The sequence below is a fragment of the Hibiscus syriacus genome, unplaced genomic scaffold (assembly GCF_006381635.1).
Source record: "Hibiscus syriacus cultivar Baekdansim isolate YM2019G1 unplaced genomic scaffold, ASM638163v2 tig00110895_pilon, whole genome shotgun sequence".
NCBI lineage: Eukaryota > Viridiplantae > Streptophyta > Magnoliopsida > Malvales > Malvaceae > Hibiscus > Hibiscus syriacus.
Window position 1 is genome coordinate 4,366,710 of NW_024062903.1, and position 72,089 is coordinate 4,438,798.

The following is a 72,089-nucleotide window of genomic DNA, read 5'->3' on the forward strand; positions in this document are numbered from 1 at the left end:
TGTTCAATCCCACATAGTATTGGAAACACTATTGGGAAGTGTATTTAAGGCTTGGATTTCTCATTTCCTTGTTGAGTGAAAGAGAACAAGGGGGACTCTCGCGCGCCGCCGCCGCCGCCGTCTCGTCTCGGGTCGTGGTCGTGGTCGTGGTCGTGGTCGTGGTCGTGGTCGTGGTCGTGGTCGTGGTAATACGTGTCTTCGACACGTCCGCGCGGATACTATCTTTTTAGAGAAAATTTTTAAGAAACAAATGCAATACGAACAACTCTACTGCTTTTGAGATTTTCTTTTGCCGTTTTGCGATTCTTGGAATCGCATTGCGATTTTCTCAATCGCGTTGCGATTCTTGGAATCGCGTTGCGATTTTCTCAATCGCGTTGCGATTTTCTCAATCGCGTTGCGATTATTGGAATCGCGTTGCGATTTTCTCGATCGCGTTGCGATTCTTCGAAGATCGCATTGCGATTCTTTGGATCGCATTGCGATTCTTGGAAGATCGCGTTGCGATTTTCTTTCGACCATTGCGATTTTCTTTTCAACGTTGCGATTTTCTAAATCGCGTTGCGATTTTGATATCGCGTTGCGATTTTGTTGGTCATTTTGGCAAATCCAAAAAAAGTTGATTAAAATCGTATATTATAAGACATTTTTGGTTACTGAGGCGATTTTCTCTTTTTTTAAAAACGAATGGAAAAGCACAGTGAGAAACAACGAAGGCCGAAGCCGATTACACCCAACAACCGAAATGAAACGAGGTAAAAATACCTTTTATTGATGCTCCTCTACGATTTACAAATGCTTTTTTTTTGTGTACACCCCTCCTTTTTTCTCAAACTGATTACAATAGCTTCGAATACTTCTATATTTCTCTGGTATTTCCGTAGGATTTTCGTATCCCTATACAGTATGGATTACATTATATTTATAGTGTTAAAAGAAAATATATTTTTAGACTCCTAATCTCACTAGAAGTCTAATGAGTGTTGTTTATTGTTTGTTGATGACCGAGATCCTTGAGCCGGAAGACGCGGGCTATTGTGGGTGAGAAACGTACGGCTGTGGGAATTTCGAATGGGTGGAAACGGCGCTGCCAGGAGGTGTGTAGCTAGGGTTCTGGAAACTTGTGGGCTGCTCACGTACGTTGGGTCACGTGGGACTTGGGTATGGTGTGCTGGACCACATGTGATTTTAGGCCTGTAAAATATAAAAATAAATGAATAATAATATATGTTTATTACGCATAAATGGATGAAAATAGAGGGTGTCTACAGCTGCCCCTCTTTGCTTATTATCGTGTAACGAAAATGGAGCAAAGATTAATAGACACAAGTTTCATCCATATCGAAGGTCCCCTGTTGTAGAGATGAAAACCGATGTTGAAGTTGGCTTGTCGATCACGAAACGACTCTCTCATCGTGAAGTTGGGTCAAAACTGGAAAATTTTGAGCACGAAATCCTTCGTCGTGAAGTTGAAACCGAGCTCAAAGTTTTTTGACAAGTGGCCTCTGAATCGTCTTCTGGCTCAAGGTACTTCGTCGTGAAGCTGAAACTTAACTTGAAGACTTTGGTGTTGTGGTGTTACAGATGACTCATTCGTCGTGAGGTTGGGTTCATCTGTTAGGGCATGATACCCTTCGTTGTGAAGTTGTGTATGGCCCCTTCGTCTTGAAGTTGAGCCTGGGAACTGGATATCCTTCATCGTGAAGTTGAAATCCAAGTGAGTAGTATTGTTCCGAGTCCAATATCCTCCACCGTGGAGTTGAAATTGGTTCTGGAACTGGGAAATTGTTTGTTGACAACCAGCCGTCCCTTCGTCGTGAAGTTGAACTTGCGTTGTCTGGAGTCCAATATCCTTCGTTGTGAAGTTGAAATTGGCTCTGAAATGGAGAAATGTTTGGTGACAACCAGCGCTCCCTTCGTCGTGAAGTTGAACTTGCGTTGTCTGGAGTCCAATATCCTTCGTCGTGAAGTTGAAATTGGCTCTGAAATTGAGAAGTTGTTTATTGACAACCAGCGGTCCCTTCGTCGTGAAGTTGAACTTGCGTTGTCTGGAGTCCAATATCCTTCGTTGTGAAGTTGAAATTGGCTCTGAAATGGAGAAATGTTTGGTGACAACCAGCGGTCCCTTCGTCGTGAAGTTGAACTTGCGTTGTCGGGGGTCCAATATCCTTCGTTGTGAAGTTGAAATTGGCTCTGAAATTGAGGAATGTTTGTTGACAACCAGCGGTCCCTTCGTCGTGAAGTTGAACTTGCGTTGTCTGGAGTCCAATATCCTTCGTTGTGAAGTTGAAATCGGCTCTGAAATTGAGAAATGTTTGTTGACAATCAGCGGTCCCTTCGTCGTGAAGTTGAACTTGCGTTGTCTGGAGTCCAATATCCTTCGTTGTGAAGTTGAAATTGGCTCTGGGTAAAACCTGCAAAGATATGCATATATGTGATGTTATGGATGTCATGGTCTTAGGTATGCCTAAAATGCATATGCAACATATGTTATTCTGAGCTCTGGAGAGTTCTCCGGTGGCCTGTCGTTGTTGACTCTTGAGCTTGAAGTTCCGATTTCTGATCTTGAATTCTTCAAATGTTTGATGATTTTTTTTTTAAAGATGCTCCTCAACCATCTCAAGCATGTGCGTGGGCCTTGATCAGCTTCTGGGTACCTATACTTTTCAATGAATCTTTGTACAGTAATATGCGATTATCTTTCATAAAAATAAATAAACCATTATGTTTAAATCTAATTCAAGATGCTCAAAAGGAATTGGAGGAAAGATGGTCTTTATTCATAAGGGAGGAGAAGAAAAAATAATACATGGCAAACATTCTAGAAAACGAATACACAATGATGTGTAAATGAATGTCTTAGATCTCGATAACGTGGGCACTTCTGAGTTGAGAAACCGTTTGGTGACTTTGAATGCAGCCTTTGCCAAAGGATCTTTGAAAAAGCGACAACGTTTGGGAGGGTGCAACATTTCTCCGATTTGTTGAGTTCGTAGAAGATTCATGTGCCGGGATGTTTCCACCGTTAATATCCAAATCGCCCTTTTCGGGTTTTCAACTTGGACCCATCCTTGGTTGCAAGACGCCCTTTGCGGGTTTTCATCTTGAACCCACCTTATTTTCTCTTCTTTTTTCTCTTTTTTCTTTTTCAATTTAGGGTGCCCTTTCGGGTTTTCACCCTAAACGTTCTTTTTTTTTTTTTTTTCAACTTTGGACGCCCTCTCGGGTTTTCATCCTAAGCGAAGTATTTCTTGACTGCGTCCGAGTTAATGGGATGTGGCAGCTCAGGTCCGTCCATTTCAGCCAGGATAAGGGCTCCTCCGGAGAAAGCCTTTTTCACGACATAAGGTCCTTCCCAATTTGGCGTCCACTTTCCTCGGAAATCTTTCTGGACTGGCCAAATTCTTTTTAGCACTAGATCCCCTTCACGGAATATTCTCGGGCGCACCTTTTTGTCATGTGCTCGGATCATTCGTTTCTGATAGATTTGACCATGATGAATGGCTTTCAGTCTTTTTTTCATCTATCAGATTAAGCTGATCATATCTGGATTGTGCCCACTCTGCATCATCCAGTTTGACTTCTGACAAGACCCTGAGGGACGGAATCTCGACTTCAATGGGTAGCACTACTTCCATTCCATAGGCTAGTGAGAATGGAGTTGCCCCAGTCGAAGTTCGTACCGAGGTTCGATAAGTGAACAAAGCAAAAGGCAACTTCTCATGCCAGTCTTTGTAAGTTTCAGTTGTTTTTTCCACTATCTTCTTAATATTTTTGTTTGCTGCTTCTACTGCTCCATTCATCTTTGGTCTGTAAGCAGTGAAATTGTGATGTTTTATGTTGAACTGTTCGCAAGCAGCACTCATCATCTTGTTGTTCAAGTTTGTTGCGTTATCGGTGATAATCCTTTCGGGTAGACCATACCGACATATAATTTCTTTCTTCAGAAACTTGCAAATAGTGGATTGAGTGACACTGGCGTATGATGCAGCCTCTACCCATTTCGTGAAATAATCAATTGCTACGAGAATGAAACGGTGACCATTCGAAGCCTTCGGATGGATTTGCCCGATAACGTCCATGCCCCACACAGAGAAAGGCCATGGTGACGTCATTACATGAAGCGGATGGGGTGGAACATTTATCTGGTCTCCATAAATCTGACATTTATGACATCTCCTAGCATAGTTGATGCAATCACTTTCCAGTGTGGACCAAAAATATCCGCATCTCATTATTTGTCTTGACATCATATGCCCATTTGCATGTGCTCCACAAACCCCATCATGTACTTCTTCCACTATCATTTTTGCCTCTTCAGCATCGACGCACCTTAACAGAACTTGGGTTCTCTTCTCGATTTCAGTGGTTTTTTCTGGATAACTCCGATGCTTGATATACTGCAGAATGTCGTAGTACCAAGGCTTAGTGTCTTTCACTTCTTCAATTTGGTAACAATGAGCTGGGTACTCATACGACTGCATGTTAATTGGCATCATTTCAGACTCCCCGCCAGCCTTGAATGTTGCTACCAAGGTAGCTAGAGCGTCAGCCATTTGATTTTCTTCTCTAGGCACGTAGTGGAAGGTGACTTCGTCGAACTCTTCGAGCAGATCCAACACTAGTTTTCGGTACTCCAACAGTTTTATATCCTTGGTTTCCCACTCTCCTCGGAGCTGATAGACTACTAAGGCTGAGTCTCCATACACCCGCAAAGTCTTTATATTTTGCCCCAGTGCAGCCCGAATTCCCAAGACACAGGCTTCATATTCTGCCATGTTATTGGTACAATCAAATTTCAGTCTGCTGGTAAATGGGTAGTGACTCCCTTCTGGGGAGACTAGAATTGCCCCGATGCCATGTCCTAGTGCATTGATGCCCATCGAAGTGCATTCTCCAGGAACCGTCCGTTGAAATGCTTGCTTCCTCTAAAGATATGGCCATTAAGTCCCGTCTGGGAAATCAAAGTCCAGCGGCTCATAGCTCTCATCAGTTCTGCTTATTTACCGCTTTTTGGCTTACGTATTCGATGTCAAATTCAGACAAAAGCATCTGCCATCGGGCTAGCCTTCCGGATAGAGCAGGTACACCCATCTGTATTTTAGAGGGTCTAACTTGGAAATCAGCCAAGTGGTGTGATACAACATGTATTGTCGAACCTTTTTGTAGCCCATACCAGGGCACAACAGACCTTCTCAATAGGAGGATATCGGACCTCGCAATCGGTGAATTCTTGCTTAAGTAGTAGATGGCTCTTTCCTTCCCAGACTCGTCATGTTGACCCAGGACACACCCATGGAGCTTTCGAGTATGGAGAGATACAGGAACAGAGGTTTCCTGGGATAGGGGACATCAGTATAGGAGCGTGGGACAGGTACTCTTTTACCTTCTCAAATGCAATTTGACAGTTTTCATCCCCATGTTCCAGGGCTATTCTTTCGGAGGAGACGAAAGATGGGGTCACATTTGTCGGTTAACTGAGAGATAAACCGAGCTATGTAGTTTAGTCTGCCCAGAAAACCTCGGACTTCTTTTTGTTCGTGGAGGAGGTAGACTCTGGATGGCCTTAACCTTATCCGGATCAACCTCAATGCCTTTCTGCTGACTATAAAGCCTATAGTTTCCCGGATGTCACCCGAAGGTACACTTGCTAGGGTTCAGTCGTAACCGGAATTCCTCAATCTTTGGAAGAGCTTTCTCAGATTCTTGACATGTTCATTCTCGGTCTGTACCTTGACGATCATGTCGTCGACATAAACCTCGATCTCTTGGTGCATCATGTCGTGGAACAAGGTAACCATAGCTCTCTGATATGTTGCCCAGCATCTTAATCCGAAAGGCATCACTTTGTAACAGAAAGTTCCCCACATTGTGACGAAAGTTGTCTTCTCCATGTCTTCGGGATGCATCTTGATCTGATTGTACCCCGAAAATTCCATGAATGAAAAGTAGGCGTTCCCGGCCGTATTGTCCACCAAAGTGTCTATGTGTGGCAGAGGAAGTTGTCCTTGGGACTGGCCTTATTAAGGTCCCGGTAATCGACACACATGCGTACTTTCCGTCCTTTTTCGGCACAGGCACTATGTTGGCTACCCACTCAGGGTATTTGGCCACTTGGAGAAAACCGGCATCAAATTGCTTCTTGACTTCTTCTTGATCTTAAGGAGCATTTCTGGTCGCATTCTTCTCAGTTTTGCTACACTGGTTGAATTCTGGTTTGATTGGCAGTTTGTGAACTACCATATCTGTGTCTAGTCCCGGCATGTCTTGATACGACCAAGCAAACACATCTTCGTACTCCTGAAGTAAGGCTATCAGGTTTTTTCTTGCTTCAGTCGAATGAGTTGTACCGATTTTAACCTCTTTTCGATCTTCCTCAGTGCCCAAATTTAAGATTTCGATTGCCTCCTCATGTGGCAGTATTTGCTTTTCTTCTTTTTCTATCATTCTCAACAATTCGGTAGGCAAGTTGTACTCTTCTTCATTATCGCATTCTTCAAATTCCCCAAGACAAATGGTTGATTCAAAATCCACCTCCGGATCAGGGTCATTAGTGCCCACATTATCGTTATCTGGGAACCTGAAAGGAGGAAGATGTGTATGTGTGAGAGGATAATATCCCACACGGAATGGTCAAGAACTAACTTCGAGAGTAACTGGAAATGAAATACTGAAGGATATAGATAATGAATAAAAGAAAACTTTGTTTGCCATGGAAAAGAAAATGATCCTTATTAAACTTAAACAAAACATTTATTCACCCTCAAAAGATCACCTATTGCCCGGGTATAGGCAAATAGAGATAGTTCGAATATTACTCTGGAAGATTCTTGTAAACCACAGGTAGTTCTTCCACGACCAACTGCTAGGTACGAATCTATGCGGCAGAGGCATATCCTGGATCTATCTTCGTTGTCAACATCTTCTGTGGTCACGGCATTAACGTTCAGATCTTCCAGAGCCGTCGTAACTCGGACATGGTGGTCTCAAACACATAACCACCTGACTTGAATGTTCTGAAGAGCGGCGGGAATGTCATAGGCTTCCATTGGAGTTCGTTTCAGTCAATCTGGCTAACTTCTCTCCCGGTTCTTTTGAATTCCTTTCTCTTTTCATGATAACCGGGCTGAAAACCGAGCCCAAATTGGTCTAATTTTGGGATAGGACGGACAGGGTTGATCATCCTTGCAAATATTTCCCAAAAACCTCTCCCGGTTCTTGCACCTCGCCTAGGGTTTGCTTGATCTCCATCCTTGTGCATTTGGAGAGTCGAGGTTTTGGGATTCTTTTTCCTTCTGCCACGAATGTGGCATTCACAAACTCCAAGGAGCGGAACGAACATTCTACCGCTTCCTCGTCTACTTCGATGTATGGAGCCTCTGAGGTCACGCTTGCCACGATATCTTCCTCAGCGTTGATAATTACCAAGGCCCCGTCAATGACAAATTTAACTTTCTGGTGCAACGTGGGAGGGTACTGCACCTGCTTGATGAATCCCGGCCTTCCAAAAGACAGGTTAGGACGGATGATATCCATCACAAGGAATCAACATCATAGGTGGTTGATAATTACCAAGGCCCCGTCAATGACAAATTTAACTTTCTGGTGCAACGTGGAGGGTACTGCACCTGCTTGATGAATCCACGGCCTTCCCAAAAGACAGGTATAGGACGGCATGATATCCATCACAAGGAACTCAACATCATAGGTGGCTGGTCCGATGGTCAATGGTACCTCAATCTTTCCGATTACCTCTCTTTTGGTCCCATCAAATGCTCGGACCACATTCTGACAAGCTCTCATATGAGAGGTATCTATTGGTAGCCTCTTCAATGTAATCAAAGGCATCACGTTCAAGGCTAAACCATTATCGATTAAGACACTTGGTAAAGCGTGCCCCTTACAGTAGGTAGTAATGTGTAACGCCTTCGTTCGGCCTCTTCCTCCTGATGGAATCTCATCATCTGAAAACGAGATGAGATTATCAGCTTGAATATTTTCCAGTCGATCCATCTTGCTGACTGGTATGTCTTGTGGCACGAACGTTTGATTAAGGACATTCAACAACGCTTCTCGGTGTGCTTCCGAGCTTAAAAATAGTGCTAGCATTGAAGTACGTGTAGGTAAGTTGTGGAGCTGTTCTACAATGTTGTACTCGCTGTGCTTCAAGATCTTGAGGAACTCTTTAGCTTCTTCCTCCTTTATAGGTTCATTGACAACTAGCACATCTTCCTTGAACGGCTCCAGTGGTCTTTGCCCCACTTTACTATTACCTCCTCCGGAAGTGCTCACCTGACACTCGTACTTCCATGGCACTTGCCGATTGTCCTTATATTGAAAAGGCCGCGGTGCGGAGATTACCACCTTGGCTGGTGTTGTCACTGTCATGCTTGCCTTAGGGGTAATTATCAAAGGACTACCCCTACCAAGTTTTCTATCTGATGATTCTCCGGTGGCACAAACATCTGCTTCCCAAGAATCTTGAATTTCTTCATAAAACTCCAGCTCCTTTCGATCCATCATGAGCTGGACTAACAATCTGAACTCTGGGCAATCTTGCACTTTATGCCCTTCTTTATTGTGGTAACAACAATGGTTACCATCTTCATTTTCTGTCGTATCTAGATATGGTGCAAGAAGCCCTGCCTTCACCATTTGGCTCCATACCCATGCCAAAGGAGATTTGATCTCTGAAACACTCGTTTTAACTTTCCTGCCCCCTTCGGTAGTAACGGCATTGATTCCTGTCTCCTGATGATTGGGCAAGGGATTTTGGGCGACGTTTGGTGCTCCGGAGTTGAAAGTGATCCAATTTTTGTTTCGCATTCGTTGCACAAGTCTTTTGAATGCGAGCCAACTTTCAATCGAATGCCCCTGCACACCGCCATGGTATTCACAGTGAGCACTCTCGTCATACCATTTCGGGTAAGGGGGATTTATTGGATTCATAGGATAAGGCGATACTGCATGAGTGTCGAAGAGCTGTTGATATAATTCTTTATACGTCATGGGAATGGGGTCAAACTGTTCCCTTTCCCTTTCTCTTCTTGGTTCTCTCTGGTTCTGTCTAGAAGTACCGGATGGTACAGCTGCTGTGGAATTTGAGATCGTAACCCCTTTGCTGACATTGTAGGTGTTCACATTGTTGATCTCTCGCTCCTTGTTTTTCATGGGAGGCTTTTTACTGGAGTCTCTTCCCTCAATCTTCCCTTGTTTAATGGCCAACTCGATCATTTCACCGGCCATGACTAAATCTGAAAAACTCCCTGACGTGATTGCTACCAAGTGCCCGAAGTAAGGTGCCTTCAAGGTCTGTACAAATAGCTTTCTTGTTTCCTTTTCATCCAAGGGTGGATGAACTTGCACAGATAAATCCCTCCATCTCTGTGCGTATTGTCGGAAACTCTCATTGTGTTTCTTCTCTAGGCTTTGTAGCATGACCCGGTCTGGTCTCATATCGTTGATATGCTTATACTGCTCCAAGAAAGACTTGGCTAAGTCTTTCCACGTCTTGATATGAGTTCGGCTAAGCTGGTTGTACCACCAAATAGCTGAACCGGACAGGCTCTCCTGAAAATAATGGATCAGGAGCTGGTCATTCCCGCCATATCCTGTCATCTTGCGACAGAACATAGTGATATGGGCTGAAGGGCAACTGTTCCCGTCGAACTTCTCAAACTCCGGAACTTTAAACTTTGGTGGAAGCACCAGGTCTGGAACTAGGCTCAGCTCCATTGCGTCCACTCCATAATAATCATGGTCTCCCTGGACCATCTTTATTTGATCTTCTAATATTTTTATCTTTTCTTCCATCTTTTTGGCTTTATCTTCCTCATCAAAGTCTGGGACATGATAATCATCCGGATGATCATCAGGGACGATTGTAGAAGTTTGCATCTTCGCAGCAGGTGCAACTTTCGCTTTGGTAACGAATGAGTCCCCGGGTAGTGCTACTTTCCCTTTAGTAGCAGATGCGTCCCCGGGTAATATTCCGGGTGAGATAACCACTTGCGGGGTTGGTGGTATGGCCACTCCCTCGGAAGAAATACCCCCTGATGCACTAGCTTGCTGTAAACCCGACAACTTGGCTATGATTTGGTCGACCAAGGACTCCTGATTTTTCTTGATGGACTCAAGAGTACTTTCACTGTTCTGAGCCATCTTATCTTCTAGTTCCTTTTGAAGTCTTGCCATGTGTTCTTCGATCTTCTCCATTCTGGCTTCCATTTGTCTCTTTTTTTCTCGAGTATTGTGCGGGTGATGTGTATCTGATGCTTGTGGTGGTAAGCTCGGTGTCTGAGACATGTTCTGTTAGTTAATACGAATGTAAAAACATGGAAAAATATAAAATAACAGACATGAAATATAAAATGCAAGAAATGTAATGCATGATGTATGCAATTGGAGGCATTGATCCAGAAAAGTGTTCATTATTATAAATAATCCTTATTCAGACAAAAATGTTTTATCTTTTTAGAGACATAAAAACAGATTAAAGGTACATTCGGACTAAATCCTCTAGACCCCGAACAGCTTCCAGTAGGTTGACAAGTCTTCTGCCTTCCTCTGTCACTGGTAGGATGCCTTGTCGAACCACACCAGCCTCCCTTGCTAGGCCGTGAAGATGATGGGCTGCTTTTTGCACTTGATCCAGGAAATCTCGGATGGTTGCATCTCGGGCCCTCACCCTTCGCTGTGCTTGTTCCCAACGGAAACGCCATTATACTCCTCCGTCGAAAGGCACTATCTAAAGCTCGTTTGCTTGCCTCTTGAACCCATCTATAATAGCTTCTAACTCAGCTATTGTCTTGTCATCTTTCTCATGTCTTTTTTCTAAGTCAGTTATCCGAACTCTCAAGTGCTGGTTCTGATATTGACTATCTGCCAAGCGTCTTTGGGCAGTCTTCATTTGTTCTTTCCAAGCTTTCTCATCAGGCCCCTCAAACTTCCTTTTCAGGCTATGAGCTTCGTCTTTCCAGTATTCTGAGGTTACCTTCAACTTGGAGTTATCCTTGACCTTATCTTGATACCCCTTTCTCAAGTCTTCGAGCTCAAAACGGACTCTTTTTTGTTTTTTTTCCAATTTTTCTGCCCGATCTTTCTGAGAGTCAGCATCAAGCTTCCACTGATAACGTTCGGCTTCAAGTTCCTTTATCCTTTGCTTCAGCTCATTATTCACTGCTTCAAACTCGGTCTTGGCTATCTCGAGTTCAGAAGGGACATGCCTGAGATGTTCTTCCATGGTCCGGGTGTCATCACAGTCTGGCACAGGGATGTTGTCATTCTTTCTTAATCTTCGCCACTCCACATAATCCGGAGTGAGCATGCTTCTGGCAGCTACAACATCCATCCGGAATACTTTCCTCCACGAATCGGCTGCTTCTTTGATCATCTTTTTATAGCTGTCGCCGTGATACTCAAACTCTGACCTAGCCAACCCGCATGTTGCTGGGACAAACTGACGTGCTCCATATTGTCTAAGTGCTAATAGCGGAGCATACCCGACTGCTCCCCAAAGTCCAAGTAAGGTCACAGTGTCGGAGTCACCACATCGAAAAAGAACATCACTGAGGAATAACCAAGGGGCTCTCCAGACAATATCTCGGTCTTGAAGATACGTAAAGACCTTCATCCATTTTTCTTTTGAAGCGCCTTCATGCCATTTTAAGGTAATAAATTCACCTAGGGGTGAATAGGTGGTGCTGAAACGGCGGTAGGCAACCCGTCAGTCTTCCAGAAGGCTGTGAATCCAGACTGAAGGAGCTGAATGCACCCGTGAATCTTCCTCCGCCAGTTCTTCGGCAATGGTTGAGCGATCGAAAGGTCTCAGCCAAGATGGCTGGTGCTGGGTTAACTCGTTTAGAAAGTTGCTCAAATAGCTCCACCACGGCAGCGTCAATGCACCCCAAAGCCTTCGGAAATATGATCAAACCGTACAGACCCAGTGCGAACAGGTCTATAGTCTTCCACTCATCAGGTGGTTTTTCATTAGTTGCTTTATTATCCATTCATTCCTTCTCCACTGCCTCTACGCTGAGTCCGATCGATTACCCATTTCTCATCTACTCCTGCAACTTTGGCCAGTGCATTCTTGAAGGGCTGGCTTTTGATGTGTTTAATGTAGGCTCGCTCAAGCTTGATGCTTTCGCAGTGTAGAGTAGTATACTCTTCGATAGTAGGCACCATGTCTTCCTGGTTAAAGTGAAACAACTATATCCCGGATTCCAGAATTGAATTAATGCTCGGAGTAAGGGCTCATCAGTCTTGACATGGAACAAGAGGGCGATATCACCATATCGTTGGTTGAACTTCTGCTTTCTGTCATTCTTCCAACTGTCCCAAATGTTTCGCAGCTCCTGGACATTATTCTGTTTCAGGCTGACAGCGGCATAACTAACCAGTTCTGACACATAGTTTCCCTGAAGACTGTCTCCCTTCTCTTTCTGATCCTTCTCGGACCATAGTCGTGCCTCAGCGTTTTCAATCTCTTGTATTACAACACCTTTGTCCATTAACTCGAATTATTTTGTGTATAACGAACGTTTTTTAGGGATCAATAGCCTCTTGTAATGATGCAAATGCTAGAAAACAAACACAAAAGCAAAAAGTTAGTAAAATAGAATAGATAAAATAAATAAAAATAAATGGTAAATGAAAAAAAACATAAAAAATAAAAAGGTTAGGAAAGAAATGTCCTAGGTTTTGGAATGTGGTTTTGGGGTAGGCTCTATTTATTCAAAGCCTCCCGGTTTGGGTTCTAAAAACGGTACTCGAGTTCTCCTTGCTGGTGCCCCCTTGGACCGACCAGACCCTTAGTCCGAAACCCATCACAGGCTTATGTGGACTAAGTTAAACTCGAGAGGACACATTCCCTTATGCCCATACGGAGAATAAATTCACACGAAGGCATAAGGTATATGAATCCCGAAGGCTACTTGCTAGGCCATACGGTGAATAAATTCACACGAAGGCGTCGCTTTCACCCCCACTTAAAACGGGTTCGAGCTCGGGTTTAGAGCCTTAGATGAAAATGTTTGGAAAGCTGAAATCATTAGAAAACGGTCAGTCCAACTATTTACTCGAAAAATAATCAAAAATAAGTAATAAGGATCGAAATATTATCTTAAATTTAAACTTACCCTTTTCGTTAAAAGACAACTGGAAATTACCTTAGCCTGACTCACTTACCTGTGTCCCCAGCGGAGTCGCCAAGCTGTCGGAACCGTCTTTTGGTTGGGCCCCGGAATTGGGCTTCGACTTGAAAAATGGATTGGAGTCGCCACCGATTATTATTTAAAAATATAGGTTAATCGGATACCTTAGATCTTACCTAATCTGCGTCTTACCAAAGATATGTCGGATTCGGGAGTCGGTTACAGCTAAGGAAGGATTAGCACCCTTGAACTGCCCTTTCGGTACTATGTAATTTCCAGTTGTCTTTAATTAAGAAAATTGTAATTTTAAATTGAAGGGTAAAATATCGATCCGAATTTCTTACCGTAAGTTGATTTGAAAGTTGTACCCTTTTAAAAGTGAATGCGTTAGAGTGAAGAAAACAAATAATATAAAGAAAATAAAATAAAGGGGAAAAAGAGTAAAACAAGATAAAAAAAAAGCAAATACAATATATACATAAATAAACAAATAAATATGAGTGCATAAATCAAAGATAAAAAAAACTAAATAAATAATAAATAAATAAATAATAGATAGATTAAGAAAAGAAGAAAAAGAAATAATATTTACATATCGCACTACTAGAAAAGGAACATGTGCGTATACATCAAAGTACTATCAAACATATAAATTATATACACATATGCATAATAAATAAGAAAAAGTAAACCTACCCCCATCACTTCAATATTTAAAAAATGAAACCTACCCCCCATCATCCCACCGAAAATTAGGGGGAACTTTAGTTGAAAACAAACAGAAAAAAAAAAGCCCCATCATATAAATACTTAATAATTAAAAATGAACAAAGAAAATATATATATGCATATAATTAATATGAAGGAAACCAAATAAAAAAAAAGAAAATATATAGATACGTTAATAGTAATAAAGGGGAGGAGAGAAAAAGGAAAGAAAAAGGAAAGAAAGAAAAATTACATACGTAAAGAACAATGATATGATATAGTTAATATACATTTATATATACATAAGACTTATAAAAATAATAAAGATAATCAAGTGGCAAGCAAAAAGTACACGGTAATAAAATATTAAAAGTATATAGTTAATAATAAAATATGGTAGTAACATAGAATATAAACATATGTGTATTAACATACCGAATGGAATTGAAAAAATCATAAAAAATACATATAATGCTAATAATAATGTTTAAATTAAGAAATAAAAAATAATATAATAATAAAGTATGTGGGGGACCGAATTGAATGAAAACAGAAGTGTGGATCGATTTTAAGAGAAATTAGGGGTTATAATGGAAACAAACCCAGAAAACGGTCGCCCCTTGCCGCCTCGCCGGCCATCGTTGAGCAGCGCCGGCCGCCGTTCATCGGTGGCAAACCTTAAAAAAAATTGATTTTTCCGAAGGTCTTTCTTCTCCCCTCTTCGAATATCAAAACTGTTTTTTCAAAAAAATTAGGCCTCGGGGGTAGATCTAAAAGAAAGATCCCGACTTTTCCCCCCTTGGATCCTCGGCCAAATCTCCTCTTATGAGGTTTTTTTTAAAAACGAAGGAAAAGCACAGTGAGAAACAACGAAGGCCGAAGCCGATTACACCCAACAAACCGAAATGAACGAGGTAAAAATACCTTTTATCGAAGCCGATTACACCCAACAAACCGAAATGAAACGAGGTAAAAATACCTTTATTGATGCTCCTTACGATTTACAAAGCTTTTTTTTGTGTACACCCTCCTTTTTCTCAAACTGATTACAATAGCTTCGAATCTTTATTTCTGGTATTTCCGTAGGATTTTCGTATCCCTATACAGTATGGATTACATTATATTTATACGTACGGCTGTGGGAATTTCGATGGGTGGAAACGGCGCTGCCAGGAGGTGTGTAGCGAGGTTCTGGAAACTTGTGGGCTGCTCACGTACGTTGGGTCACGTGGGACTTGGGTATGGTGTGCTGGACCACATGTGATTTTAGGCCTGTAAAATATAAAAATAAATGAATAATAATATATGTTTATTACGCATAAATGGATGAAAATAGAGGGTGTCTACAATGTGGTGTGAACTTTGTGTACAAGAATTAAAACAACTATAAAAATATGTAAAAGAACGTACCAAAATACATATATTTTTTACCATATCGAATTACAAACGGACTCGTTTGACGCATCTCCTTGAAATGCAAACATTTTCCAGCAACTTTTTTATTTTCTAATTTCCCATTGAATTGGCAAAAAAGAAAAAGAAAAAAACCCAGTTTTTCCCGAGGAAACGAATGTGACAAGTATCAATAATCAAACACGGATCAACTGATCCTTTTACCATTTCTCAATCTATAATTCTTAATCAAAGCGAAATTGTGAGATTATTGAATTTTGAGTAAAATCACACTATTTCAGTAATTTTGGAACATGTCTTTGTCATTCTTCAAGCCGTCGAGGCCCAAAATCCTACCAGAGGTTGCCAAAGCGATCAAAGACAGCCTTAATGCACTCGATGCAAAAACCGTTGCTGAAGTTAAAGCCCTTGAAAAGGTTAAAAAAGAAATCACTCTGGGTTTTTTAATACTTAAATTTGATGTAATTTCATTCATTCTTTCAATTTTTCTTGGATTTCGTTTAATATTGAAATCATGGAATGGGTTTTTGGAATTATTTCATTTCGCTATGTTTTTTGCTATGACTTTGTAGGTTGTTTGGTACTTTTTCCCCATCTTATGTCTATTACTTTGATGTTCTTATCTACGGAGCCCCTTGTTTCCTCTCATGAAAATGCTATTAGGCTGTTTGCTATAGTTTATGTAAATGCCATTCGCTGTAATATGAACAAAATGACTAGTGTTTTATTTGTTGTAATAATAATATAAAGCCATGTTACTCGGATTCATGTTTGAGTGTCGGATTGAGTAATGTATCTGGCACATGTCCCCCCCCCCCCCCCCAAAAGTTTTCCATCTATTTGGAGGCTCTGATGTCTGTAAATGTGTCCGACAGTATTTCTCGAACACGAGCACTTCAAGAAAAATGAAAAGTTTTTGTTTCTCTTTGAGAGCTTTAAAAACTTAAACTCGAGACCTCACAAGTGGAATGTTCAAGTTCTACTTATGGAACAAAAGAGGGCAATACTTGCTCGTTATCTGCTTGCTATTTGTCTTATGGGATCTGTGCTGTTTAACATGCTTTTTGATGCAATCCAGATTAAATTAAGTGTTGGCATTCTGTTTCAGATGAGGTTTATGTTAAAAAATGAAACCAAGAATGGACTGCAGCCGTGTATTTAAGTGCTTTGTTAATTGCCAATTTATATGTTTAAGAACTTGGATATTGACAGTTTTGTTTTTATGTTGTTCTTAGGCTATGGAAGAAGTTGAAAAGAATTTTGCAGTAATGAGATGCATGCTTTCTGGAGATGGTGAGGTTGAACCAAATGTTGAACAGGTCTCACTGTTGGCACTTGAAATCTCAAAAGAGGATGTTATTTCTCTTGTTATTCACAAGTTACCGACACTGGGATGAAGTAAGTGCTGTTGAAATTTTTACTTCTGTGGCTTGTATCCGGTTATTAAATAAGCATTATAATGTAGTATATGTTTTTCAGGCAAGGAAAGATTTAGTCCACTGTTGGTCCATATTGTTGAAGCAACAAGTTGATTCCACATATTGCTGTGTGGAATACATTGAGAAAAATTTGGAGTTACTTGACTTTCTTGTAGTTTGGTATGTTTATGAATGCCATAATATTTATCTTTGCACATGCCGTTTTTTAGATAGAAGATCTATGTAATTTGTTCTGTCTGTGTTGTTCCGAGTCTTCATTTCTCCAAAAAATACCCATGTCCGACCCATATTAAGACATTGATACGGGATTTTGACTCTCCAAGGGTCCTCTACATGCATGGTAAAACTTACAAAAATGTAAACATACATGTCCATATCACCACTCGTACCAGAGTCCAAATAACATAGCTGTTTTGCTTATCAAATATGCATAAAACTGGTTTAATGGTATTGACCGGTAATCCAGTAATTAGTACTGAAATAAATGACCTAATCATAGGACCTATTGAATCATTAAAGTTGAGTGTACAAGTGTTATTTCTGTTTTTGCAAGCAGCTATGATAACAAGGAAATAGCTTTAAATTGTGGAAATATGTTGAGGTAGTGCATCAAATTTCCGACTCTTGCACAGTAAGATATTTAAAACTTTACGTCTATTCTTTCATATGATTGAAGTACCTAACGATGTTGCTAAACTGTTGGGGTGATAAAAACTTTGCTTCATCCTCAGCGATGATCATATGTTATTTCCGAAAATGAAATGTATTTCCTTCTATGTGAAGTCTCTAAAATTATTGTATTTTATTTCATCTAAATTTTTGGTGAGCTTTGTATGTTACCTTGATTGCAATCAAATCCGCATCCCTATTCTTTCCATATGATTGAAGTACATGTGTCCGACACTCTCATCTGACACTCTGACTCATGTCCGACCATACGTATAGTGATATAATCCTCCAGTGACCCTCCTAATACATGAAAATTTTCAAATAATTGAACATACCTGTTTGGATGCATACCATTATCAAATATTTACACCCAAGTCTGAGTGACAGTTTCCAGCTTTGATTTTAGGCTCGAGGTAGTGAAAAAGCAGAGCGTGCATGCAATATGTCGCTCTCAGCTTAACACTCAAATATAACTCTAGTTTTTAGTAGTCCCAGTAATTACCACTTTCAGCATCTTATGATGATGTTAACTTGAAGATTTGGTTCCCAAAGATAAACTTGTTAATATTTTATGTTGGGCTGCTTTAAAAGGTGAACTGTAAAGCATATTATGAAGATTTTTGAGTAAAAGAACCTCGTATTCTAGATAATACAGGACAAGTATAGACATTGGCGGCCTGTTAGGCTGTTACTTGTTTTAGAAGTGCCACTCTATGTTTGATCTGACTTCTTCAATTTTTCGTGAAATACCTGTTTCGGATATGATCCTCTAGGAGCCTTCAAATATATGGATATCTTAGAAAAAATATAAAATACCTATATTGGACACATACCAGTGTCAGACTCAGCCAAGCCCGAGTAATACAGTTGACGCTGCTTTGGTTAGTTGTCAAACCCTTAGCTGGTCTGTGTCTACGAGTTAGTCCAAATAAACTAGAGGATTGAAAAATCGGCTGCTCAGGCACTTCATTTTAAACTCATGTTTTAGGTGCAAAATTTCTTAACTGAAAAAAACAAGTTTTAATTTTTCACCCGTTAAATTTTGTAGTGCTTTTACAGATACATATTAAATACTCATTTTAAACTCATATTAAATACATATTAGATACATATTAAGTCGTACTGTAAGATTAACTAAAGATATTTCCGGGTTCCATGTTTTCTTTGTCTTATAGGTGTTTGATTGAATTTTCTCAGGATATCCTTACAAAACATGGGAAATGATCACGTGCGACAGTCTTAATATACGGCTAAAAAAATGCGCTACCGGTTTTGTTATTATTTAAATAACAAAACTGGTAAAAAATTACCGGAAATATTATTATTTCTACCGGTTTTGTTATTATTTGGCGTTTTACCGGTTTTGTTAACAAAACAGGTAAAGTGCTACCATTTTTGTTATTGTTGGACACTTTACCGGAAATGTTAAAAAACATTGATGTTTTAGATATAAATAATAATATTTTAGGTAAATTTTTACCAGTTTTATTATTTAAATAATAACAAAACCGACAACGTCTTTTTTAATTATATATTAAAGGTGTCACACTGTATAACTTCCCACAAAACATGCATCATTGGTAGCTGAATATTTGAATGGTCATTACAATGAGGTATATTTACATATTGTTTAATCTTAGAAAGGACAGACACAGACACATTTTACGGGTACAATGCAAACATGACAGGGAAATTATGAAAAATTTAGGACACATACGACTGTGCACAACATAATTTTTTGTTAATAATAAATCATATAAAAAATGTGAAATTAATGCTTTTCAATTTTTGAATCAAAAAACTTGAACCTTGAAAACCCATTTGGCCATTTTAACTAAAATTCCTCATTGTTGATTCCGCATTTGGGAGAAAATTTGAAATAATGGTAGATAAATAAAAGAAAACTTCATTGCGTTTCTGGATCTATCCAGAGTTTTCCTTCATGTTTTAATTGTGTTTCGACAGTGTCTGATATATATATTAACTTGTCCGAACTGTCTGACACGTATTCTGCTGTATCAAACTGTTTCTGACGCTTGGACACTCCCTCATATCTTATGCGGACTAATGATCATGCCGGAGCCCTATTTTGCTTTAAGACTTATGTTTGATTAAGTGATTCAACTAAGATCTCTTGCTCAACTTAAATTTTTTTTCTGGATTGTTTTATATTGTATGCTTCCTTACAGCAAGGACAGCTATGATGACCTGTGATGAATTTTTGTGGATCTTTTTCTTAAATTTGTTGAAATATTCCTTTTCTGTTTTCTCTTTTGGATTATCTAATGTGATAGAATTGTTCAAGTTTTTTTTATCTATATGAAAAACTCTTGACATCTTCCAATTATGTGACAAGAAGGCAATCTTCTTTAAAGGTCAGTTCTCAGTCTCTCTCTCTTTTCCTTCTGATTTTGCTTTGTTGATCTGTTTGTTGTTGATGCAATGGTTTTTGGTTTAGCTTCTATCGGATTTTCTTTTGGAGGCTCCGAATTCGCAGATAATGAAGCGCTACATTTTTGAAGTTCGACATTTGAAAATCATGATGACGTTACTGAGGGTGCATTCTTATTAACTTTACTTTTGCTTCTCTATGATCCTGTCAATGTTAATTGAGTTGAATTGGTAGTCCCAGTGTGTTGTTCATATGACTTCTTTGTTCAACCACCATACACTTTGTACTTCCTGCTGTTTATTGTTGCATCTGAAGACACATGTGGCATGGGTTTATTCATTTTTTTTAAGTTTTAAAATATATTTCGAGTACCATATTTTCATACCCTTGTCCAAATATTTATCAATCGTAGGTTTCTAACATGGATGCTTAAAAAAAAGTCAAAATAACATAAAGCTGGACTACATGATGTTTTGATTTACGAGAACTACTGAATTAATTTGGCCATTCAAGTTTGAATAGATTGGCCTAGTTAATTTTTTATCTCTCTCTCTCTTGCTTCTATGTTGTTCCGACTCGACATTTGTGTACTACGTATATTCAGACATGGGTATGTGGATCTGATCCTCAAAACACATGGAAATACTTAAAAGAATATTAAATATACCCATGTCGGACACATCCAAACCTGATACATTCGAGTTCCAATAACTTGGGTTTTATTTGTTTGTCTGACAAGTTTTAAATGTGCGCTTCCTTGGTAAATATCTTAAATCATGAAGAACTTGTTAAAAAATCGTTTGTTATACGATTTTGCATTTCATTTTCCATTCGTTTTATCATGCAGGATTCAAGCAAAAACATTGAGATTTCTGCTTTCCACATTTTCAAGGTGATCTCTCTCTCTCTCTCTCTTACACACACACTCACTCACTCATCTGACCTTTAAACATTTAGTTTTATATTGATTTTTACACCATTAAGCCAAACCCATTTTTCTGTTTAGTATTAATTGTATTCAATGTCAAACTGTAACATCCCAAATTATGGGTTAGTGATCAAATCGTAAAAGTTCAAAAGTTAGTGATTAAAATAGAATTTATTGAAAAGTTCAGAATTTTAAAGTGAGAAATTCTGGCATTGGATTAAATTGTGAGGAATGAAAGTATGAAGGGTAAGGTGGTCTTTTCATGAAAAAGATATTTATTTCTTATTAAAGGTAAGTTTTCGGTTTAGTTAATTTTTTGTTAATTTTAAGATTGGGTTTTGATCATTAGATGATAACTAAACTTAAGGAAAGCTTAATTTATCTTAAAATCAAAAGATAAAGGAGTTAGGAAAGATTAAAGATTTGAAGTTCTTAAGTGAAATCTTAAAATAGAACTTATAATAAGAATTGAAAGTTGGATTTGATTTGTCATCTATGAGAATAAGAAGTTATAAGTGTTAGAATTAAGTTTGGATAACATGGAAAATTTGGTATGATTCTTAGCTTTAAGAATTTGGATGAGATATGTGAGATAATAAGGTATTGGAATGATAAAAGTTAGTTAAAATGATTGTAGTTGAGTTTAGTGGTATAAAATGAGTTTTATATGAGAAAATTTAATGAAAGTTATGGAATTTTCGGATGAAATAGTTTATTCTGGGCTGGTGCATCGATGCACTATGATTGTGTACCGATGCACTAAGATAAATTTTGAAGGTGCATCGATGCATGGGAATTTCGAACTTAATTTGTGTACCGATGCATCTGTAGTGCATCGGTACACCTCTAAAGGAAAACTGAATTTTTGGGTTCATTAAATAGCTCAAGTTATTAGTATCGAATATAAGGTTTAGGCTTCTTATAATTGTCTTGAAAATTATATTTATGTAGATATTGAGCCTAAACAAGTTCCGGAACAAGTGACAAGTAAGATCGATCGAGGAAAAGGCAAAGGGATATAGGTGAGTGCATACTATAAGTATGGTATAATGGAATAAGACTTGTGATAAGTCTAATTCCTATGTTGATTTTCATAGTACAATAGTTATGAACATGCATACATGATAATTATTATGATACATGCATAAAGTATATATGTTCATATGATTTGATAAATGATATATGTGAAAAGACCCAAATGCACATGTGATTTGATAAGTGATATGAGCTATGTGATCACAAGAGAAATGACATGAATACATGAACACATGAAACATAAGAATAATGCCCATGGTATACGATATGAGAGCTATAGGTATAGTTGGCATGCCAAGAGTCGAGGATTCTACGTGGTACTTCGGGACGTATATGTATCCTTTGGAACATTTACAGGGTCTTTTGAGACATATTTGATCTATTGGAATATGTATATGGTTCTTAAGGAGTGGTCCTTCGGGACAAATACAGTATATAGGTCCTTCGGGACAAAATTCATATGCCCCTAGTGGGACCCCATACGAGCTGTGATGACAGCAATAGTGCACAACCTCAATGTACTCGAATACCTTGAGTTCTCAAAAATGTACATGGGCCTATAAAAGGTTATCAAAGGTAAGTGCATTATTATAGTTATATGTTACCATATTATTATTGTTTATATTGAATTGCATATGACATGATTGAATGAATAGATTGCATGTTCATATTTATATGGAATGCATTATTATTATATTTATGTCTCACTAAGTCTATGACTTAGCGTGCAAGCGATTTACACTTAGGTACTGAGAAGCAGGAAGATCAAAGCTAAGCTTAGCAGAACAACATAACTCCACTGGAAGGTCAGATCAGAAGTAGAGTAAATAGTATGTTTTATTATGTGAAAATAGGTTGGCATGCAAACAAAGTTGGTAAATTAAATATTTATGCTCTGATCAAGTTTTGTAATGTTTTAATCGTATGTAAATGTAAATGTAAATGTAAATGTCTAGTAATGAACAGTTAAATTTTTACAAGTTTTATGAACGTTTTACGAAAGTCATTGTAACAATACTGTTCATAAATACATTTTTGCCTTAAATTTTTATAATGAAGCATAATTCAATAATATATCATCGTATTTTCTTAAAATGAGTTCAAATATTTGGTTATTTGGAAGAACATCGTTTAAAAAGTCAATGTGACATCTCGGACTCGTATCCGGGTCGGGTACGAGTTGGGGTGTTACACAAACTTAGTATTTTTATTTAAAAAAAAATGCATTTACAAACTGGCTGGTTCTATCAATTGAACTGGGAACCGGATGTTTGACTTGTTCGACCTTTGATCAGTTTATTTTTTAAAAGAAAAAAACACGTTTGCAATGAGCTAATTTAACAATTAGACAAGAAAGATGGCTACAAATGTTCCCAATGGCTTTTATCTCTTTCTCCCACTTACATGAAACCTGGAATTTGTGATAATAAATTGTAAATGCTTTACATTTTATGATGATGATTTGGTTAGTTCAGTTTTGAAGTTGTAAAATCTAACAAATTTGAAAAAAACGATTGAAATGATTGATTTCAGTCGGTTTTCAGTTTCACTCGAATTTGTTTGCATTGGGTAGGGTTGAGTAGTGTTAATTGAGTGTGGGTGTGTTTGAATTAAAATGATATAATTTATTTATTTTTAATTATAGATTTGGTATGTAAATAAAAAAAAATATAGCCAGACTGATTGAAGAAACATGTTAAAACCTATATTATGCGGACTCAAATGTAACCAAACATTTGATAGCAATGATTGCTTGAATGTTTAATTGAGATTGCAGGTTTTTGTAGCTAATCCTAACAAGCCAAGAGAGATAAAGAATATTCTGGCAAAGAACCATGAAAAATTGTTGGAACTGCTTCAAAATCTCTCGGGGAAAGGTACTTGATTCTTTTCCAATCCTCTGGCTTGGGTTTATGTGTAACACTCACACATGAATTCGAATAATATCTCGTTACCTACTACCCTTTGTGTGTCATTGAAGGCGCAGAAGATGAGGAATTTGAAGAGGAAAAAGAGGTAATCATCAAGGAAATCCAAAGAGTATCCCGCTTGCCAATTCTGAACAAATAGTAAGCCCCTCTATTTCTAGTTCTCCTACTCCATGAATTTGTACAACGTGTGAAGAACTCATAGCTAGACTTGATTTTATGAATAATCTGTGAGTTTTAAGCTTATATCATGCTAGAGGGGATCCAGGGTTTGTTGTATAATTGAATCATCTTCAACTTTTCTTTTGTTTGCAACGGTGGCTATCACCGATAAGATACCCTTAAGTTGGCGAATGAATGCACAGTCAAAATTTATACAAGTTGGCGAATGATTCCATACAACGTAAGCAGGTTTTGATGGTTTCCAAGTTCAAAATCACCCCGAAAAGCTCTTGGGAATTAATTTTACTAAAAAATAATGCCAATACCATGTCAGAAAATCTTATAAAATAGTATCTTTGATTTATGAAGCAAAACTTTTCAATTTATAATGGAATTTTGATTATGTTTTTACTGTTTCCCCAGAAATTAATAAAGATTGCAACTGACAGAGAAGTCATCTTTTATAAATTGAGAACAGCCCAAACGTAGATGCAGCAAATAAAGGAAGCATAAGCATATTCCATATTCATTTGAAAAACAACTGTGCAACCAGCTTAGTTGTGGCGAGTAAAGTCAAACATGGCACAAATACAAGAATTTTTCAAGTCTGGTAATATTTTTCCTGTTCCTCAGGCAATAACTTCCGGTTCTTTCCCAGTCCACCTTAAGAGAAACGGTGTATAACTAGTTATCCCCGGATCTCAGGACCCGTAAAATGGAAATGAACAAATTCAGGATGTCCAAATACAAAGTGGCTGAGGCCAATATGTAATCATCGTATGTGAAACGTTTGATCAGGTTGTCGGTGTCGTACACTATATACCCACAGAAAATCATGGCACCTATTCCACCATAAACAGCTGTAGATGCTGGTCCAAGTGGGAAGAACATCTGCACAAATAATGGAACACTTGGTCTGATGAAATCCCATATGTGAGAGTGTACAAGCATGAGTAATCATCATATACTGTTAAACCATCTCACCTGGATTACACCAGTTAAGATAAGGACAATAAGGCTGGTGAACAAAATGGGTCCGAGATAGCTAAAGTCCTTGCCCTTCTTCGATGCCCAGAAAGTGTAGCCAGTAAGAGATGCAACCACTGCTGCTGTCAATATTAGCGCTTCAAGCACAGTTCTTCCTGACATTATACAAAAAACAGATGATTAGTATAATTTTTTTTATTTATATCTAGGATGAGGATGTTTGATGACAAGAATCAAGACACTAACCATCGGTATTAGCACAGCTCACACCCACTGTGAGACTCAGTGACACAGTGAAGAGGCTGAGGATAACCAAATTCACAGGGTGCTTTTGGTGATAGACATGCAACGGCCATAACACTGTACGGATTAGGTTTTAAAGTTAAGATAAAGCAGAGAAACGTGGCACAACAGATCAAATAGAACTCAGTAAAACTGTTGGTCTTTTACAACTTATCCATGTGCATGGATGATCTTTGGAAAGTCGTATCGACAAGAGTACTTGAGCAAAATGAAGAACAAGAGCAACATAGTTTAGTTGTCTAGATAACTAAGACCTCAATGACTACCAAGAGTTTGAGACCATTAGAGAAGGTATTGAGCACCAACTCTGGAGGTTTAAGTTTGCAAAATTATTAGAGGAACCAACAACTCCAAATATTTAAAATACAAAAGGCTATATTATTCATAAGGTCTCCATATTTTAATTTCAAAGTCTGAACGGTCCACATCTCTTTATCCTATTCCGACAAACAAACCGTCAAAATGACCACAAAGATCTCTAGTATTAGTGTAGGTTAAGAACAGCAGACAGCGTCATGTTAAAAGCCTATTATAACAAAGGTGGAAAATGAGGTCCTAAACCCATAAATTCCCCATGAAATGCATTAGAATAAAGCGAAGAACAGATAGAATCAATCTATAGAGATAATTGTGGAATGTTATCCTTGTCTAGGGGACAAAGTTTTTGCCAAATCCTTTACTCAAAACATATAGTATACAATATAGTATAAACAAAATGAGACAGCTACAAGTTCTATACCCATAAATTCCCCATGAAAAGAATATGAACAAAGAGGAGAACGGATAGAATCAATATGAATAGGTTTGCAGAATTCCTTTTTCATGGGACAAAACTGTAGTCAAATCCTTTACTCAATCCATATGCTTTAGAATAGTCTAAACTAAATGAGATAGGCATAACTTCTAAACCCATAAATTCCCCATGAAAACATTCGAATAAAGCAAAGACCACATATAATCAATCCATAGAGAATGTTGCAGACTACTGTACTTGTTTAGGGAACAAAACTTTTGCAAATAAAATGAGACAGTTACAAGTTCTAAATTCACTCACCATGAAAGGAATTCGAATAAAGTGTAGAATAGATAAAACCCGTATACAATGACAATTGCAGAATAGTTCAGGGAACAAAATGTTTGTGGAATATTGTCTAAAAACACACTCCATTTCTTTCTAAGATTAGGTATCAGATATTTCAATCAAACTCTACAACTTCAAATCTCAAAATTCTGGCAATCCAAAAAAAATACTCCAGAAACAAATTATGTTCAGAATTCAAGTCAAAGACAATTTATTGATAAATCTAACCTTAATCTAACATTTGAAGGGGATCAAGTTCACAATAAACAAGGAAAAGTCCTCTAATTAACTTACATGCACCAACACACACACATATACTATGTAAAGGAAACCTGAAATGAATTTCATGCACATTCAAGATTCAGTAGGACTAAAAAGCGCGTGGATAAAGAAAGAATGGAAAATGAATTTGAAGAAAGAAAAGAAGGTTGAGGAGTTTACAGATGAAGGGGATTAAACAGAGGAAGAGTAAGAGGCCGGAATTTCCACGGAGGAGATCGTTGACCGGAGCCGACAAAACGACGAAGGCGGAGACGACGGTGGTTAGAATCAGCTGGGCCGCCAGGATGCCGTAAACCTTGCGGATAAAGCCCCAGCGGAGCTGGTTCTCGCCGTAGGTGAGTCCAGGGTATAAAGTCTCCCCTGACTCTAGATCGATCTCATCGGCCTTGCTGCCACTCGTGTTGCTTACGCGCTCGAATCCGTACATCTTACTTTTTAGTTGCTTGTTTTCCCGGAAGAAAAAAAGAAAAGTAGAAAACTGTGGGAAAACTGCTAGAGTGGCGATCTACATTGTATGTATAATAATAATGATGACGTAATCTAGCCAATCAAAATGGTTCTAGGTGGGGACCACATATTGACTTGTAATTTACACTCCCCTTGGTGAAAAATAATTTGTTTCAAATTAATAAAATCTGTTTACAATTATTATATTTTAAAAATGATTTAATTAAAATTAAAAAATCAGGATTAATCAGTTTTAGTACTAGTTTTCTAATTTTTAAATTATTTTTAAAATCTTATAAATCTATATTTTAGGATCTGTATGAACTGTTTTTTAAAAATTGATTATTTAAAAAAATGATAATTTATAATGCTTAGATGACTTTTACGTTTTTTTTATTTAGTAAAATTTTCTTAATTTGTTTTTAAATTTTTTTAATTAAATAAATAAAATATGATATTTTATAATTAAAAAATGTTTCTTTTTATTGTTAGATTTTTATTAAATTTTTTTAAATATTAATATTGAATAAAAATCGAACAATTTGTTAACTTAATTAATGAAAAGAAATAGCACATATAAGTAACATTCATACAAACTCTCTGCTAAATGATTTAAGAGCTCATTTCAGTCAACAAAATAAATAAAGATGAAATATAAAGACCAGTGAGAAATAGAGTTGTTTTATTAGATTAATATAATTTTATTTATCTAGAAAACAGTAAAAATGTTATAAAGAATACAAAGTTAACATGTATGAACTAAATGACCTCAGTGGTTAAAGAAATTATTGTTATTTCTAGAGGTCATATGTTTGAGCACTAGCGACTGCGAGATGTTTGAATGTTCGTTGTCAAATGATTAAGAGTATTTAGAACACATGCTACAACTTATAAGCACCCTAGATTAATTAAAAAAAATAAAATTATTATAGATGTTATTCATTTTATTAAAAGAAGGTTTAAAAGAAAATTTTGTCCCTTAATTTATAAATTTTGTTATTATGAAAAAATAGATAAATTAACTCTCAGCCTTTTTAAAAAAGTTAAGTAATTATCATCTTTAAAAAAAAGTGTCAAATTATTAATTTTTAATAAAATTATTGATTAAAGAAATTTTTACATTTCTAAAAAAATATTCTATATATGTTTAAGTTTTTATATTTTTATTGACGTATGAGATAAATAGTGACCTATCAACATGAAGTTACTGGCAACTACCACATTATTTGACACCTCAACCATTAAATATATAATGTTTAGTAAACATTAAAAAAAAATTTAAAATGATTTTTTAAAAGTTGAGAATCCAATTTAACTCAAGAAAGTAAGAGTTAATTTGACAATGAAGAAAATAAATATAAACTGTAAAGGTGGAGAGTTTATTTTTTCCTTGTATTAAAAAAAAATACAAATTAATCATAATTTTTTTAACCGACTCATTATTATCTTGAATTTATGCAATTTAAATTGATCTAGAATGATTATTTTAATTAATAAAATATTTTTTATTTAAACATAATTATAAATTCTATTATATATATGAATATAAATCTAAAATATTAATGAGGAAAAATATAAAACTTTTATTACATTTGAAAAAAAAAACATTTTTTTATTATTCAAGTTTTATGCAAACTATTACCTGTTTTGTTTAATAAATCAATATTTAAACAAAGATGTAAGTGACGCTTTTCAAGTGAAAAGCTAGAAATATTTTATAGAAAATCAAAAGATAAAAAACTTTGCATAAAATACAAAAAAAATAAATTACATTTAAAAAAAACTCAATTACATTAATCAAACATTGAAAAAAAAAAAAAAAATATTTTCGTAATTCATTTTTATGTTATCAAACACATCTTTGGGGGAATGTGAGATTCCCATGAGAATGGAATCCATACATTCCCCGTTTGGTTAGCTGATAATGTCGTTTCCGGTAATCTTACATTACCAATAATGGATTTTTTGAGATATATTACCGGAAATGTCATTACATCCATTTCCGTAGGTATTGTTGGATTATCGGAGTTTTGGACTAAAATGCCCTTAATTTTTTTTTCAAAAATATAATTATTCTGTCATTGAATAATACAAATTCTACGAATGTTAAATTACAAATTTATCTTTAAACTATTTTAAATTTACAAAAAAAATTTATAATTAAAATTTTATATGAAGTTCAGGGGTTAAAATAAAATTTTACCTTTTCATTAAACCTTTTTTATATTGTCAATTTTGTAAAAAAATATATATAAATTTTATGAATTTAAATTTTTTAAATAAAATATATAAATATTTTCCAACTTATTGAAAAAAACAAAAATATAATAAGGACAATTTGGTAAAATATACATTCCAATAATCTTTTATTCCTTTAACCAAACACGATAATCTTACATTCCTGCTAAACCAACCAAACACAAAAATACAACATTAGTAATCTTATTCCCTTGTTATCTTACATTCCCACTTATAATCTTACATTGCGTGAACCAAACGCACCATAACAGTAACATTAGAAGGCTTGAATGTGATGATTAGGTCGATGGGACAGAGACATGTAATACTCCAACTCAGCCTAGTGACTATTAACACGAAATCTGACAAGTTACTGGCAAACGGCACTAATCCCGGCGATACATCAGTCAGCTGATAAAAAAAAGACTAGGTGGTGCAAATGACATGTCTACAGAGACGGCAATCGAGTTGCGAACAAGATGACAAGTATTGATATGGGTTCCCATTATTTCCAGGTGAACTTCCTCCAGTTTTACGACAAAATAAGAGCAATGCATAACCTACTCACAACTTTCATCATATTCATCATAAAATAAGAGCAATCAACGCAATGACAATCTCAAAGATGTTCAAAACATATCCAAAGAAATCAAAATAGCCACTAGCCCACTATCAATTTCTCTTTTCCATTTCATTATTAAAAGAATACAAAAGCTATGTTGCTTCGACTCTTCATTTTCCCTAAAATACCTATGTCTGATACCCCATATAGGTTATGATTCTGCAAATATAAGAAAATAAAACTTGGGAAAAAATTGAGCAGATCCGTGTCGGATGCTGACAGTCACTTCTGAGTCCAAGAAACACAGTATAAGCATTACAACATAAATTACTGAGAATACTTTGCTTAATTTATTTCTAGTACCTCATCCAAACATGGTTCAACAAGATGAGCATTCCTTTGGCAAAACTTGGTAACAATTGAATGGCATATGCTGAGATTAAGTGCATAACCTAATCTAAACATAAAATCTAAAACAAGCAAAGAATCATCAAACCTATCTCTTTCTGAGAGACACCGAACCAGTTTCTCAAGAGTCTTTTGTTGCGGTTTCAGTTGATTCTTCAGCATCTCTCTGAACCATTCCAGTCCCTCCGCAACATATCCTTGCTCGCATAATCCAGCAATAACGTGATCGTGAGTACAAACTTTCAGTTCTACACTCCTACTTTGCATATCATTCAACAAATTTTGGGTTTCTTTGATGTGACCAGCTCGACATAGATTTTTTATTATAGGGGCATATGATGAAGCAGATGGCTGTAAACCCTGTGCTAAGAGTTCGTGAAGCAAATCCAGACTCTCAACAACTTTCCCTTTCATGCAAAAGGCCCGGATCAGATGATCAAATGTGATTACGTCACGAACAATGCCCTTTTGAGGCATTTCTTTGAATAAACGATAAGCCTCATCCGTCTCTCCATGGAAACAAAACCCTGCAATCATGGTATTGTAACTCACGGTTGTTTCACCATAACCTTTTTCGAGCATCTCCTTATATAGCCTCTTTGCCTCTTTGAGGTCATGAACCTTATAAAGCCCGTAAAGCAGTGCACTGTAAGTGTATTCATTCGGAAGCATTCCCATATTAATCATCTCAAACCAAAGCTTTCTGGCTTCCCTGAGGCTCCCGATCTTACATAGTCCGTGAATCATTGTTGTATACATGACCCTATCCAGAACATACCCTCTATCCTTGAGATCATTGAAAATCCGAAAACCTTCCAGCCACTTTTTGTTCTTACAGAGTCCATTGATGACTTCCTGATATGTATGTATATCTGGAGCACGACCTGTAGCAATCATTGTGTGAAGAAGTTGGGATACTCTACCGTAGTTGTTGGTCTTACAGAAGGCAGCAATCAATTTTCGAAAAGCAGCCGTATCGGGCACCAAACCATCAACCAAAATCTGCTGAAGAAGCTCGAAACCTTTCGAAGCTTTCCCATCAATACAAAATGCTTGAATCAAACACCCAAGGGTCCCAACATCAATATTAGCCCCGACACCAGATTCTATCATATCCTGATACAATTTCCAGAAAAGATCGTTCCTACCGACCCTAAGACAGGCCAATAATGCTAAATTCCAAGTTGCTATTGATGGACAATAACCAATCTTATTCAAGATGGATAACACATCAACAGCTTCTTCAACCAATTTGTTTTCACAAAGACATCTTAAGTAGCATTCTAAAGAATGCGGCTTGGGGTCAAGACCGGTCTGATGAAGAAAATTTCTTGCTGCTTTGCAGGCCTTAGCCTCTACAAGCTTATCAAATAGCAGATTACAGGAATCAAAGTCCGGCGAAAACTCGTACCTCGACCGCAGCCAATGAAAGAAATGCAGCGAGAAGAAAACATTTTCTTGCTGGATCACAAGCTCACGAAAAAACCACGGTTCAGAGAAATTGAAAGAGGGAAAAATTGAAAGTAGAGTTTCCTCCCATCTAGGCATTGTTCTAGTAATCTTGGAAACTTGTTTAACAATGGCTAAATCCGATTCACTAATGGAATCATTCAATAGTTCTTTACATTGCTTTTGATTCTCTAAAGACTCCTTCACGATAAAACTAGTTTCTTTGGATTCTATAGTGAGATATCTAATTTGGGTATTAGGGTTTTGGGCAGTTCTAGGGTTTTGCCTAAGGAAATTTAGGAGAAAGGATGAAGGTTTAGCCATGGGGTACCAAGGTTTTGACCTAATTTCATAAAGAGGGAAGATTTAAGGTAAAAGAAAACTGAAATGAAAATGGATTAGAACTTACTGAGAGATGGGATTTGAAAACCAACGATGGAATCACTTTTTTTAAAAGTTTAATTTGAGTCTGCTTTAATTTCATCAAAGGATAGTTTCGGTTGTGGTTGACCATTTTCTTAATTTTTGAAAACAAATTTTTTTTTAGGGTCAGTACAATACAATATTTAGTTTTGTAGTTAAGTTATTGGCTTTCATCTGTTTTAGTAGTTAAATTTTTATTTTTTTTAAATTTATCCTTAACGTTTACTTTTTGTTTCATTTTAGTATCAATTATTAAAAACTTAATAGACGGGCTGACGTAGCATAGCTCCGACGAACAGACGACCAATCCGAACGGTGGACCACTAGAGAATGACGAGCCGACCAATATAGTCTAGTTTCAGGCCTATCGAACAGTGGACCATAGATATCAAAGGATGAAGAAATCGAAGAGTTCATCATCAATTTTGAGAGATTTAAGTGTTTCCTGATAAAACAAGGACCAGAATCGTGTTTAGGGGGTAGAAAAGGTGCGGGTTGGAAAGCTTGGACTTCATCAGCTGATGGAAACGACGACTATAGATGCGAGGGTCGACGAGCTAGTTTGTTAAGTTTTTAACGGCAATGTACTAAAATGAAACAAAAAATAAATATTATATATGATTTTGAAAAAATTGAAAGCTTAAGTACTAAAATAGATTAAAATTAATAGTTTAATTACTAAAGGCATAGTTTACACTTGATTTTTTAAATGATTTTAGTTTAGGGTAAATAATTTTAATTTCTTCAAATTAAATAATTGAAGGTGAAATTAATTTAGGGTTAATTGTATCTTATGTCTCCTAACTATAACCCTTAGTTTAAATTGGTCTTTAAACTTTTGAATATTTTAATTTCATCCTTAAAGTATGACTTCATTCTAAATTAGTCCTTAAACTTTTAAACATTTTAATTTCATCCCTAAACTATGATTGTCTTTCTAAATTGGTCCCCAAACTTTTGAATCTTCCAATTTCATTCCCAAATTCATCCAAATATTTAATTAGTCTCAACCATAATTTAAGCTAAATTTTGTTTTATTTTCAAACATATTAATAATATAACTTGGCCTGACAATTTTATTAACAAGGGATGTGATTAGTATGTACGTATAGTTTGGGATAAAATTGAGATGTTCAAAAAGTTTGGGACCAATTTATAATAAAGGTCATAATTTTGGGATGAAATTGAAATACTCAAATTTTTAAGGACTAATTTAGAATGATAATCATAGACTGATAAACATGTGATGCTATTAACTCTTAATTTCACTTAAAAAATAAGATATATTTAAGTGAAAAAATTAGTTTTCAATTTTGAGTTGTGTCCCTCAAATTTATATGTATGTATATCATATATGCAAAAAATATGGAGAAATATATATGTATTGTATATAGTTAAAAAATAGTTTATATTATAATCAAATAGTACTATAATATTATAAATATTTACAATTAAATTTAAACAAAAATTTGAACAACTCGACTAGACTTGAATTTTATAAACTCGACTCGAAAAAATTTCAAACAAATTTTAAGTTATAGAATAAGAATTATCAACTTAAATAACTCAAATTTTTTTAACTCAACTCGATCGAACTCAACACTAATATTTAATACTTATGAGTGGAAAAGTGCTTTTAACCTTAAAAATATTTTTCAAAAAGCATTTTCAAACTTTAGACGAAGTTGTGCATGGCATTAGCTTCTACTATTGTACGTGTCATTACTTGGCATAATGTTACAAAAATTATAATTGGAATTGAGGAAGCAAAGGCATTAACTAGAAATTTCTTATCTTATGAAATTAATTTTAATTATGGAAAGTTGAGAGATTTTCTCAACGATGCTCTGCTTATGGAGCAATCGATGATTTCAACACCTATAAGTTTCTTCTTGTTTTTCATCAATGGAAAACAATGAAGAAGGGATTTTCGATGGCCAATTTAGTATTTATTTTTCTTCTTCCTGTTGTGTAGTTCAAGTTCACGGATTACTTTCCTTCGATTTAAAACCTGAATTTTCTCATGATTCTGAAGCTTCCAAATTTTCCCAAATAACCCAACAGTTTTCTCTGAAAACTCCGTTAAATTCTGTTGAAACATTTTTATTTTCAGATTATGAAACCGACTCAAATCCTTCGTTTCCAGAATATGAATTTCCTCAAGGTTCACTACAAGTCCAAAATTTACCCTTTGAAACCACTCAATCTTCAGAATATGGATTTTCCAAGGATTTTGAACCCTCCGATGAGCCTTTTGAAATCCAACAAATTTCTTTTCAAATAGATTCACACCATAAAATCAGATTGCCTCCTCCATCACCATGTCCAGCAAACGTTTGTGAATATAAGTGTTCGATAAAATGTCTGAAAGAAAACTTCCCTCTTCTTCTCAACTTGTGCAACAATGTCTGCAGGTCAGGATGTTTCTTCAATTACTCGGAGCTGATCTTCCACTGTACTGATCATTGTGCAGTATTAATGCCCCAACAATTCAAATCTAGTAAAGACCGCTCTTTTGTTTTGGTATCAAATATAATTTGCATTGATTTCTGATTAAAAAAAAGCTCAAGTTTTATCTGTGTTTTGCAGATGAGAAGGAAGCAGCTGGATATTTGAAGTACTGCTACAAAAAGTGCATCAAAGTTTTATAGGCTGTTGTAATTTGATGTTTTAAAATGTTGGAAATTTGAACAAGAATCCCTTAGATTTACCTATTTTATAGATCTTGGTTGAAATGAGTAATTATGTTTTTATTTTTGAATTCCCATATTTTGTTTATGTCAATTAGATTTTTGGGTAAACTATGTATTCACCCAAATATTTATGCGGTTTCATTTTGGTCATCCAACAATATTTTTTCTCCAAAAATCATATCTATTTGTTACATTTTGATTTAATTTTGGTCACATGCAGTTAGAAAATTAATAGAACTACTGATGTAATATTTTTTTTTATTTTTTTAATGATAACGTGGTATTACTTTATGGTGACACATCAGTATCATAATTAATTTTTTAATGGTTAGTGAGCAAAATGAAATTATTTTTTCTCCAAAAATCATATCTATTTGTTACATTTTGATTTAATTTTGGTCACATGCAGTTAGAAAATTAATAGAACTGCTGATGTAATATTTTTTTTTATTTTTTTAATGATAACGTGGTATTACTTTATGGTGACACATCAGTATCATAATTAATTTTTTAATGGTTAGTGAGAAAAATGAAATTAAAATGTAACGTTAGGTATAATTTAAAAAATATAATTGGATGACCAAAACAAAATTATGTGAATAGTTAGGTGACTTCTATATTTTTTTTTCAAATTTCCAATGAAAACTATTATATTCATTTGTAGGACTTTTGATTTAAAAAAAAAAAAAAATCAATCCAAAGTTATTGATATATACATTGATTATTTATATATTGTTAAGGGTAAAGTATCAAAATAGTTCTCGGCTATAGAGTATTACTATATTGAATCTCTTGACTATTAAAAATTATAAAATAGTCACTTGATTATAGGATATTATTTTGTTGAGTCTCTTGACTATTAAAAATTATAAAATAGTCACGCGACTAGTCATATATTTCAAACTCGTCCTTTTCTGCTAGAAAAATAACGATCATGTGAGTTGGATGGTAACATGTTGATTAGGATAAGATAAAATCTGATCATAGAACTGTATGAGTTGTATTTTTTAGACCGACTCTCTATTTACATTGTCGCCGAGCTAGTTCTTGAAATATTGTATTGTAGAGCCTATGCTTGAAAGTAACAGCGATGCTAGTAAATATAATTAAAATATGATTTTATCATATCTCAATTAATAGGTTAACGTTCAAGTCAGACGACAGTCAATGTTTTTGACAGAAAAAGATTTAAGACATATGAATAGTCAAGTAACTATTTTATAACTTTTTAATTTCAGGGACTCAAAAAAATCTTATAATCGGTGACCATTTTATAATTTTTATAGTCGAGAGACTCAATAAAACAATACCCTATTGTTGAAGAACTATTATGTACTCTACCCAAATGTTAAAAGATTTAAAAAATATTTGTATTATGAACAAATTTTTAAATAAAATATTTTTTTTATCAAATAAACAGGATTTTATGCGTGTCAAACCAAATTAGGATAGAGTTTAACGACAAAGTGAAATTTGTATGTAGAAAATTAACAAGAGGGACAAGTTTAAAAAATCCATAAACATAAAGGGGCAAAAACATTTATCACTAAATAGGGGTTGGGTATTCAATATTGTTCTTTATAGCATCATGAAAAAAGAGAGAATCATTCAGCAGTTATTACCAGTTGAAGAAGAAGCTGAAATCCCAGTTCTTCCCCAAGAAATCATGGTGGAAATCCTTTCAAGATTACCCATCAAAGCGCTTTGCCAGTTCAGGTGCGTCTCAAAACAATGGCTTTCTCTTATATCAGATCCCCTTTTTGCAAAATCCCACCTTCAAAAAACCATTAGAAATGATTGTTTTTATTCTCAAAGAAAGAGGGTATTGATTTCCTCACACAATTTATACTCTCTTGAGTATGCATCAATTGGTAGACTCGATGAGAATTTGGTTGCTTTAGAGCTTGATTATCCTTTGAAAGACAAGTCAAATGGATTAGCTGAGTTGTTAGATTCCGCTAGAGATGGTTTTTTGTATTGCGAAAGAAGTGAAGAAGATAATGATGAAGTTCCAGTAATGGTGAAGCTAAATTTTCCGTTCTGTGTGAATCAAAGGAATTGGGTCGATATCTTAGGTTCTTGTAACGGTTTGGTTTGTATTGCTCCAGATGAAGATACCCTGTATTTGTTCAATCCTTCCACTAGAGAATCCAAGAGAATCCCGGACCCGCCTTCCAGTTTAGCTTCAAATGGTTTGAGTGTTTACGGTTTTGGTTATGATTTCTTGAATGATGATTACAAGGTAGTGAAAGTATGTTGTGGAACTGTTTGTGTTTATTCATTGAGAACTGATTCTTGGAGGATGGTTTGTAGTTTCCTATATGATGATAATGTGTATGAATCTGGAGTTCTTCTCAACGGGTCTATTCACTGGATAGCCAGCTGTGGAGATGGGGCGGATTTTACGTGCGTGGTTGCTGCTTTTAGTTTGGAAGAAGAGGTGTTTTCAGATTTGCCAGCACCTGACATTGTCGATACTAGCTCTGAGTTCATGATAGGGGTTCTTAATGGTTGTCTTTGTGTGCTTCATAGCCGCAATCAGATGCACAATGATTTCTGGGTGATGACCGAGTATGGCGTGGGTGAGTCGTGGACTAAATTGACCCTCAGCCTCTCGTACATTTGCATGAAGCCATTGTGTATGGCTCAGAACGGTGAAGCTCTGCTTGAGGTTGATGGGAAATTGTTGCTGTATAACTTGGAAGACGACAGTTATAGGTACTTAGTAGTAAATGGAATTCCGGAAGGGGACGGTTTTGAAGCTGATACCTACTTGGAGACCCTTGTTTCACCCAATAGCTTCTTTCGGACATGAATTCAGATGCAATATTGAGTACAAATGAAATTAAGAACCTGTGGACATTGGTAAGAGCTAAAGATGATAAACTCATTGCATCTTTTCCGATTATGCTCTCTACCAAATTTGTGTAAATAATGTTCTTTTATTTGTTCTTGGCCCTTCTCTGGATATATCCCGTATTCTGCTTATATTATAGAAGTTGTTGAGTGCAAATGATATTATTAGAATACCCTATGCTATTTGGACCTGAGTGTGAGCATCGGATACTGGTATGTATCTTCATGGATGTGGTTGGAATTTTCCGAGTATTCCATGTTTTTAGAAGATTTTGGAGGTTATATCTCTATCCCCATGTGTCAGACATGAGTACTATAAGAAAATTTAGGAGTCCAAGCAACATAGAGAATACCAATTGAACTGCTAATCTTTCATGTTTTCCTTTTCCCAACAAGAAGGTTGAGTGAGATCGCCAAACCTCCATGGTATCTATCATTGATATGTAACCATAATGTAGCCTTACGATGATACTTTTATTATGATTTTATGCATGTTGTGGATTATTTGATATTGAATTCTACTGATCCTTTAGTTAGAATCTATATTGTTTGGACTTGGGGACGAGTGTCCGGTGTAAGTAGCGTCTAACAGGAGTATGCTTTACTCGTTTCCAAATTTTTTTCTCTCATATATTTGAAGGATCTTACCACGTACTCATGTAAGAAGATATGTCGGATATAGGTGCTTGACATAGATACCTCAAGAAAAAATATAGGGTAGAACTTTTTTCATCCTTGGGCAAATGGTGAGATACTCCTGCTTTTATCTTCATGTTGGTATGTTGGCAATACTAGTAATTGTTTTTCGGCCTTTTTTCAATCAACTTTTCAGATTGAAGGGATCCTAAGGAATGGGTTGGAAGCAAAAACCCCCGGTTTAAGATTTATGGTAGGAACATGATCGCTTGGTCCAGGGGAGAGGGCGACTCTGTGAGGGTTTAGAAGACGGAAATTGCAAATATTTGGATCATAGTTGAACCATCTTCCTGCTGATGGTTTAAGATTTGCATAGTTTCAACTTTAACTCAAAATTCATGTTTAGGTCACAGAGGAGAATCGATACTTTGGATCATGCTCAGCGTCCATGCCATTTGTTAATGAATTTTAGGAATTGATACATATATGATATATCAAGCACTGTCTTACATATCTATGTTTATACGCGCCGCGCGTGTGTATTAATATAAAATATAAATAAATTTTTAAATATTTGTATTAATGTATAATTAGTTTACTGATTCAATAATTAAATGGATGAATTTAGAGTTAAATGATAATGATAAAACCATACATAACTATAGAGTCGAGTCAATTTTTTTTTTGATAATTATATTATATTAATCTTGCGTTATATGATTTGGTAAATATAAGAGATGTTGTTCATATGTGTCAAAAGAAATAATTTGAATTTATTACAATTAACGTTCATATATTTGTGTATGCAATGCTCGAAGCTAAAACCTCAAGGGACAATAATGATTTCTCAACTATTGAAGTTGTTTGGTTCGTGTAAATTTGAATTGAAAATATTAAATCTCTAGAAAAATTATCAAATAATTCAATAAAAAGCTGAAAAATTAGTTCAAATACAAGGGATAACTCCATTATTTAAAATATAAAAAACACCACATATTTCAAGCCTGCAGCATGCAGTGCATTAATCAGTGGGTCTTATTCTTCTTAGCCTTATTCAATTCGGCAACATAATCGAACAAACTTCCATCAAAACAACCCCACACTGCTTCTTTTGATAAATAACCATTTTCATCCTTTGCAAGCCGATATAAAAGCGTCCATTCCCCCTTCGATATTATCCTGAAAAACAGTTCAAAAAAATCTCAGAAAACAAGTTAAACCATTTATGGAATTAAAAACACGAAATACAAAGAAAATACCAGCCGATGAAATCGTATTGGTTTCGATTAGCCTCGGTTATGTGCCACACTTCTTTGAAATGTAACTTGTCGGGCACGGTTCGAGCGTACTTGCTGAAGATGTTCTCGAAGTTCATTGGCATGAACTTGAAAATCCCAAGGTTCAAAATATTTTTTTTGTTTCTTTATGGTTTTTTTAATGATTCAGATGTTATACGGTGATTGCCTTCCTTCAGTGTCGTATGTCGCTGTGTCACTGCCATGCTTGCATTTGTAAGAAAAAGACTAAGTATGTGTGTGTATAAATCAATTACATCTTATCAATATTTTACTAGTGTTGAAATTTGTAAGAAAAACTAATGTAACAAAATAATTTTCAAAATCTTTTAAGAGATTAGATATTTAAAAAAAATATTTTTAATTGATAAATACTCATTTTTAAAAAAATTATAATTAATATAATCATTTTAAATTCCAAAATTTGAAATTAAATTGTATCCCAACAAATGATTTTGGCTTCATCCTTGCCTATGCATATGCCTATGGGTGACCAAATGAGCGGAACCTGGAAAATCAGCTCAAAATATTCAAGCCCGGATGATTCAAGATTCAAATATCTCAACCCGGGATTGACTTAAATAAATTGAACTTGAGCATGAAACTATCTAAATTCAAGAAGATTTAGAGAAAACTCAAATTAAAAGGCTAAATTACGCGAGTGATTTTTTTATGTTTTCAGTTTGTTCGATTTTAGTCATCGATTCAAGAAAAGAACAATTCTTTTTTAGTCCTTCGACTGTTAACTCTCGTTAACTCATTAACGGAAGGGAGAATTGACAATTAAAAAATAAAACAAAAATCATGTGTCTTCTTCTTCTTAAAATTAAAGAATAAGAAAAGGAAAAAAACACATGGATTTTTTTTAATTGTCAACTTAGACTTCTGTTAATGGTTTAACGAGAGTTGACGATAAAGGGACTAAAATCGAACGGATCGATAACATAAGAGATCAAAATCATTCTTTTTTTCAATAGGTGACCAAAACCATACAAACCAAAAATATAAGGGAACTCTCATGTAATTTACCTAATTAAAAAATACTCTAACCTAAAATAGTTAAAGAATTTAAAAATGTAAAATAATACAAACTCAATATAATACGAATCAAAGTAGCCCGGATCTATCTGACTACCACCACTAGATATGAAGAACCTTCTACTGCACAAAAATGCTAAACAAAAATAGAATATTCAGACCTAAGTTTATATTTTTCATAAGTTGTCGTCACTGTTTTTCGCCTGGGTGAGAAAAATACTAGTAGATTTAGGGATTTTTCTTTGAAAAGATTTTTGAAATGTGAGGAGTCACCACCAACCATTTAAAGTGCGATTGGACCACCATAAAAATCGGGTGATTTTAATAAAATATTTTATTTTACCAAAATATCGAGTTTTGGGGTCTATAAAAATCCAAAAATCAGGCTCGGGAGTCGGTTACGCACTAACCCTATAATGCCTAGAAATTAATACCTAGTTGATTACCCTATTTTGAAATTTGGAAATTTTGAGTTTGAACTTTATTTAATCAAAAAATTCACTATGGATGTACAGTTGAAAAAGATGTTTGATTATTTAAGCCAATAATATTCGCCCCCTAGCATGAATGCGGGAGATCAATTATTATGCCCAATAATCGAACATTGCCTTGGAATTTTTGAAACATGATAAGGTTTTCGAAAAGGATGTCAATATACTTCAGGAATCACTAGCGGTCACCCCTGAGCATAATGCGGAGGGTATGCCATTAACTCCTTGATAAATCAACATTGCCTTGTTATTTTAAATCCAAACGCAAGCAAACAACTTTTCATTGTACCTAATTATGCTAGGTGAGTTAATTAGGATTTTCCCTAACCTACAGTGTCAAATTATGTACTTTAAAGAACCTAGAGGACTAAGCCTAGAAATAGAGACTCTAATATTAATCCTATTTGATTTTAACCAATTATTGGATCGAATAATCGAGATACTCCCTTAAGCATGAAGGCGAGGGCCAACTTAGATTACTCCCTCAATTAAAAGACTAGAGTGAAATTTAACCTAATGCGGAGGTTCTAATTAAAAACCTAATTAATTATGTTAAGAGAAAACCTAATTAAAAGTCTAAGGGATAAAGTAAAAAAGAATCTAGATCTAAAGGGCTAACCCCGAAGCCCAAGGTTCTAATTAATGACTAAATTAAAAGAAACCTAAATCTAAAGGTTCAGTCTACAAAGTTAAAAATCTAGGATTAAATTAAAATAAAATAAGATACAAAAATTGAGAAAATTGCAAAAATGGATAAATAAGAAATTAAAGGATTAATTAGAAGATGGGAAATTAAAATAAATAAATCAAATCACCCATTAAGATGTAAATTAACAATAATTAAAGTCTCACATTCAAAATAAAAATTAGTGGCTAAATTTATATGAAATAAAGTCAAACATCAAATTCACGAAGGATAAAAACATGCAAATAGGGACTAACATGCAACAAAAATAAAATTCAACAGCCAAATAAACAGAAAAACAATAATCTTAAATTAGTGACTAAATTAAAAAGTAGCTACAATTAGGCATGAAAAAATCAGAATTATGACAATGACCAGAATATAAAAGCACATCTAAATAAGAGAGACCAAAACACATTTTTCCATTTTAAACCTAGCAAACTAAAGGATAAACATAAAAGGAAAAATCATGCAATTAGGGCACCAAAACTTAAAATAAAATAAACAAGCTTAAGATCAAGGACTATGATGTAAAAATACAACAAAAATACAGGGGCTACAACACGAATAAACCATGAATTTAATTATGGATAAACAATGAAAAAAGGTAAAATAACAACATAAGGACATGAATATCGAATTAAAATAAAAAAGGACAGATGGGTGACCATTTTGTAAAAACAAGGATAACCTTGGGGGACCTGAAAGTAAATAAACCAAATATTAATATTGAAAAATAAAAGGGAAAATAGCAAAGTAAGGACAATCAAATTAAAAATTAATGAAATAAAAGAAGAATGGTGGTTAAATTGCATACAAAATATAGTTACAAAGATCGCATAGAGGGTAAGACCCTCCGGGTCTTAAATGCGCGTGTGGAAGCCCAAAACGACGTCGTCCGCTAGGGTTATATAAATCCCTTTTTCCTATTTTTTCTCATTTTTCTTCTTCCCTCTTTTTCCTTCCATAAAATGCTCTCCCCTCTCTTAACTTTCTAAAAGCCAGCGACAGATGTCGCCTTCCCCGATTACCGCCGATCATCGTATCGACCGCCGTCTCCGGTGGCTGATCAGGCCCAAAACTTTAGAACTGGCTTTCCTCGACACCGTGGTCATGGATCCAGGCTCAGGTTTGTGAAAAAATGGCCCCCAATACCACAAAATAGGTCGAGAACCTTTCGACTTCTAACGCTATATCTGTGCCGTCCACCGTTGGATTGTGGTGTCTTTGAAGGATATTGCTCCCCTCCTCCATGTGCTCCTCCTCACCATACAGATTAACCACAATAAACCTCAAATACCTACAAACAACACCAACCAAGAGGTAAAAAAACTTTATTTCTTTTCATTTCATTTTTTTCTTCTTGCTTCGAAAATATTATAAAATAAATAAGTGTTTGTGCTATTGATTGTTTCGAATATGGGGGAAGAGAAGCTTTCTCTGATTTTTTGAATGGAGGGGAGTGATTACATTGCTTATGTAAAAAATGAAAAGGGAGCCCCTTTTACATTACATTACTTTCAATCCAAAAAAAGAAAAGAAAAAAGTAACCCCTGATTACATTGCTTTCTTTGGGTTTTATAACAACCCTATTACAACAATAAAAAATAAAAAATTACATATATGATTTGGGTACTGTTGGGATAATTTGCAAGGAATGGAGATGGCAGGGAGATGGTGCAACAACAGTAATCAGGGCATTGAATACCCTAAATATTTAGGGATTACTTTGCCCTTTTTTCTTTTTTATGATTTTTGGGTAATAATAATAATAATAATATAACACTAAATATTTTTTTGGGATAAAAATGGTGATTACAATTGCTCCTCTTTGCTCATTATTGTGGAGCAGGAGTGAAGCAAAGATAATAAACACCATTTTTATCCAGCCTAAAATGCTGAAGTTCTTAAGCTACACGTTCTTCTTATTATGAACTCTTCACTCTCATAGGATGAACTCTTCTTTAGGAACGCAGACCATCTCATTCTATGATGGAATCGAGGAAATGTGACATTAATCTAACTCCTTATGTGATGGATGATTCAAGGTTTGAACAAGTTATTCTCATTATGAACTTATTCTCTGGAAATGTTGATCCACCTCATTATGTGATGGACGAAAAAAGGTTGAACAAGCTCTTCTTGTTATGAACTTCTTCCTCCTCATCAGACGGGTTATTCTCATTATGAACCCTCTAATAGAAATATTGATCCACCTTCTTTTATGATGGAATCGAACCAAGGTTGAACAAGTTCTTCACATTAAGAGCTTATTCTCTCTTGATGGACGAGTTCTTCTCTTTACGAACCCTTCATTGGATGAGTTATTCTCATTACGAACCCTTCATTGAATGAGTTATTCTCATTATCTTCTTTAGGAACGCAGACCATCTCATTCTATGATGGAATCGAGGAAATGTGACATTAATCCAACTCCTTATGTGATGGATGATTCAAGGTTTGAACAGTTATTCTCATTATGAACTTATTCTCTGGAAATGTTGATCCACCTCATTATGTGATGGACGAACAAAGGTTGAACAAGCTCTTCTTGTTATGAACTTCTTCCTCCTCATCAGACGGGTTCTTCTCATTATGAACCCTCTAATAGAAATATTGATCCACATTCTTTTATGATGGAATCGAACCAAGGTTGAACAAGTTCTTCACATTAAGAGCTTATTCTCTCTTGATGGACGTTATTCTCTTTACGAACCCTTCATTGGATAAGTTATTTTCATTACGAACCCTTCATTGAAGAGTTCTTCTCATTGAAACTCTTCATTTATCCACCTCGTTGTGCGATGAAGATTCCAGGTTGAACTAGCTCTTCTTATTACGAACTTCTTATCCCTTGTTGGACAAGTTCTTCTTATTACGAACTCTTCCACTTAGAAATGTTGATCCACCTCCTTGTGCGATGAATGTGTCAAGTTCTGAACAAGTTCTTCTTATTATGAACTTCTTCTCCTCGCGGATGAGTTCTTCTCATTATGAAACCTTCTTTAGAGATGTTGATCCGAAATTCCCTATCTCATTCTCTAGTAGGATGGTTATAGTACACATGAACACCTTGTACTTTATGCCTCCAAGTCCTATCGAGGTTGGAGATAAATGTCGTTTTTGTGTCTAGGAAGGGAAATAAGTGAATTTAAAGCCATCTATCTTGAAAAAGGTAGTTTTAATTAAAGAGCAACTCTGTCTAGGAAGGTAAAAGTACATGTTTGGTGGCCAGGGGATGATAAGGGTATGACTTCAGAGCTTCAATGGGAGGTGATGTCGAGGTTCGATTTTTTTTGGTAACGAGAACACGCTATGTAAGGAAATGAGTAAGGGTGTTCGGCTTTGGAGGGAACACGAAAGGTCTAATTTTGCCACTTGTCAAAAATCTATAATTAATAAATATTAAAAGAACCTTTAATTCATTGACATTCAAAGATTTACAAGATTAAAACTTGATTTATTGCTCATAACCTTAGAAAATGACACAAGTTCAATCATCAAACTATTTTAAGAAAATAAAGAAAGAACAAATACACGTGCAAACATGTCAATGTTAGTGCAATAATACTTCATGGTGGATGTAAGAACTTTTTCCTGATTTGCACAAGAATGTATCATTACACATTAAAGGTCAATACCACTAGGTTAAACAAATTCTGGACCTTGCTCTTCAGTGCCCCACAAATCTCAATGTCCTGCCTCAAACTTCAGATGTTGCTAACGTCACATCCATAGCTCTTAATCTTTTTCTAGGTACAAATAGGGTGAATTTAATTTACCTCAAAAACTTTATCACAAGATTCTCCGCGAGTTACTACCAGGATCCGTGATTAATGCACATTGAGATGCAATGTATATTATATAATGTATGATGTATAAATGTGAATGTTGTAACATCTCTACCCCATATATGTTCCCGTATACAAGCTAGAGATGTCACATCAATCATATAAAACATATACTTTTCAAAATCGATAATAATAATTTTTTCAATACTATTGACCATATTTAATATCACTATATTAAATAAGTATCAACCTTTATATTACAAAAACCTATTTAAAAGATATATTAAAGTAGTTAAAAATTTATATTATAAATGCCACTACAAATACAAAATATTATAATAGATGTCCTTACTGATTTAGATGGTAGCTTGATTTTTCCTGGGTAATGCCGAACTGCCACTACTCAGCAGTCTTTTCCTTTCCTTTCCCTACATGTGAACCAATCACACGCTAAGTATTTACTTAGTGAGGCATCAATAACATTAAAATAAAACTAAACAATATACTAAATATTATATAAAAATCACGTATTTAGAAATAAATAAAATAACAATTAAAATGCATAAAAACTAAACTATTTAAAATAATTCACGTAAAACATGTAAAAATGCAACAAGTACTCGAGTAACTCACACTTTCCATATTAAAATCATATAAAATCGTATTAATTCATACTTATAATTATAGCCCAATGTTTTATAACCGAGAATATTAGGTACGTGAGTCTCGTTGAGTGTGCACGCTATATGCACTTAAAAGTGCATTGTAGATCTCGTAGTATTGCACTCGAAAGTACCTCGTAGTATTGCACTCGAAAGTGCCTCTTAGGATTGCACCATATGTGCCATATAAACTCGTATATCATATAGTCACTCCACCTCATGGCATGCTATTTGTACCTCACACTCTCGAATATACACATTAGGCTTTTATTAAAATTATAAGATTCATATGTAAATTCATTCGAACATATAGTTAAAATAAAATAAAATATCAGAACAACATGCCTCATGAAATTCATATTTAAAAGCATCTACACTCGGTATAATGAAATTATAAAAATATAATTTCTAAGTATGTAAAAAACTATTTCGCGTAAATAATCGAGGTCGACTCATCGCAAGTCTTCCTCATCGTATAAATATATAAAATAAGTTAGATGCACTCACCTTTGCCTCACTAGTAAATCTTAGTGTCGATATTGCTTTCACTCTAATCCTTTGCTTTTCTCTCTTTGCCCGGTTTGATTTTGATTACGATCATGATCTTCATATCATCAATCTCCCAATAAACAATTTCGATTACGAACTAGTACTTTAACTAATAATATAATATTCATATACTCAAACAATTACTTAAAAAAATACAATCGATACATATCCGAACTAATTTATTTCCTTTAATCTTGTAAAACTTTCCACCTTAATCCAAATTCAGTATTCTAACATTCTAACTATAATTTCCAGCATTGTATCTCAACTTTTCGAAGCTTGCATCTTAATCCTTTAAATTTTCCAAACTTTGTAAAATGTCCCTAACAACTTCTCTATCTCACCATCAACTTCCTTCAATTTACAACTGAGTTCCTAGAATTATAAACTCTTCCAAATCAGCCCAATTTACTGTTCCGATATTAAATTTTCAGCATAGAACTTCCATTTTTCCACAATTGCACATCGACCCTTTAAATTATCAAAGCTTGCAAAAATGTTCTCCAAGCCTAGCAAAATTCCAAATTTGGTCCCAAACACGATTTCAAGATCCTAAAATTATTCTTACATTCAATCTAAACCAATAGAAATTTTTGGTACAAAAGTTTCCCTTACCCGAAACTTTGCCATCTTCACCATAATGGTCTCCAATTTGATTCATTCATAATTTAGTCATCATTTCACCATTTCCAATCCATTCCAATCAATTCCAAAGTAAAATAAATCAAATTTAACCAATTCCTGATCATAAAGATTATGGTTGAATGCTTCACTCTTACTTTCTAATGGTTTTCAATGTAATTTCATGTTAGTATTTTATTCTACAACACTCCTAACATCCATTTCTAACTTTAATTCAATAATTTTTCATGAATCCAAGTCTCCTCTTTATCCACCATAAATACCCACTTCACCATTTAAGCATGACAGAATAAAATACCCATACCAATTTGTAGAGAATTAAGTGTAGAACATTTTCTTATTTCACAATTTAGTACAAATTCTCACTAAAATGGACCAAAAAATGAAAAACAAAAGCATGCTTACCTTGGCTATGGAGTTTTGTCCCGTTGTTGGAGAAAAGAAGAGATTTCCTGAATTTTCTTCTAAAATATCTCATAATTTGTCTTAAAATAAATTTAAAAAATTCATTTTTGGTCCAAAAATCAAATATACCCTTAATGAATCTTAATTTTTTCCACTATGCCACTCCTTCATCTCTATTTTAGTATTATTAAATAGCTGAAAATTTTTTATCTCTCAATATTTTCTTTTTGACCCTTTAATTTTCCAAAATTTTATTTTAGTTACTAAATTGCACTATTTCACTTTATCGTGTAATTCTCACCAAATTCCACCAATCCAACTTAAATTCCACAAATTAAAAATATCCATATAATTTTTCCAACCCAAGTCTACCTTCCTTCAAATTTTTGTAATATTTCGATTCGATCTGGTTATTCGAATAATATACTGATCTTTGTCCTTTAATAAACTTGTATGCAAATTCCATATCAAAATTATGAAACCCACTAAACTAATTGTCTTGATCTAAACTACTAATTCACAAATCCAAAATTTAACATTTGATATTTTACATTTTTAGACCTTAAACTTTTATAACTTACAATTTAGTCTATAAACTTTAAAAATTTACATTCCAGTCACCATTTCTAAATTTGGGATATTATAATTCTCTCCATCTTCTAAAAATTCGTCCTCGAATTTGCAATACATTTTTTATTCAAACAAGTGAGGAAACTTTTTTTTCATATCTTTTTCTTTTTCCCAAGTAGCTTCATCGACTTTATGATTACACCAAAGAACCTTTACTAATGGAATTGTCTTGTTTCTTAACACTTTGACTCCATGTGCCAAAATCTTTTCTGGTTTTTCCTCATATGACATATATGCCTGGATCTCTATTTCTTCGATGTATGACATGAGAAGGATTGATCGTTACTTCCGAAGCATCGATACATGAAAAACATTATGAACCTTATCCATTTCTAGAGGTAATGCTAACTGACAAGCTACTGGTCCAACTTTTTTTAAGATCTCATATGGCCCAATGAATTGTGGACTTAGTTTTCCTTTGCATCTAAAATCTTCTTCCAGGGTGATACTTTGAGAAATGCATTATCATATACTTTGTATTCAATTTCATTTCTCTTCAAGTCCGAGTAAGATTCTGTCGATCAACGACTATCTTAAGATTATCTTGAATAATCTTCACTTTCTCTTTGTCTTCTTTGAGGGGAACTATCCCCAATATGTCTCGATATTTAATTGAAACCAATTTAATGGTGTTCGACACTTTCTTCCATATAAAGCTTCGTAGGGCGCCATCATGATACTCGATTGATAGCTGCTAATGTAAGTAAATTATGCCAAAGGCAAATACTTTTCCCAAGATCCCTTGAATTCTATCACACACGCCCTTAGCATATCTTCTAAAACTTGATAGTCCGCTCGAACTGACCATCTGTATGAGGGTGAAAAGTTGTGCTAAAGTTCAATGGGTACAGAAGGCTCCATATAAAGACTTCCAAAACCTCGAAGTAAACCATGGATCTTTTTCAGATACTATTTAAATCGGTACTCCATGTAGTCGAACTATCTTCTTGATGTATAATTCAACATACTTATCCATTGAATAATAAGTTTGAACAGGAATGAAGTGCGTGTCTTCATTAACCTATCGACAATTACCCAAATTAAATCCTTTTTATTTGGTGTTAATGGTAGCCCCGTTATGAAATCCATCGTAACTCTCTCCCATTTCCATTGAGGAATGGAGATCGGTTGTGAATGTCCTGAAGGCACTTAATGTTCAACTTTTACTTGTTGAAAACTTGAACACTTTGTAACAAACTTGTAATAGCTCTTTTCATGCCTGGCCACCAATATCGACTCTTTAAATCTTGATACATCTTGTTCCCTCCTGGATGCAGAGTCAATGGGCTAAAATACGCTTTAGAAAGTATATATTTCTTTAATTCTTCATCATTTGAAACACAGACTCGGTCTCTATAGTATAAACATCTATCAAACTTTATTTCAAAGTCTTTAATTTCACCTCTTTCCACTTGTTCCATTCTTGCTAAACACATTTCATCTCTCATTTGTAACTCATTTATTCAGTCTATTAACAAAGGCTTTAACTTTAATTCAGCAATCAAAGCACCATATTCCTTTAAAAATAATTGGGCATCTAACGCGCGTAAAGCTGAGTAAGTCTTTCGACTTAGTGCATCAACAACCACATTAACTTTCCCTAGGTGATAATCTATGACGGCGTCATAATCTTTAAGGAGCTCTATCAATCTCCTCTGTCTCAAGTTCAACTTTTTTTGAGTTAGTAGATACTTTAGACTTTTGTGATCAATGTAAATATAACATCGCTACCATATAAATAATGACACCATATCTTCAGTGCAAACACACAGCTGCTAACTCAAGATAATGTTCGGATAATTTCTTTCATATGATTTAAGCTGTCTTGAAGCATAGGGTACCACCTTTCCATCTTGCATCAAAACGCATCCCAGACTATTATGAGAGGTGTCGCTATAAATCGTATAGTCCTTGCCTGATTATGGTTGTACTAGTACCGAAGCCTCCGTTAGAGCCTTCTTTAAGGATTCAAAACTCTCTTGGCATTTGCCCGTCCAAATGAATGATACATATTTCCTCAATAACTTTGTCAATAGAGTGGCAATCATCGAAAAGTCCTTTACAAACCTTCAATAATAGCTAGCTAATCCCAAGAAACTCCGTGCTTTAGAAACATTTCTTGGAATTTTCCAATCTATAATAGCTTTAATCTTCTAAGGATCCACTTAAATCCCTCTATAGTATAAACATCCATCAGACTTTATTTCAAAGTCTTTAATTTCACCTCTTTCTACTTGTTCCATTCTTTCTAAACAATTTTCATCTATCATTTGTAACTCCTTTATTCATTCTATTAACAAAGGCTTTAACTTTAATTCTGCAATCGAGCACCATCTTCCTTTAAAAATAATTGGGCATCTAACGCGCATAAAGTTGAGAAAGTCTTTTGACTTAGTGCATCAACAACCACATTAACTTTCCCTCGATAATAATATATGATGGCATCATAATCTTTAAGGATCTCTATCCATCTCCTCTGTCTCAAGTTCAACTCCTTTTGAGTTAGTAGACACTTTAGACTTTTGTGATCAGTGTAAATATAACATCACTCACCATATAAATAATGGCACTATATCTTCAGTGCAAACACCACCGCTGCTAACTTAAGATCATGTGTCAGATAATTTCTTTCATTTGACTTAAGTTATCTCGAAGCATAGGGTACCACTTTCCATCTTGCATCAAAACGCATCCCAGACTATTATGAGAACCGTCGCTATAAATTGTATAGTCATTTTCTGATTCTGGTTGTACTAGTACCGAAGCCTCGTTAGAACCTTTTTGAAGGATTCAAAACTCTCTTGGAATTTTTTCTTCCAAATGAATGTTACATCTTTCCTCAATAACTTTGTAAATGGCGAGCCAATCTATAATAGCTTTAATCTTCTAAGGATCCACTCAAATCCCCTCTACAAATACTACATATCCAAGGAATGCAACCTCTGACAACCAAAATTCACACTTTAATAGCTTAGCATACAACTTTTTGTCCTGAAGTGTCTGGAGAATGATGTGTAAATGAGCATCATGCTCTTCCTTGGTCTTTGATAAACCAGAATGTCGTCAATAAATACAACCACAACCTAATCCAAATATGGATGGAATACTCGGTTCATAAGATCCTTGAATTCTGCTGGAGCATTAGTCAAACCAAACGACATCACTACAAACTCGTAGTGTATGTACCGAGTCTGAAATGCAGTCTTTGGAATATCTTATTCTTTAATCTTTAGCTGATGGCACCCATATCAATCTTTGAAAATACTGTCACACCTTTTAACCGATAAACAAATCATCAATCCTCGAAAGAGGATACTTGTTATTTAAGTCACATTGTTTAGCTGACGGTAGTCTATGCATAATCACATAAATCCATCTTTCTTATTTACAAATAACTTGGGTTCTCCCCAAGGTGACACACTCGGCCTGATGAATCCACGATCCAACAATTTTTGTAATTGATCATTCAACTCTCTATGTTTGTTGGAGCCATACGGTATGGAGCCATTGATATTGGGGCAGTACCCAGAAATACTTCAATTTAAACTCCACCTCTCTATTAGGAGGTAATCCTGTAGTTATCTGGGATGACATTTGGGTACTCTCTAACAGTGGGAATATCTTCCAATCTAACTTTAGAAGTTTGAGTGTCCAACACGTTATCTAAGAATGTATGATACCCTTACAACAATAATTTCTTAGTAGAAACGGTTGATATCATAGTAGACAAAGGATTTACTTTCTCTCCGACTACTATCACCTCTGTACCTTCTGATTTTTTTAGTATTAACCGTTTTAAACGACAATACACTATAGCATGGTAAAAAGATAACCAATGCATACCCAAAATTATTCCAAATTCCTCGAAAGGTAACTTCATCGAGTTTGCAGGAAACTCGATGCTTTGAATTTTAAGCGGACAATTTTTACTTATCCTCTTGACCTTAGCACTTTGACCTAAAGGATTTGTCGCAACTATATCACTTGATATATATTCTAGGGAAACACCTCTTTCTCTAATTAATTTCGTACTAATGTACGAGTTTGAAGAACTAGGGTCAATCAAAACAAACACATGTGCATCAAAGAGATAAAAGGTACCTGCAATGATATCTAGATCATCTCATTCCTCCATAGTCTTGATGTTATATACTCTAGCTGTGGTCCACCCTCCAGTCTGTGCAGCAGATTTTAACTAAGTAATCTGTTTACCTCTGCCTTAATGATGTGATCTCGACTATGTGCCTTACATCATTTTCTGTAATCTCCTTGAGATCGTTTGATCGAGGCAATTTGTTTACATTCGAGAAGCTTCTAGAAGCTTATTCGAGCATAATATGGGAATTTCAAACCAAGTTTAGATTTTTGGAAGCCTTTTTCAATCCAAAAGAATAACCTCCACCATCATACTCAAGGCTGAAACACGAAGAAGGAACAACCAACTTTAAGGGAGGATTCCATCCTTTTACTTGTGCATGAATTTGCATGAGAATTTAAAAGTTTGCATAACATTCATTGCATTTAATAAGTGTGTTGTTCATTCAAACATGCATTACATTTAAATCATCTACTTCATTCATCAAACTAGTTCTTTTATTAAATTAACTCTTAATTGTTTCATGCATGTTTTTAATTAAATATTGAATAAAGTTCACATTTGTGTCTAGGTGCATGAGAGAAGTTGAACGGTTTCAACAGATGCAAGAATATCAGTCAGAATGTCTTCTAATTCTGGATGTGATACAGACGTTTTTGGGTTCAGAAATCATTTGGACATTATTCCTCTATCTCTTAGCTTTCCAACTCCTTTTGAATCATCTCAATACGATATCAGGAGCTTGAGATATGATCGATTTATTGAAGATAGTGCAGGCTGGAATTTTCATTACGGGAATTTTATACGATGATGATTTGGATGAGTTTAAGCCAAGGAAGAGTCTTTTTAACTTCAGCCAAGTGACAATACATTGAAGGACTCTTAATTAATCCATTCAAGGCATTCAAAGTTGATTGTTATCATCTAAATTCAAGGGTTGTTCATATTCTTCAAGGGAGCATGCAATGAAGGGTGATTTAATTCACTTATTAAGACAATTTTCAGCATGGAATATCAAGAGTCTTCCACACCTTGGACGAAATTAAGGCCAAATTCAGCTTCAAATTGTCTAGATTCATCCCCAAAATGATCTAGAATATTCATCAAACTATGAAGATAAGAAGACAAAGCATTCAAGTGCATTTTATTGCTAAATTGATGAGAATGCTTTCATCTTTTGAGTATTTTCATATGTTGCTTAGAAACACTATAAATAGGCACCTTTGGGATCATTTGTACACACAATTTTATTTATGAAAATACTTTGAAAGATTGCTTTCATTTTAGTTCTTGGATTAGAACTCTATCGGTTTCTTGTCGGTCTTGAAGCCTTCATCCATTTCATCTTGTTATAGCGTTGGTTCCTAGCTCTACTATAGCTAGTGGGTCACGTTCCACCCCCTATCACTTTGATTCCATCTTTATTATATTGTTGGTTCCTAACTCATATATAGTTACAGGGTCATAATCCATCCTTTGAATTATTATCATTCTCCATGCCAACCACAAACATCCTTCACCATTTTCGTTACATCCATTCAACCACTATCACCACCACACTTCTTTCATTTACAATCCACTTCAACTTCATTCTATCATTTCATTACTTTCATACACTTATTTATATATACATATTTCCCTTCTTATAACTTTGTTTGTACATTTTCAGTCTTCAATCAAAGCACTGCGAAGTTCTTACTAGAATCACAATCGGACAACATCGTATATGACTCGGAACACATAACCGAGATGATATCAACTTGCCTCGATCAAACGATCTCAAGGAGATTACAAAAAATGATGTAAGGCGCATAGCCGGGATCACATCACTTGACCTCTATGAGGTATTGCTACAGATTTCTTAGGCTGCACTGATTTCTCTCCTAATATCAGAGGGCAATCTCAAATATAGTGTCCTGATTCACCTCATCGGAAACATGCTCTTGTGATAACTCTGCATACCCCAGTATGATTTCTTCCACAAAGCTGATAAGGTAACATCTGACTTGACTCTGCTATGAAGATATGCCTGCTCCTGTGGCCGCTAATTGAGTTTGTTTTCCTTATCCAACACTAGTCCGCTTAGGATTTAAAGTTGCGGCCTCAGATCTACCTTGAGGTCTAAATCCATAATCTTGACCCCTTTTTGATTGAACAACATATAAGATGTCCCCTGCCTTTTTGCTGAGTGAAATCTCTATTTTGAAAAGTTTTTTGGGCTATTTCCAATGCTTTAGCTCTGTTCACAGTCTCTTGAAATATTGGCAACTCTAACGCCTGCATAAAATCATTTATCCTAAGACGAATACCTTCTACAAACCACTTGCATCTATATTTCTCAATAGGGATCAAATCTGAAGCAAATCTACTTAACTTATTGAATTCAAACTCGAACTCATAAACAATGCGATTGGTTTGCTTTAAATTTAAAAATTGCTGCTTCATTTTTTGAATGAACTGCTTGCCAATATTCTTGTTATTAAATTCCCCAAGGAAAAATTGCTAAATGAATTGCTCGGAAGGAACATGCATAATGGTATTTTTCCACCACAACTGAGCTGAACCTCGAAATAATGACACCGTTCCATCTAATCTCTCATGGTCAGAGCAGTGTAATCCATCCAACATTACTTTTACGTCATACAACCAAAGATCCACTGTCACTAGATCATCGTCAACTTCTCCCTTGAATTCAAGGGCTCCCAAACTCTTTAACTCTTTTACAATAGACATCGGAGGAGTTGGTGGTGCATGTGGGGGATGAGGTGGAGGAACATATTGATAATGCTGAAGAATAGCCTTTGATGCTTGCAAAAACATCCCCTGATTAGGCATATACGATCCCTTAGATGTCGGAGCTCCCTATTTCCCATATTGAGCCGGAAATTCGGTATGCAAACCATTACTACCACTAGTCCCTTATGGGACCTCCTGTTCAGTCGCATGGCGCGACCCCTCAGCTTTCGAAATCTATAACGTACACATTTCAAACATACATTAATAAGGAACAATATCGAAAATCAATCACTTAACCATACCAAATCAGTGACACGAACATCCTAGAGGCATGTATAACATTTTAATACACTTTAACTTCGGTTTAAGCCGAGAATTGACTAAATCTGCAGCTTTGATACTAAAAATTATAACATCTCTACCTCATATACGCTCCCGTATACAACATAGATATGTCACATCAATCATATAAAACATATACTGTTCAAAATCGATAATAATAATTTTTAATACTATTTACCAAATTTAATATCACTATATTAAATAAGTATCAACTTTTATATTACAAAACCCTATTTAAAACATATATTAGAGCATTTAAAATATTTATATTATACATGCCACTACATATACAAAATATTATAATAGATGTCCTTACTGATTTAGATGGTATTTTGATTTTTCTTGGGTAATATCAAACTGCCACTACTCCGCAGTCTTTTCATTTTCTTTCCCTACGTGTGAACCAATCACACGCTAAGTATTTACTTAGTGAGACATCAATAACATTTAAATAAAACTAAACAATATACTAAATATTATATAAAAACACGTATTTAGAAATAAATAAAATAACAATTAAAATGCATAAAAACTAAACTATTCAAAATAATTCACGTAAAACATGTAAAAATGAAACAAGTACTCGAATAACTCACACTTTCCATATCAAAATCATATAAAATTGTATTAATTCATACTTATAATTATAGCCCAATGTTTTATAACCGAGAATATTAGGTACGCGAGTCTCGTCGAGTGTGCGCGCTATATGCACTTAAAAGTGCCTCGTAGATCTCGTAGTATTGCACTCGAAAGTGCCTCTTAGGATTGCACCATATGTGCCATATAAACTCGTATATCATATAGTCACTCCACCTCATGGCATGCCATTTGTACCTCACACTCTCGAATATACACATTAGGCTTTTATTAAAATTATAACATTCATATGTAAATTCATTCGAACATATAGTTAAAATAAAATAAAATAGCAGAACAACATGTCTCATGAAATTCATATTTAAAAGCATCTAAACTCGGTATAATGAAATTATAAAAATATAATTTCTAAGTACGTAAAAAAATATTTCGCGTAATCGCAAGTCTTCCTCATCGTATAAATATATAAAAGAAGTTAGATGCACTCACATTTGCCTCACTAGTAAATCTTAGTGTCGGTATTGCTTTCACTCTGATCCTTTGCTTTTCTCTCTTTTCCCTGTTTGATTTTGATTATGATCACGATCTTCATATCATCAATCTCCCAATAAACAATTTCGAATACGGATTAGTACTTTAACTAATAATATAATATTCATATAATCAAACAATTTTTGGAAAAAATACAATCGATACATATCCGAACTATTTTCTTTCTTTTAATTTGGTAAAACTTTCAACCTTAATCCAAATTTAGTATTCTAACATTCTAACTATAATTTCCAGCATTGTATCCCAACTTTTCCAAGCTTGCATCTTAATCCTTTAAATTTTCCAAACTTTGTAAAATGTTCCTAACAACTTCTCTATCTCACCATCAACTTCCTTCAATTTACAATTGAGTTCCTAGAATTATAAACTCTTCCAAATCAGCCCAATTTACTGTTCTGATATTAAATTTTCAGCATAGAACTTCCATTTTTCCACAATTGCACATCAACCCTTTAAATTATCAAAGCTTGCGAAACTGTTCTCCAAGCCTAGCAAAGTTCCAAATTTGGTTCCAAACACGATTTCAAGAACCTAAAATTATTATTACTTTCAATCTAAATCAATAGGAATTTTTGGCACAAAAGTTTCCCTTAATTTTTCCCTAAGCGAAACTTTGCCATCTTCACCCTAATGGTCTCCAATTTGATTCATTCATAATTTAGTCATCATTGCACTATTTCCAATCAATTCCAAAGTAAAATAAATCAAATTCAACCAATTCCTCGCTCATCAAGATTATGGCTGAATGCTTCACTCTTACTTTCTAATGGTTTCAATCTAATTTCATGTTAGTATTTTATTCTACAACACTCCTAACCTCCATTTCTAACTTTAATTCAATAATTTTTCATGAATCCAAGTCTCCTCTTTATCCACCATAAATACTTACTTCATCATTTAAGCATGAAACAATAAAATACCTATACCAATTTGTAGAGAATTAAGTGTAGACCATTTTCTTATTTCACAATTTAGTACAAATTCTCACTAAAATGGACCAAAAAATGAAAAACAAAAGCATGCTTACCTTGGCTATGAGTTTCGTCTAGTTGCTGGAGAAAAGAAGAGATTTCCTGATTTTTCTTCTAAAATATCTCATAATTTGTCTTAAAACAAATTTAAAAAAATTCATTTTTGGCCCAAAAATCAAATATTCCCTTAATGAATCTTAATTTTTACCACTATGCCACTCCTTCATCTATATTTTAGTATTATTAAATAGCTGAAAATTTTCCATCTCTCAATTTTTTCTTTTTGACCCTCTAATTTTCCAAAATTTTATTTTAGTCACTAAATTGCATTATTTCACTTTATAGTGTAATTCTCACCAAATTCCAACAATCCAACTTAAATTCCACTAATTAAAAATATCCATATAAGTTTTCCAACCCAAGTCTACCTTCCTTCAAATTTTTGTAATCTTCCAATTCGATATGGTTATTCGAATAATATACCGATCTTTGTCCTTTAATAAACTTGTATGCAAACTCTAGATCAAAATTATGAAACCCACTAAACTAATTTTCTTGATCTAAACTACTATTTCACAAATCCAAAATTTAGCTTTTGAAATTTTACATTTTTAGTCCTTAAACTTTTACAACTTATAATTTAGTCTCTAAACTTTAAAAATTTACATTCCAATCACAATTTCAAAATTTGGGATATTACAATTCTCCCCTCTTCTGAAAATTCATCCTTGAATTTTTCAGTATGCTTTTTATTCAAACAAGTGAGGAAACCGTTTTTTTATATATTTTTCTTTTTCCCAAGTAGCTTCATCAACCTTATGATTACGCCAAAGAACCTTAACTAGTAGAATTGTCTTGTTTCTTAACTCTTTGACTCCATGTGCCAAAATCTTTACTGGTTTTTCCTCATATGACATATATACCTGAATCTCTATTTACTCCGATGTAATGACATGAGAAGGATCTGATCGATACTTCCGAAGCATCGATACATGAAAAACATTCTAAACCTTATCAATTTCTGGAGGTAATACTAACTGACAAGCTACTGGTCCAACTTTTTTTATGATCTCATATGGCCCAATGAATCGTGGACTTAGTTTTCCTTTGCGTCTAAAATGGATAATCTTCTTCCAGGGCGATACTTTGAGAAATACTTTATCATATACTTTGTATTCAATTTCCTTTATCTTCAAGTCTGCGTAAGACTTCTGTCGATCAACAACTACCTTAAGATTATCTTGAATAATCTTCACTTTCTCTTTGACTTCTTCGAGGGGAACTATCCCCTCTATGTCTCGATATTTCAATTCAAACCAATTTAATGGTGTCCGACACTTTCTTCCATATAAAGCTTCGTAGGGCGCCATCTTGATACTCGATTGATAGCTATTATTGTAAGCAAATTCTGCCAAAGGCAAATACTTTTCCCAAGATCCCTTGAATTCTATCACACACCCCTTAGCGTATCTTCTAAAACTTGAATAGTCTGCTCGAACTGACCATATGTCTGAGGGTGAAAAGTAGTGCTAAAGTTCAATCGGGTACTGAAGGATCTATATAAAGACTTCTAAAACCTCGAAGTGAACCTTGGATCTCTTTCAGATACTATTTAAATCGGTACTCCATGTAGTCGAACTATCTTCTTGATGTATAATTCAGCATACTTATCTATTGAATAATTAGTTCAAACAGGAATGAAGTGCGCTATCTTCATTAACCTATCGACAATTACCCAAATTAAATCCTTTTTATTTGGTGTTAATGGTAGCCCCGTTATGAAATCCATCGTAACTCTCTCCCATTTCCATTGAGGAATGGAGATCAGTTGTGAACGTCCTGAGGGCACTTAATGTTCAACTTTCACTTGTTAACAAGTTGAACACTTTGTAACAAACTCTGTAATAGCCCTTTTCATGCCTGGCCACCAATATCGGCTCTTTAAATCTTGATACATCTTGTTCCCTCCTGGATGCAGAGTCAATGGGCTAAAATACGCTTTAGAAAGTATATATTTCTTCAACTCTTCATCATTTGAAACACAGACTTGGTCTCTATAGTATAAACATCTATCAGACGTTATTTCAAAGTATTTAATTTCACCTCTTTCCACTTGTTCCATTTTTCTAAACACTTTTCATCTCTCATTTTAACTCATTTATTCAATCTATTAACAAAGGCTTTAACTTTAATTCAGCAATCAAAGCACCATCTTCCTTTAAAAATAATTGGGCATCTAACGCGTGTAAAGCTGAGAAAGTCTTTCAACTTAGTGCATCAACAACCACATTAACTTTCCCTAGGTGATAATCTATGATGGCGTCATAATCTTTAAGGAGCTCTATCATTCTCCTCTGTCTCAATTTAAACTCTTTTTGAGTTAGTAGATACTTTAGACTTTTGTGATCTGTGTAAATATAACATCGCTAGCATATAAATAATGGCACCATATCTTCAGTGCAAACACCACAACTGCTAACTCAAGATCATGTGTCGGATAATTTCTTTCATATGGCTTAAGCTGTCTCGAAGCATAGGGTACCACCTTTCCATCTTGCATCAAAACACATCCCAGACTATTATGAGAAGCGTCGCTATAAATCGTATATTCCTTGTCTGATTCTGGTTGTAGTAGTATCGAAGCCTCCGTTAGAACCTTCTTTAAGGATTCAAAACTCTCTTGGCATTTGTCTGTCTAAATGAATGATACATATTTCCTCAACAACTTTGTCAATGGAGAGGCAATCATCGAAAAGTCCTTTACAAACCTTCAATAATAGCTAGCTAATCCCAAGAAACTCTGTACTTTAGAAACATTTCTTGGAATTTTCCAATCTATAATAGCTTTAATCTTCTAAGGATCCACTTAAATCCCCTCTATAGTATAAACATCCATCAGACTTTATTTCAAAGTTTTTAATTTCACCTCTTTCTACTTGTTCCGTTCTTGCTAAACAATTTTCATATATCTTTTGTAACTCTTTTATTCATTCTATTAACAAAGGCTTTAACTTTAATTCTGAAATTGAAGCACCATATTCCTTTAAAAATAATTGGGCATCTAACGCGCATAAAGTTGAGAAAGTCTTTTGACTTAGTGCATCAGCAACCACATTAACTTTCCCTCGGTAATAATCTATGATGGCATAATAATCTTTAAGGATCTCTATCCATCTCCTCTATCTCAAGTTCAACTCCTTTTGAGTTAGTAGATACTTTAGACTTTTGTGATCAGTGTAAATATAACATCACTCACCATATAAATAATGGCTCTATATCTTCAGTGTAAACACCACTGCTGCTAACTCAAGATCACGTGTCAGATAATTTCTTTCATTTGACTTAAGTTGTCTCGAAGCATAGGGTACCACCTTTCCATCTTGCATCAAAACGCATCCCAGACTATTATGAGAAGCGTCGCTATAAATCGTATAGTCCTTTTCTGATTCTGGTTAACTAGTACCGAAGCCTCTGTTAGAACCTTTTTTAAGAATTCAAAACTCTCTTGGAATTTGTTCTTCCAAATGAATGTTACATCTTTCCTCAATAACTTTGTCAATGGAGAGCCAATCTATAATAGCTTTAATCTTCTAAGGATCCACTCAAATCCCCTCTACAAATACTACATATCCAAGGAATGCAACCTCTGACAACCAAAATTCACACTTCAATAGCTTAGAATACAACTTTTTGTCCTGAAGTGTCTGGAGAATGATGTGTAAATGAGCATCATGCTCTTCCTTGGTCTTTGAATAAACCAGAATGTCATCAACAAATACAACCACAACCTGATCCAAATATGGCTGGAATACTCGGTTCATAAGATCCATGAATTATGCTGGAGCATTAGTCAAACCAAACGACATCACTACAAACTCGTAGTGTATGTACCGAGTTCAAAATGCAGTCTTTGGAATATCTTCTTCTTTAATCTTTACCTGATGGTTCCTAGATCGAAGATCAATATTTGAAAATAATGCCACATCTTGTAACCGATCAAACAAATCATCAGTCCTTAGAAGAGAATACTTGTTCTTTAAGTCACATTGTTTAGCTGACAGTAGTCTATGCATAATCGCATAAATCCATCTTTCTTCTTTACAAATAACCAGAGTGCTCCCCATGGCGACACACTTGGCCTAATGAATCCCCGATCCAACCATTCTTGTAATTGATCATTTAACTCTCTTTTTTAGTTATCGTTCTCTATTTCACTCTAGTTCAGATCTGATTCTTTTTTTGAATTTGTAGTTTTGTTTGATTTCTTTTTTTTATAGATCTAATTTTCTTTTATCTAAATCTAGCTGAATTTCACCCTGTTTTGATTGATTTTTGTTTTTTGAATTCATAATTGTTCTGAAATTTTCATTATTCATATCTGTTGGAGGTTTATCAATCTCTACTTTAATTTTCATCTGTTCCTTATTCATATCTATTCTAGTTTCAAATCTATGGTGTTTTGCTTGTACTTCAGTGGGTTTTCATTGTGTTTTGGTTTATCAGCTTAAAAAAATAGTTTCGCTTTATTTCCTCTTTTTCAAATCTATAGATCTTGGTTTGCTTGTTCTTTTTGTATGATTATCATCTCTCACGTGTGTTATTGGTGCATCTTCTGTCTTCTTTGGATTCCTTTTTCATAGTCCCTAATAGCTTCGACTATAGATGATTACTTGAGGTCATGTCCTTCTTTTAGATCCTATAGGGCGTATAGGGGGAGGGCTCGACAGAGTGGTGTCAAGGAAACTAGACTTAGAGTTTGTTCATTGAATGTAGGCACATTAATTGCTAGGCTGCTGGAGCTGACCGACGTACTTAATAATAGAACAATAGATTTTGCATGTATTCAGGAGATTAGGTGGAAAGGGGATCATGCCAGAGAGTGTAATGGGTACAAGTTGTGGTATTCAGGCGTAGATAATGCTAGAAATGGGGTGGGTATCTTGGTATCCTCTAGGCTCAAGGAAAATGTAGTTGAAGTTTGTAGATACCGGGATAGAATCATGATGATTAAGGTTATTATAGAAGCGGAAGTGGTGAATGTTATTTCAGTGTACGCCCCACACGTTGGCCTAGGGGAGGAGGAGAAACGTTGCTTCTGGGATCAGTTAGATGATGTACTTAGGAGCATTCCGGAGGACCAAAGAGTTTTCATAGGGGGAGACTATAATGGCCATATAGGTAGTGCAACCGACGGGTATAACGGTGTTCATGGGGGTTTCGGTTTTGGTAGTAGGAACGAGGAGGGGCGTACGTTGCTTGAATTTGCTACTGCACACGATATGTTGGGCACTAACTCTTTTCTTTAACAAGAGAGATGTGAACTTGATTACGTTCCATAGCGGGGGACATTGTACCCAAATCGACTACATCTTGGTTCAAAATCGGGATCGATGGGCTTGCATTGACGGTAAGGTGTTCCCTGAAGAGGCATATGCATCACAACATAGATTGTTGGTTTTAGTGTTCCGCGTATGCCATGGACGGAGAACTCATAGGAGGGCTAAACTTGGTAAACCTAGGATCCTTTGAAAGAACTTACATGGAGTGACAGCTGATGACTTTAGGAGTAAGGTTTTGTCTAATACAGGTTTTGGAACTACAAACGCAAATAATGCATATATGTTATGGAAAAATATGACAAATTCCATCAGAGAAGTGGGCAAAAACACCCTTGGGTTGTCGACAGGGAAGGTCAAGGAACATAAAGAATCGTGGTGGTGGAACGACGAAGTCCAAACTAAGGTAAAAACAAAGCAAACTTGCTTCAAGGAGTTTCTACAATGCAATGACAAAACACAGTAGCTAAAACAAAGATCGAGAGCTAAACAAAGATACAAGGAGGCAAAGCGAGAAGCCAAGAAAATAGTAGCTAAAGCAAAGGATAAGGCATGCGAGAAAATGTACAAGAGATTAGACACCAAGGAATGACAAAACAGAATCTTCAGGCTTGCAAAATCCAGGGAAAATAAGAAAAAAGATCTAGGTAACATTAGGTTTTGTTAAGGACAACAATGGTGTTCTTTTAGTGAAAGATCAAGATATTAATAGGGTTTAGGGTAGTTACTTCTTTAGTTTATTTAATGATGGTGCCTCTCCCTGTAGAGACACGACCGTTGATGGGTCAGCCGACCATCATACTACGGCCAATGACTGCCCTACAAGTAGGATTGGGTTTGAAGAAGTTAAAATGGCTCTTATAAAGATGGGGAGGGACAAAGATGTCGGTCCAGATCAAATTCCTATCACTTTGTGGTTGGCCCTAGGAGAAGAGGGAGTTAAGTGATTGAAAAACATCTTTAATATTATTTTAGAGACTGCCAAGATGCCAGAGGAGTGGAGAAAGTCTACTGTGATACCAATATATAAGAATAAAGGAGATCCCCAACGTTGTGGCAACTAAAGAGGTATTAAACTACTCATCCATACCATTAAGCTATGGGAAAGGGTGATAGAGGCTAGGCTGAGACAGGTTACTAGGGTTTTGGAAAACCAATTTGGCTTTATGCCAGACAGGTCTACTACAGAGGCGATTCATCTACTTCGACGGCTTATAGAGAAATATAGGGGAAAAAAGAGAGATCTTCACATGGTGTTCATTGACCTTGAAAAGACGTATGATAGCGTTCCACGCGATACGATCCGAAAGACCTTGGAAATGAGACGGATCCCAACTGCTTATATCTGGGTGATTCGTGATATGTACTATAGATCTACTACTTACGTCAGGACTGCAGTTGGCAACACCGAGGCATTCACGGTGGAAATCGGACTGCACCAGGGGTCAGATCTTAGCCCTTACATCTTCGCCTTGCTTATGGGTGACATCTTTTGTGCGACACCAGACGGTGTTCCATGGTGTATGCTTTTCGCTGACGATATTATCCTAGTTGCTGAAACAAAAACTGAGTTGAATAGTAGATTGACTACCTGGAAGAGTGCTTTGGAAGAAAAAGGTTTAAGGATCAATATTGAAAAGACAGACTATTTATGTTCAAACTTCAGTGGGATCCCACCAAAACGATAAAGATGTAGAAGTAGGCATAGAAGGGCACGTTCTCCCCTCAAAGGATTGTTTCAAGTACCAATGATCTATGATACATAAAGATGAGGGGTAGATGATGACGTTACACACCGTATAAAGGCGGGATGGCTAAAGTGGAGGGCTGCTACTGGAGTTTTGCGTGATAAGAAGATGCCTCTAAAACTTAAGGGAAATTTTTATAGAATGGCAATAAGATCAGCGCTGATGTATGGATCAGAATGTTGGGCAATAAGAAGGATCACGTAAGGAGGATGGAGACCATAGAAATGAGAATGCTTAGATAGGCATGTGGTAGGACTCTGTGGGACATGACACCAAACTCTGCTATTAGGATTTCCTTGGGGGTGGTGCCTATATCCGAAAAATTGAGGGAGGGAAGACTTCGATGGTTTGGACATGTCCTTAGGCGACAAGCGTCGGATACGGTCAGGAGGGTAGAGTCGATTACAGTCGACGGTGCCAGAAGGAGAGGACGACCAAGGCGAAAGTGGGAAGACTGCTTGAGATCTGATTTGAACGATTTAGCCCTTACCGAGGACATGACCTCAGATAGGAAAGTATGGAGACTTAATACTAGAGTAGCTGAGTAGTGCGGGTCACAACCATAAGGTGTAACATTCTGTCTTACTTTTAATGTCTTTATAGTAATTTCCATGAATTCTACTTTATATACGTTCCTGTCATTGGAATTTATGAAGGCTTAGAACTAGGGTAGCATAGTAGTGTTGCCTTAGTTTATGTGTTAACCATTTGACTTTATTCCGTCTCGTAGCTTGCTATCGTTGACTACGGTGAATCTTTCTCTTCAGGTTACCTCTTTTTAAATTTAGCCGGTCTTACGTCTTCTGTATATATACAGAGATTTTTTACACAGGGATTTATTTGCAGGGATTACTTCCCATTAGAGACGCGCATATGAAGACTGTTTAACTATGTATTTATTTATTTATTTATTTATACATGCATTGCATTTTATCTTTATTTTTAATTTTCTGACTGTCAGAGGTCTTCCACGGAAGTTGTTCTCAACCTAGCGTTGGGGGCAGCCTACTACCCTACCTCCCCCTTACCCCATTGCATATGGGAATAGGATTTTGTTGTTGTTGTTGTTGTCTAACAGTGGGAATATCTTCCAATCTAACGTCAGAAGTTTGAGTGTCCAACACGTTATCTAAGAATGTCTGACACCTTTGCACCAACAATTTCTTAGCAGAAACGGCTGATATCATATTAGACAAAGGATTTACTCTCTCTCCAATTACTATTGCCTCTGTACCTTCTGATTTTTTAGTACTAACCGTTTTAGACGACAATACACTATAGCATGGTAAAACGATAACCAATCCATACCCAAAATTATTCCAAATTCCTCGAAAGGTAACTTCATCAAGTTTGCAAGAAACTCGATGCTTTGAATTTTAAGCGGACAAATTTTACTTATCCTCTTGACCTTAGCACTTTGACCTAAAGGATTCGTCGCAACTATATCACTTGATATATATTCTAGGGAAACACCTCTTTCTCTAATTAATTTCGTACTAATGTACGAGTTTGAAGAGCTAGGGTCAATCAAAATAAACACAAGTGCATCAAAGAGATAAAAGGTACCTGCAATGATCTCTGGATCGTCTCATTCCTCCACATTCTTGATGTTATATACTCTAGCTGTGGTCCACCCTCCAGTCTGTGCAGCAGATTCTAACGAATTAATCTGTTTACCTCTTCCTTGACCTATCTGAGGTATTACTACAGATTTCTCAGACTGCACTGATTTCTCTCCTAACATCAGTAGGCAATCTCAAATATAGTGTCTTGATTCACAGCATCGAAAACAGGCTCTTGTGATAACTCTGCATACCCCAGTATGATTTCTTCCACAAAACTGATAAGGTAACATCTGACTTTGACTCTACTATGAAGATATGACTGCTCCTGTGGCCGCTGACTGAGTTTGTTTTCCTTTTCCAACACTAGTCCGCTTAGGATTTAAAGTTGTGCCCTTAGATCTACCCCGAGGTCTAAATCCAAAATCTCGGCCCCTTTTTGATTGAACAACAGTATAAGATGTCCCATGTCTTTTTGCTGACTGAAATCTCTATTCTGAAATTTTTTTGATATATTTCCAATGCTTTAGCTCTATTCAAAGTCTCTTGAAATATTGGCAACTCTGACGCCTGCATAAACTCCTTTAACCTCAGACGCATGTCTTCTACAAACCACTTGCATCTATATTTCTTAGTAGGGATCAAATCTGAAGCAAATCTACATAACTTATTGAGTTCAAACTCGAACTCATAAACAATGCGATTGGCTTGCTTTAAATTTAAAAATTGCTGCTTCATTTTTTGAATGATCTGCTTGCCAATATACTTGTTATTAAATTCCCGAAGGAAAAACTGCTAAATGAATTGCTCGGAAGGAACATGCATAATGGTATTTTCCCACCACATCTGAGTTGAACCTCGAAGTAAAGACACCGCTCCATCTAATCTCTCACGGTCAGAGCAGTGTAATCCATCCAACATTACTTTTACATCATACAACCAAAGATCCACTGTCACTAGATCGTCGTCAACTTCTCCCTTGAATTCAAGGGCTCCCAAACTCTTTAACTCTTTTACAATAGACATCGGAAGAGTTGGTGGTGCATGTGGGGGATGAGGTGGAGGAACATGTTGATAATGCTGAAGAATAGCCTCTGACGCTTGCAAAAACATCCCCTGATCAGGCATATACGACCCCTTAGATGTCGGAGCTCCCTATTTCCCATATTGAGCCGGAAATTCAGTATGCAAACCATTACTACCACTAGTCCCTTATGAGACCTCCTGTTCAGTCGCATGGCGCGACCCCTCAGCTTCCGAAATCTATAACGTACACATTTCAAACATACATTAATAAGGAACAATATCGAAAATCAATCACTTAACCATACCAAATCAGTGACACGAACATCCTAGAGGCATGTATAACATTTTAATACACTTTAACTTCGGTTTAAGCTGAGAATTGACTAAATCTGCAGCTTTGATACTAAAAATTATAACATCTCTACCTCGTATATGCTCCCGTATACAATATATAGATGTCACATCAATCATATAAAAATATACTGTTCAAAATCGATAATAATAATTTTTTTAAATACTATTTACCATATTTAATATCACTATATTAAATAAGTATAAACTTTTATATTACAAAACCCTATTTAAAACATATATTAGAGCATTTAAAATATTTATATTATACATGCCACTACATATACAAAATATTATAATAGACGTCCTTACTGATTTAGATGGTAGCTTGATTTTTCCTGGGTAATGCCGAACTGCCACTACTCCACAGTCTTTTCCTTTTCTTTTCCCTACGTGTGAACCAATCACACGCTAAGTATTTACTTAGTGAGGCATCAATAAAATTAAAATAAAACTAAACAATATACTAAATATTATATAAAAATCACGAAATAAATAAAATAACAATTAAAATGCATAAAAACTAAACTATTCAAAATAATTCACATAAAACATGTAAGAATAAAAGAAGTACTCAAGTAACTCATACTTTCCATATTTAAATCATATAAACTCGTATTAATTCATACTTGTAATTATTGGACAATGTTTTATAACCGAGAATATTATGTACATGAGTCTCGTCGAGTGTGCGCGCTATATGCACTTAAAAGTGCCTCGTAGATCTCATAGTATTGCACTCGAAAGTGCCTCATAGTATTGCACTCGAAAGTGCCTCTTAGGATTGCACCATAGGTGCCATATAAGCTCGTATATCATATAGTCACTTCACCTCATTGCATGTCATTTGTACCTCACACTCCTGAATATAAACATTAGGCTTTTATTAAAATTATAACATTCACATGTAAATTCATTAGAACATATAGCTAAAATAAAATAAAATATCAGAAGAACATGTCTCATGAAATTTATATTTAAAGCATCTAAACTCGGTATAATGAAATTATAAAAATATAATTTCTAAGTACGTGAAAAAATATTTCTCGTAAATAATCGAGGTCGACTCATCGCAAGATTCCCCATCGTATAAATATATAAAATAAGTTAGACGCACTCACCTTTGCCTCACTAGTAAATCTTAGTGTCGATATTACTTTCACACTGATCCTTTGTTTTTCTCTCTTTGTCCGGTTTGATTTTGATTACGATCACGATCTTTATATCATCAATTTCCCAATATAAACAATTTCGAATACGGAAAAGTACTTTAACTAATATTATAATATTCATATAATCAAACAATTTTTGGAAAAAAATACAATCGATACATATCCGAACTAATTTCTTCCCTTTAATCTTGTGAAACTTTCCTCCTTAATCCAAATTCAGTATTCTAACTATAAATTTCCAACATTGTATCCCAATTTTCAAAGCTTGCATCTTAATCCTTTAAATTTTCCAAACTTTATAAAATGTCCCTAACAACTTCACTATCTCACCATCAACTTCCTTCAATTTACAATTGAGTTCCTAGAATTATAAACTCTTCCAAATCAACCCAATTTACTGTTCTGATATTAAATTTTCAGCATAGAACTTCCATTTTTCCACAATTTCACATTAACCTTTAAATTATCAAAGCTTGCAAAAATGTTGTCAAATCCCAGAAAAGTTCCAAATTTGGTCCCAAACACCATTTCAGGCACCTAAAATTATTCTTACATTCAATCTAAACCAATAGGAATTTTTGGTACAAAAGTTTCCCTTAATTTTCCCCTTAGCCTAAACTTTTCCATCTTCATCCTAATGGTCTCCAATTTGATTCATTCATAATTTAGTCATCATTGCACCATTTCCAATCCTTTCCAATAAATTCCAAAGTAAAATAAATCAATTTCAACCAATTCCTCACTCATCAAGCTTATGGGCGAATGCTTCACTCTTACTTTCTAATGGTTTTCAATCTAATTTCATGTTAGTATTTTATTCTACAACACTCCTAACATCCATTTCTAACTTTAATTCAATAAATTTTCATGAATCCAAGTCTCCTCTTCATCCACCATAAATACCCACTTCACCATTTAACCATGAAATAATAAAATACCTATACCAATTTGTAGAGAATTAAGTGTAGAACATTTTCTTATTTCACACTAGTCCAAATTCTCACTAAAATGGACCAAAAATGAAAAACAAAAGCTTTCTTACCTTGGTTATAGAGTTTCATCCAGTTGCTGGAGAAAAGAAGAGATTTCCTGAATTTTCTTCTAAAATATCTCATAATTTGTCTTAAAACAATTTTAAAAATGAATTAAAAATTCATTTTTGGCCCAAAAGTCAAATTTACCCTTAATGAATCTTAATTTTTACCACTATGGCACTCCTTCATCTCTATTTTAATATTATTAAATAGCTAAAAATTTTCATCTCTCAATTTTTTTAACCTTCCAATTTTCCAAAATTTCATTTTAGTCACTAAATTGCACTATTTAAATTTATAGTGCAATTCTCACCAAATTCCACCAATCCAACTTAAATTCCACTAATTAAAAATATCCATATAATTTTTCCAACCCAAGTCTACCTTCCTTCAAATTTTGTAATCTTCCGATTCGATCCAGTTATTTGCATAATATATCGATCTTTGGCCTTTAATAAACTTGTATGAAAATTCCATATCAAAATTTTGAAACCTACTGAAATAATTGTCTTGAGCTAAACTACTAATTCACAAATCCAAAATTTAACTTTTAAAATTTTACAGTTTTAGTCCTTAAACTTTTACAACTTACACTTTAGTCTCTAAACTTTAAAATTTTACATTCCAATCACCATTTAAAAATTTGGGATATTGCAAATGCAAAGATGGACATACGAATGCAAAAATACAGAAATAGAAATGCAAAATGCGAGATGCAAATGTAACAAATGAATTGATCCCAAAAGTAACTATTCCTTGAACAATTCTTGAAATTTCGACAATGTCTCGATATACTAGGGAAGTGAAAATCTGGTCCATTTTCAAGTTGTCCAACTCCTGTGAGTGTTTGGGTATTGCATTGTCTTTCATCATATTTAGGCATATTGAAAACCTCCAAAGCTTCTACTTCGTCTCCTACTTTCAGAAATTTATGGAGCTGGTTCGTGACCTTCAACTATTGGCTTCAGATTCGAATCTTCTTGAGTCCAAATTGTTACCTCAACTAGTAGATGTACGGCTTGTTTCCTTAGTAGGTAGACTATCTCTTGACGATACTCGATCTACGTAGAGAATCTTCAAAATTCTATCTAACCCAATGAGAGGCATTGCTGTGTGCATTGTTTTTCAAGAACCTTATAAAAGATCAGTTATTCCAGGGATCAATACCTTTGAAGGATATGTCATGTTCATGCAAAAATATAACAAAGCAGAAGCTAAGACAAAAGGAAATCAAGGTAGTTAAAATGATTATTCAAAGAAATGTAAGATTAGAAAAAATAATTAAATACAACTCAAAGCTGAGACTAAAAAATAAAGTATACAAAGGAAATTAAGAGTCCTAACCGCATGCGTTCTAGTTCTCCTAAGTTATCCACGTGGCTCTAGCGGTGTAGATTTACTAAATTCTCTACATGAAGTCATGTTCTATCAAAGGGTTCCCAAGCTATCCTTATAACCTGCTAAGGTTAACAAGGACTCTGATTCTGACTCATTGTAGACATGCAAAAAGAATTCAACTTAGGGGATCACACCACTAAAAGCTTATCTCGTAACTGATATCCGAACAGGCAACTTAGGATGCTTTCCAGAGGTAATTTGTCAGACCTACACAAGGAAGCCTAATGCTCCCCATGAGGTGTGACCTTTTCCCCTACTTAAGTAAATTGGGATTGTGCTCAGGTTTAGAGCTATGATATGCAACAATCCTAAATATTCATAGAAGTGTAAGCGTTAACCAGAGAGAAAATCTTTTTTTTTTAAATAACATAATGAACAATAAATTAAATAAATTCAAACTCAAATTTTCTAAATTTAAAATGTAGGGTAATTAACTCGTGGTTTGACTCTCGATTTGTTTTAGAAAACAAAATGTCCCCAGCAGAGTCGCCAAGCTGTCGTCATCATTTTTCGCCCGGGTGGGAAAAAACTAGTACGAATTAGTGGTTTTTCTTTGAAAATATTTTTAAATGTGAGGAGCCGCCACCAACCATTTAAGGTGTGATTCGAACATCATAAAAATCAGATGATTTTAATAAAACATTTTATTTTACTAAAATATCGAGTTTTAGGGTATGTGAAATTCCAGAAATCAGGCTTGGGAGTCGGTTACACATAGGGAAGGGTTAGCACCTTCATAGCTCCCAGAAATTGGTACCTAGTTGATTACCCTATTTTGAAATTT

At 35.2% G+C, this 72,089-nt stretch overlaps 4 protein-coding genes and 1 pseudogene across 5 annotated transcripts; 2 read left to right on the top strand and 3 right to left on the bottom strand.

Moving 5' to 3' along the window:
- Positions 1 to 15,415: 15,415 nt before the first annotated feature.
- Positions 15,416 to 43,849, top strand: LOC120145823 (annotated as a pseudogene).
- LOC120145821 (BI1-like protein) lies at positions 22,525 to 26,956 on the bottom strand. 2 transcript variants are annotated; one of them, XM_039159546.1, is made up of 5 exons: positions 26,641 to 26,956; positions 25,062 to 25,175; positions 24,813 to 24,970; positions 24,470 to 24,719; positions 22,525 to 22,537 (listed from the first exon to the last, which is right to left on the bottom strand). In XM_039159546.1, the coding sequence occupies exons 1-4, from the start codon at positions 26,906 to 26,908 to the stop codon at positions 24,513 to 24,515; spliced, it is 747 nt and encodes a 248-aa protein (XP_039015477.1). In that variant the 5' UTR covers positions 26,909 to 26,956; the 3' UTR covers positions 22,525 to 22,537; positions 24,470 to 24,512. The 2 variants fall into 2 exon arrangements, with proteins under 2 accessions (XP_039015477.1, XP_039015476.1); XM_039159545.1 differs by lacking the exon at positions 22,525 to 22,537 and having other exon boundaries at positions 24,319 to 24,719.
- Positions 29,972 to 31,996, bottom strand: LOC120145818 (pentatricopeptide repeat-containing protein At5g18950-like). Its single transcript, XM_039159543.1, has one exon. The coding sequence runs from the start codon at positions 31,907 to 31,909 to the stop codon at positions 30,074 to 30,076; it is 1,836 nt and encodes a 611-aa protein (XP_039015474.1). The 5' UTR covers positions 31,910 to 31,996; the 3' UTR covers positions 29,972 to 30,073.
- LOC120145819 (F-box/kelch-repeat protein At3g06240-like) lies at positions 36,265 to 37,566 on the top strand. Its single transcript, XM_039159544.1, has one exon. It carries the CDS (start codon positions 36,290 to 36,292, stop codon positions 37,514 to 37,516), a length of 1,227 nt encoding a protein of 408 aa, XP_039015475.1. The 5' UTR covers positions 36,265 to 36,289; the 3' UTR covers positions 37,517 to 37,566.
- LOC120145822 (peroxygenase-like) lies at positions 39,139 to 39,594 on the bottom strand. Its single transcript, XM_039159547.1, has 2 exons — positions 39,453 to 39,594; positions 39,139 to 39,372 (listed from the first exon to the last, which is right to left on the bottom strand). The coding sequence occupies exons 1-2, from the start codon at positions 39,572 to 39,574 to the stop codon at positions 39,219 to 39,221; spliced, it is 276 nt and encodes a 91-aa protein (XP_039015478.1). The 5' UTR covers positions 39,575 to 39,594; the 3' UTR covers positions 39,139 to 39,218.
- Positions 43,850 to 72,089: the final 28,240 nt, after the last annotated feature.

What these genes read in the sequence shown, in the direction of transcription:
- LOC120145821 (XM_039159546.1), bottom strand. Translation starts at nt 26,908, where the DNA reads ATGTACGGATTCGAGCGCGTAAGCAACACGAGTGGCAGCAAGGCCGAT. An exon ending in GAGCTGTGCTAATACCGATG is followed by an intron (nt 24,971 to 25,061) that starts GTTAGTGTCTTG and finishes GTATAATGTCAG; the next exon opens with GAAGAACTGTGCTTGAAGCG. An exon ending in TCTTAACTGGTGTAATCCAG is followed by an intron (nt 24,720 to 24,812) that starts GTGAGATGGTTT and finishes TTATTTGTGCAG; the next exon opens with ATGTTCTTCCCACTTGGACC.
- LOC120145818 (XM_039159543.1), bottom strand. Translation starts at nt 31,909, where the DNA reads ATGGCTAAACCTTCATCCTTTCTCCTAAATTTCCTTAGGCAAAACCCT.
- LOC120145819 (XM_039159544.1), top strand. Translation starts at nt 36,290, where the DNA reads ATGAAAAAAGAGAGAATCATTCAGCAGTTATTACCAGTTGAAGAAGAA.
- LOC120145822 (XM_039159547.1), bottom strand. Translation starts at nt 39,574, where the DNA reads ATGCCAATGAACTTCGAGAACATCTTCAGCAAGTACGCTCGAACCGTG. An exon ending in CAATACGATTTCATCGGCTG is followed by an intron (nt 39,373 to 39,452) that starts GTATTTTCTTTG and finishes ACTGTTTTTCAG; the next exon opens with GATAATATCGAAGGGGGAAT.